General features: G+C 39.9%; 1 long non-coding RNA gene across 2 annotated transcripts; it reads right to left on the reverse strand.

Moving 5' to 3' along the window:
• Positions 1 to 21,184: 21,184 nt before the first annotated feature.
• Positions 21,185 to 55,013, reverse strand: LOC107972062 (uncharacterized). 2 transcript variants are annotated; one of them, XR_010159660.1, is made up of 6 exons: positions 52,480 to 55,013; positions 52,026 to 52,084; positions 51,810 to 51,881; positions 50,289 to 51,596; positions 22,881 to 22,981; positions 21,185 to 21,456 (listed from the first exon to the last, which is right to left on the reverse strand). It is a non-coding gene; the product is annotated as an uncharacterized LOC107972062 (long non-coding RNA). The 2 variants fall into 2 exon arrangements; XR_001720567.3 differs by having other exon boundaries at positions 50,289 to 51,881.
• Positions 55,014 to 68,609: the final 13,596 nt, after the last annotated feature.

The raw sequence follows: 68,609 nt of genomic DNA on the forward strand, positions 1-68,609 counted from the left end.
AGGAATGGGCTCACAGTGCTCTAGTGGGTTCAGGATCACAGAGCAAGCAAATTCATATGTATATTCTCAAAGTTTGGTATAACTTTTCTTTAACAGGGTCATATTTTTGCCTTAACTGTATCTTACCTTGACCTATCTGAAGCTTCTGGGAAATGTTCCTAGCTCTTGCTGTTAGACACACGCACATGTCCGGGCAGAGTTGGAGGCCATTTTTCAGAGTCCGTTTTAATTGCTATGGTCTAAATGTTGTGTCCCCTCAGAGTTTATGTGTTGAAATCCTAAACCCCAAGGTGATGGCATTAGGAAGTGAGGCCTTTAGGAATCTCCACCACAATGAATGAGTGGGGTTAGTGCCCTTATCAAAGAGACCTCAGAGAACTGGCTAGCATCTTCTACCATATGAGGACACAGCTAGAAGGTGCCATCTGTGAACTGGAAAGCTACCCTCACCAAACACCAAATCAGCTAGCACCTTGATCTTGGACTTCCCATCCTCCAGAACTATGAGAAATAATTTTTTTGTTTATAAAATACCCAGTTTATGGTACTTTGTCATAGCAGGCTGAACATATTAAAACACCAATTTTTCTTCCAGAGTGAGAATTCTTTTCACATCTTTCTGTAAAATGCTTATCTGCTCTTCAGTGGTTATGTAAGCCTCCATTTAAACTCTAACAACTCATTGTCAGAGATCTTCCTTATAATGAACTGATACCATATTTCCTTCCTAAGTCATTAGAACAACTGGAATATACTTTTTTGTGCTGTGCTTTCTGCCAAGAGCTTTAGGTGCATTTAATCATCACAATAACCAAGCACTATAGGTCTTATTATTATCCCCATTTCAAATAATAATGATAACTGGCATTTATTGAGGCCTTACTATGTGCCAAATACTTTATGGGTTGAATCACACTTTGTTCTCACATGGATACTAGCTTTATCCAAGGAGAGTATCAAGTTTTTTTTCTATTTATATTACCTTTGTTGACCTCTTTGCCTTTAGCAACACATGACGCTTCATTTTTAAGGGAATATGTTTTTAGGAACAACTGGTTTCCATCCCTAGATTACAACTACTAACTCAGAGACCATTATCTTAAAAGTACTATTTGATACTCTATACCTTACACAAATATCTTTACCTTATACTTTCCCTTAACTAACATAACTGCAAGGCAAAAACCAATTCCACTGCTACTCCATGGAAAGTCCCATCGTTCCTTCCTAAGATGTTTAATCTGAACATCCCTGTTTCCTATTTTCAATCCAATCCTTACATGACTATCAAATTCTAGATTCATCTTTTCCTTACTTACAAAATAATTGCTTCTAGTGCTGGGTACAGTGACTCATGCCTGTAATTCCAGCATTTTGGGAGGCTGGGGTGACAGGATTGTTTGAGGCCAGGAGTTTGAGACTAGCCTGGGCAACATAATGAGATGCTGCCTCTAAAAATAATAATAATTAATTAGCCAGGCATGGTGGTGCATGCCTGTAGTCCTATCTTCTCAGGAGGCTGAGGCACGAAGATCACCCGAGCCCAGGAATTTGAGGCTGCAATGAGCTATGATCATGTCATTGCACACCAGTCTAGGCAAAAGAGTGAGACCTTGTCTCTAATCATGATAATAATAACAGCTTCTGATTTTTTAAGGATGCTACCATTGACACTACAATTTTTCCAGGGAAAATATTTTTAAACACATGTATGTACATGGTAAATAAATTAAATACCAGCATCATTAAATACCCTGCAAGAGGAAATAAATCTAATTAAGTTATTTTTGCTGTTTCTCACAGTTCTGGAGGCTGTGAAGTCCAAGATCAAAGTGCTGGAAGATTTGTTGTCTGGTGCCCATTCCTCATAGACAGTGCCTTCTAGCTGTGTCCTCACATGGTAAAGAGCTAACTAGCTAGCTCTCTGAGGTCTCTTTTATAAGGGCACCAATCCCAATCATGAGGGTGAAGCCTCCCAAAGGCCTCATGTCCTCATACCATCACTTTGGGGGTTAAGATTTCAACATATGAATTTTGAGGGGATACAAACATTCTGACCATAGCAATCACCTCCAAAGATGTAAGTGAATAAACCTCCAGATGATTTCAGCCTTCATCTTTCATGTCACTCCCAGTCTTCAGGTCTTCCCAAGTAAGGGGCCAGACATCATGGAGCAATGACCAGCCACTCCTGCTTTGTCCTGCCTTAATTCCTGATCCACAGAATCCAAAAGAAAAATAAAATGGTCATCTTTTTCCATTAAGTTCTGAAGTGCTTTGCATTACTCTATTACTGTAGCTCAATAATAGTAGCTAGGACAGGAATTACTCCTTCTGCGGGGATAGATGTTGCTTTGCCATATCATCATTCATGGTTACTGCTCCCATCCTAGAAAATCATCCCTACCCAGAGCCACTGGAGAAGCCAATAAAGGCAGGCATCATAGTAACCCCTGGAATAAGAGGCTTACCCAGGTTATAACACCGAGAGCAAACCTAATTTGAGGGTAGGGAAAGGATGAATGGATGGGCTCACAGCCAATCCTTGATGCCACTCCTTGCCTCCTTCCCTCTCTGTTCCACTGCCTTGAATTCACACTACTTTTCTTAACACCTTATTAAGGGAATCCAAATAATTAGCTTTTTAACATGTTTCATTTTTTAAAAAGTTTTAAACATTTCCCTTTTGTAGAATATGCTTCTACCTGGAAGTACAGCACCTTGGTGGCCCTCTCAAGGATGCTCTAAAAGCCTCTTCCAGTGGACAGAAGTGAGGAAAGTCACAGATTCAGCTGCCTGCTCTGTTCCCACTCCTATGGAGAACACATGGCTGAGAGTAGGTGCTCAGTAAATATTTGCTGACTGGATGAATGGTCAAGGCATTCCTTTGTTTGCACTGATGTTCTCTTTCTGGCTCTTCTGAAAAGCACAGAGAAAAGAGAAAGACTGGAGAGGTCAATGCATTCACCAAGCCACAGTCTGGAGAACGCTCTTGTCTTTTGGTGTCATCTATGCTTCCAGAGAAGACTTTGGTGTTGGAGGCTGAGCTGTCGGGGCAGGGATCTGGTTAGCGCTAAGCTGTCTTCTGGGAGAGCCCTTTCTGCTCTGTCACAGCTGGAGTGCAGCTGCTGGCCAGAGAGCTGATTTCCTGACAGCACTGGGATTTGGAAATCCCTGCATTTCACATATGTACCCGCCAGCTGGTCTTATCCAACCCTTTCCCCTTTGGAAGGAAGCAGTTTGACTTCTGGTAGAAACCTGCAGACTTGACAAAGACAAGAGCTTGTTGTATGGTTTTAGCATATACATTCCTTGGAGGACTCTTTGAGTTATGTTTACATAGAGGTTCTTGACTGCTAGACAGAATGAATCACTTGTAACTCAGTATGCTAAACAGTCTTGAAACCTTTCTCTCTCTCATCACCACTATTGGCATGAAAGTCTCTGATTAGAAAGCAGTATTCCTTCCGTACTATTCCTATCACTATAAAAACAGCCATAGTCCCTGCCCTTTAAGTATTGCACAGTATGCACTTAATAAGTTCCTCATGTTGATTGACAATCTTTCATGGACACAGCAGAAAAGGATAGAAGATTTTAATCAATACCTTTAATTTTTTCATTGAGAAACTACATGAGTTATAAATGAAGATGTGATGGTTCCCTGAGAGGTGGAAGAAATGGAAATATTGACAATACCATGTTAACTGTGGTATTGTTTTCAGTGAGAAGAGGATGATACCATTTGTCTTGATTTCTGTACAACAAGGACTAGTGGTTTTTTGTGATTGACCTCAAAGTAGAGTGACCAACCATCCCAATTTGCTCAGAACGGTCCTCATGTAAGCATTGAAAGTCCCACATCCCAAGTAACCCCTGAGTCCCAGATAAATCAAGACACTCAGTCACCCTATACATCAGGAAACTTCCCTGGCAAAAATAGGTCCCCCACCAGCCTGTTAATCGAAAAATCTTCTAAAATTTATTCACTTTGCTTTTAAAGGCAAAAATTTCTAAAAGAAGGGACATTAAAATCTAAGTACAGATACTTATCAAATCAGCACACTTTATTCATTGATTCAACAAATATTTATTGAGCACCTATTTACACAGGATGAAGTACAAGGATGTGAACATAAATAAGCCACAGTGCCAGATCTTAAAGCATTTACAGTCTAGTGGGCAAGAAAAGCAAATAAATGGGCATTAACAGTGGAGCATGATAGTTCCACACATTTGTGATAGACACAATCACTCTGGAGCAATACAGAAGGGCAGCTATCTGGCCTTGGGGAACAGGTGTCTGGATGAGGTGACATCTGAGACCCGAGTTAACCAGAAATTAATGAGGCGAAAGGCAGGGTCAGGGAAGAGATATTACCTGGAGAGGGAAGAGTAGGGACAACAGACTCAAGGGAAAAAGAGATCATTGTTTTGCCATCATAGGAATCACAAGTTAATAGGACAAAGAAAACACTGGTTTTCTTGGCTTGGGGTACAACAGAAACCAGTGTGGGGGCTAATGGAAAACTCCCCGCCTTCACCATCTGAAGGTACACTGAAAATCAACTAATCAAAGGCAGATTCATAGAAGAAATAGAATACAAATTTATTAGCGTACATGGGGGAGAATCACAGAGTGACTGCCCCACGAAAGAATGGGGTTATATACTTTTATTCTAGGGGGCAAGAAACATGGGAAGTGTGGATAATTTTAGGGGGACAGTAAATGATTTTTAAGGGAATTCAATGGCTTAAAGAACATACAATGTCCTGGAACAAAGCTTGTTGGACCCACAGAGCAGATAATGGCTGTGACAAAAATATTTGTTCAGGTGTGTTGATAGACAGTCTTTCTTCCTGTGAAGTGAGTTCATTTAATGGAAACGCCAAGAGACCAAAAGTAATTGTTCAAAATTTCTTCTTTGGGGGTTCTGGACTTTTATCTAGGAACTTCAGATAACAATTTTATCCTTTGTTTTGGGAGAGACAGAAGACTGAGAGGCAGGATGGCGGGGGTGGAGGCCCAAAATACCTAGAGACTTCATTTCAGCAGGTCAAAGCACGACATTTTGGGGTATCGATTTCTGAGCCCCAATACCATTTTGCATAGGATCAGACTTTTTGATTACTTTTTAAATTGTAAATATGTTGGCTGGGCACAGCAGCTTACACCTGTAATCCCAGCACTTTGGGGGGCCAAAAGAAGAGGGTCACTTGAGCCCAGGAGTTTGAGACCAGCGTGGACAACATAGCAAGACCCCATCTCTACAAAAACTAAAAAAAATTAGCCTGGTGTGGTGGCTTGCACCTATAGTCCCAGCTACTTGGAAGGCTGAGGCAGGAAGTTGTTCTGAGCCAAGGAGATCAGGGCTGCAATGAGCTACGATTGTGCCACTCCACTGTAGCTTGGGCAACAGAGCAAGATGCCATTTCAATCAATCAGTCAATAATTTCAACACTCTATGAATATGATTTCTGGTTTTCCTGGAGGAAAAGTCAATATTGGCCTTGAGAGAGAGAAAGAGACTATTTGCCACCCAGCATTCAAATTTCTCAGTTTTTGTCTTTGTCCTGTTGACTCAGGAAGGTAAACTGAGGCAGGAACTCATCATTGCCACCTCGCCTCATTCTCCTCCTACTTCCTCAGCATTTGGGAACAGTCTCTGGAGTTAAGTCTTGGGTTATGTCTCTACAGAATGAATAAAGAACTTGTCTGTGTTTTGTTTATCAGAGCCTTGGCATTGCTTATAGATTTTTGTTTCTACTAGGACTCACAGTACTTTAAAGGTATAATAATAAAATAAAAATCAATCATCAAAATTAGAACAAATATTCAAGCTAGCAAACACTAAAATGAGACTTTTCTTAGTATTTTATTCTTAAAAATAACACATCGTTATGAAAAATTTAAACAGTAAAGAAAATTAATTAAATACCAAGTCTGTCTTCTCTCTATCCCTCCTGCACCCAACCACTCCCCAAAATTCCATTTGTTGACAGTTTACTATATATCTTTCTATAATTTTTTTTTTTTTTGAGACAGAGTCTTGCTCTGTCACCTAGGCTGGAGTGCAGTGGCACAATCTCAGCTCACTGCAATCTCTGCCTCCCAGGTTCACGCCATTCTCCTGCCTCAGCCTCCCAAGTAGCTGGGACTACAGGCACCTGCCACCACGCCTGGCTAATTTTTTGTATTTTTAGTAGAGACAGGGTTTCATCATGTTAGCCAGGATGGTCTCGATCTCCTGACCTTGGGATCTGCCCTCCTTGGCCTCCCAAAGTGCTGGGATTACAGGCATGAGCCACCACGCCCGGCCTGTTCGGTTTTCTATATATCTTTTCAGATATTTTCTATACAAATACAAGCAAAGATGGATGGATGGATAAACAGTTTTTTTAATGCCAACCTTATTGACAATGTTGTCATGGGATTTGCATTTTTCAGTTAACATCCTCCTGACATTTTCTGTAAATTAGACCTATCAGTCAGGTTTTCCTACAGTAATGTTATGCAATAAACAACCTTAAAATCTCAGTGCCTCACAATAAGTATTTATTTATTGCTTATGTCACATGAGAGTTGCAGTGCATCTGTTGTTCTGTGGGTTTGGTTTAGCTGGGCTCATATGGCTCTGCCCTGGTAAGTTCTGCCCAACTCATTTTTCTCATTTTGGAATCTAAGCTGACAAAGTAGCCACAGTGTGACATTATGCCCATGTGATAGAGGGCTGGAACAAAGGGTCTCAGCCAAGGTAGGCAATCTTTTATTTTATTTTATTTTTTTGAGACAGGGTCTCACCCTATTGTCTAGGCTGGAGTGCAAGGGCACAATCTTGACTGACTGCAACCTCTGCCTCCTAGGCTCAAATGATCCTCCCACCTCAGCCTCCCAAGTAGCTGGGACCACAGGCATGTGCAACCATGCCCAGCTAATTTTTGTATTTTTTTTGTAGAGACAAGCTTTTTCCATGTTTCCCAGGCTGGTCTCAAACTCCTGGTCTCAAGAAATCTTCCTACCTCAGCCTCCCAAAGTGCTGGAATTACAGGCATGAGCCACTGTGCCGGGTGGCAGTCAAATTTTAGAATGTGGCAAATATCACACCCATTCTTATCCCATGGTCAAGGCATTTTATATGGCCAAGAATGAAGTCAATGGGGGCAGGGAAGCATGGCAAGGATGGGAAGGAATTAAATAATTGTAAAGAAACAATATCAGCCAGGTGCAGTGGCTCATGCCTGTAATCCTAGCATTTTGTGGGGCTGAGGCAGGAGGTTCGCTTGGGCCCGGGAGTTTGAGTCCAGCCTGGGAAACACAGTGAGACCTCATCTCTACTAAAAATAAAAAATTAGGCAGGTGTAATGGCATGCATTTGTGGTCCCAGCTACTCAGGAGGCTGAGGCAGGAGGATCACTTCAGTGTGGGAAGTTGAGGCTGCAGTGAGCTGTGATTGATTGTGCCACTTCATTCCAGCCTGGGCAAGAGGGCAAGACCCTGTCTTAAAACAAACAAACAAATAAACAAACAAAAACAAGAAACGATGTCTCCTACTACATTTGTACCTACGCCCCATTCTTCTGTCTGCATAGTATTTTATCAAGAGACACATCAATTGTATTATTTATTTTTGCAATCAATGCTGCAATAAATATCCTTAGAACTTTAAGGGTATCCTTAAATACTTGTGGAAACACATTTGTAGAAGTAGAATTACTTGAACTAATGGTTTATGAATTTAATTTTTTAAATATTCCTAAATTGCTCTCCAAAAGTATGATATCCCTTAATTCTTTCCCAAGATATATGAGATACATGTCCATAAACCCTCTCCAGACTTTGTATTATCAAACTTTTAATTCAAAAGGTAAAACAATCATGTTTTTAATGGCATTTGTTTTGTTAATGATGCAGTATTTTTAAGTGTCCTAAATTTGGAGATAATTCTATCATAGTCCCAGAATTTGGATTCACCCAGATCTCTTGGAAAATATCTTAACTACATTAACACCAACCCAACATACTCACCACCCACACTATGTTTCTCTGTACCTTTGGTTTTATTCTGGAGAAAAGCAGAGCTAATCAGCTTGCTCTATGATATGGTTTGGCTCTGTGTTCCCACCCAAATCTCATCTCAAATTGTGACTTCTCCCTTGCTGTTCTAGTGATATAATTCTCAAGAGATCTGGTTGTTTTGTACATGTGTCACCCTTCCCCTTCGTTCTGTCTTTCTCTCCTGCTGCCATATAAGATGTCCCTTGCTTCCCTTTCACCTTCTGCCATCATTGTAAGTTTCCTGAGGTCTCCCCAGCCATGTAGGACTGTGAGTCAATTAAACCTCTTTCTAAATTAGCCAGTCTCAGGTAGTATCTTTAAAGCAGCATGAGAATGGACTAAAACATCTCTAAAACAGAGACACTATAAAAGGTTTTCAACTGGAGAACCAAGTCCTATAACTTGGTCGTTGCTATGTTTAGTGCCTTGATGAGAAAGACTGTGAAACTGAGGACAGGCTCAGCAGGGAAGAGGGATGTGATCCATTCTTGATGTGTGCGGTGAACTCAGGAAAGGCGGCAGCATCATGTATAGTATCTATTTACCTTCCCCACCCTTGAAGCTGCTAGAACTCTATCAGCATTTTCATCTTTCTTTGTACCATTTGGTCTGTCCCAAATCACAGAAGATAAATATTGAGCAAACAGATGAGCAGAAAAACAACTTGGGCTCTTTCCCATGCCTCTACTACCTGTCTGTATCACATGAAGCTTTTTGAAAAAGGTCACAGAAAATGATTTTGAAAAGAGGCCCAGTAAATATTTTGGTAATGTTTTGGTGTGGGCTTTGTTTGGCCTTTTTGTCTTTGCTGAACTCCGTGGCTTAGGCTTTTAAGATACTTTTACCGTCAGAGTAATATTATTTTGATAACCCACTTCCTCGTGATGTTTGAAAGATGGTTAATTATTGTAGGGGGTGTAAATACAGTGTCAAAGTAAATCATTACAGGATTCTTTGGTCAGGCTCAAGGTTAAAGGCAACCACATTTCCCAACAACAGAGCAACATAATCATTCCTTTTCCCACAGATAACTACAGTCTTCCTGTCAGCCTACAGGAATCCCATCCCCTTTCCTCCAGTGTAACCGGACTCCCTGCCACAGAGAAACAACACTCTCCTCTTCAGCTTTGCCACAGGGTAATCAGTCGTTGGTACACCAGCTTGATCCCCAAGTGCTGCAGTAACCACAGAAACCACACAGAATGTGGACTGACCACGTGGTTGTGGACATAGTCATCATTTTTAACACAGAGAGATGAAGTCACTCCATCTTTTCTCTGATGCAGTAAAACATTAAAATACAACATTGGAAACAAATGCTTTTCCAATGTAGAAATGTATGCTGTAAAGCCAAGGCTCCATTCTACATCCCTGAGTAAGGGAAAGAAAGACCAATGAGACAAATTCCTGAGAGCCCGTTAAAAATTGGTGTAACCCATTCTCAGAGAAGACAATGGGGAGGTGACACTAAGGGGGTACAGAAGATTGTCATCTGCAGAAAAATCAGGCATGTTTTCCCAGAAGAGAGAAAGATTGAACTACCTCAATTGCAAAAATGTGGGAACCCCAAAGAAAGAGATACAGCAAATTCAAAAGCATTAAGAAATAATAAAGAAAAGAAAATCTTGGCTTTAAAGTGGCAATTTTTTTTTCTAGTGACTGAACAGTAATCTTCTAAGGAGAATAGTGAGAGCCCCTCCCCAATAGAGTTTTAAGCTTTCACTGTGAAAAGGCTATTCTTGGCTCAGCAACCCAGCTGATTTATTCTCACCTTGAGGCAGTTCTGTAACCTTGCCTTCTACCTCAGCTTCCCAGTCAGCCAAGTGGGACTTCCGACTTGCAATCTGCTTCATTTGCTAGGATGTCATGAAGATTAATTAACAACATTAATATACTAAATGTTCTTTGGGATGGGCAGAGAGAAAGTGTAATTATGACCATTATTGCTCTGGGTTACCAGGCAGAGTATTGAGATGGTTGCAGGGACTGTGCTTGGAAGTAGAAAAACAGGCCAAACGGTGATCTTTGCATGGTTTCAAATGCCCCTGGCCTGAAAGTACTTCCTCTATATTCTTGCCCAGGGACTTAAAATGTTCACAATTATGCTAATATAGAGGAAAGTGCGTTGGACTTGGAGTCAGAAAGCTTGTATCCCATGCTGTCTTTGCCACTTACTGGCTGTGTGATCTTGTACAAACTACTTAATTGTTCCAAGTCTCAGTTTCTTCATCTGTGAAAAATGCATAAGGATACCACCAATGTCTATATGCCTTACAGTGTTCCTGAAAAATCTAAATGAAATGTGAATATTTCTAAAAATTGGACTGACTATACAAAGATAAAATATTATTATCTCCTAGAAAAAAAATGCTGTAACCATTATAGGCTATTTTATCCCCTACTACAAGTTAGTTTATGAGACACAATCCACCAACATAAGTACATCTAAGACAGACAATTTTTGGCTCTAGAGAAAGATCAGAAAGGGTAATATGGTTGTAAAACTGAGGACCTCAGTTAGCCAGGCATCTATTTGGGGTGCTTGGCTGTCAGTGAGAAGTCAGGGAGACATCAAATAGGAGCTGAACCTTTTGTTGTTTCCTGATGTGAGACCTCCCTATAGGGAATGGAGGGCAAACTTGTAATGACTTAAAATCTTTGTATCTTAAAATGTTAGTCCTGGAAAGGAATTAGAGATCATTCTAGTTCAATTCTTTCATTTTACAAAATAGAAAACTAAGCCTCCACCTTATCTTGAAAATTCCCTTCTTCCTGATGCTTAGACCAGGATTATTTCCATTGCACACCATCTCCAATATGCAACTAGTTATTAAGGTCTGTGGGTGCACTTGCATTGAATTATTACTCATACCCACATCTTCCTGACCTGGGTCCAAACCCCCAACATTATAAGTTTGGACTACTACAACAATCTCATAGTCTATCTTCCTCTATTTTTTTTCTGACCCCTAATCTTCTCTAAACACTGATCCCAGATTAGCCTTCTAAAAGTGTCCACTGAATAATGCCTTATTTGCTCAAAAACCCATTAATGGCTGCTGTGTACAGAAGAGTGGTAGCAATATCTGCCTGCCTTATCTGAGTTATGGTATATTCTCTGTTCCTAAGGGGATGACACTGTATGCCATCATCCCTAGTGTTCCAGTTCTAGAAAGGAATTGACAAAAATGATAAATGCACCACTTTCCTGGGTTTGCTGTTCATCTTAAAAAGAAATCCAATTACAGTTTGCAATTGCATTTTGGTAAAACATAATGAGCTCTCCTTGGAGTTGCCTTATTCAGATCAAATTACTTCTTGGTAATTTAAAGTACATCTCCCAGATACCTCTCAATACACCCACAGTGTTTGAGGCCTTGTGTAACTATTGCACAAACACTGGCCAGTCAACTCTAGATGAGTTCATAACCAAAGGATTATTACATGTTTACCCACATACAAGTCACTCTTCATTTCCCTCATGCAGGGAGGTCAAAGGTCATGTAACTCTGCCAGAGCAAGTTACTTCTCAGGGACTGAAAATGAGAGTTAAGGAGAGCTTTCTTCTAAAAACATTACTGCAGAGAGGTCTAAGTGTGTGTGTATGAATGATCAACATTATCAGTCAATGAACTTTCTCGGTCAGTTACTCTCATGTATTGACATAAATGACACTGAGCCATCTGATGACTAATAAAAATGACAAACCCTGAAACATTGACCAAAACTCACAAGAATGACATTTCCTAAAGCATTTCCATTTATAGAAAAAATTAGAAAAAAGCAAAGAGGAAAAAAAAGTGTATGATGAGAAGCTGTAACAGTAAGAGAAAAGAAGTAGACCTGAAACTTTATAAAATGGCACATTGTCCCCTGATTTCTCCAAGAAAGTTCAATATGTAAAATGTCAACAGATCTGGGTATCATTAAAATTTTCTCCACTAATTTCTACAGGCCAGAAAGGTCATCTAAGACTTTAAAAGTGCAGAATGACGTAAGTTTTCGGGAGTATTATTCAGCCAAGAGTCTCATCAAGATAGCTCCCCCCCACTCCCCATACAATGAGAACAATAGCCCTCAAGAGCTTTTACTCTTGACATTTGCACCTTTATTTACAAGATGGTATGTCATTTGGGCTTTATAAACTTTACATTTATCTTCTTTTTGTTTGTTTTTTCATTTTTCTCTTTATACACACTATATCAATGTATATATTTAGAATTGTTTTTCTTTTTCTTTTATTATTATACCTTAAGTTCTGGGATACATGTGCAGAACGTGCAGGTTTGTTACATACGTATACATGTGCCATGGTGGTTTCCTGCACCTATCAACCCGTCATTTACATTAGGTATCTCTGCTAATGCAATCCCTCGCCTAGCCTCCCACCCCCTTATAGGCCCCAGTGTGTGATGTTCCCCTCCCTGTGTCCATGTGTCCTCATTGTTCAACTCCCACTTATGAGTGAGAACATGCAGTATTTGGTTTTCTGTTCCTGTGTTACTTTACTGAGATTGATGGTTTCCAGCTTCATCCATTTCCCTGCAAAAGACATGAACTCATCATTTTTTGAGGCTGCATGATATTCCATGGTGTATATGTGCCACATTTTCTTTATCCAGTCTATCATTGATGGGCATTTGAGTTGTGGAATTTAATTAAACTAAAGAGCTTCTGCACAGCAAAATAAACTACCATCAGAGTGAACAGGCAACCTACAGAATGGGAAAAAAAATTTTGCAATCTATCCATCTGACAAAAGTCTAATATCCAGAGTCTACAAGGAACTTAAATGAATTTACAAGAAAAAAACAACCCCATCAAAAAGTGGGCAAATGATATGAACAGACACTTCTCAAAATAAGACATCATGCGGCCAACAAACATATGAAAAAAAGCTTATCATCACTGGTCATTTGAGAAATGCAAGTCAAAACCACAATGAGATACCATCTCATGCCAGTTAGAATGGTGATCATTAAAAAGTCAGGAAACAACAGATGCTGGAGAGGATGTGGAGAAATAGGAATGCTTTTACAGTGTTGGTGGGAGAGTAAATTAGTTCAACCATCGTGGAAGACAGTGTGGCAATTCCTCAAGGATCTAGAACCAGAAATACCATATGACCCAGCAATCCCATTACTGGGTATATACCCAAGAGATTATAAATCATTCTACTATAAAGACATAAGCACATGTATTTTTCTTTCAGCACTATTCACAATATAAGTTTTTATTAAGAAAAAAAACAGAGCCTCTCTGTAAAACTAATCCTTGGTTCTGACATTAGCTACCTGTATATTCTTTTTATTTTTTTTAAGAATATTTCTTTTTTTTTTTAGGTTTTGTGAGGGTCTTTTTTTTTTTTAACTTCCATAGATTATTGCAGAACAGATGGTGTTTGGTTACATAAGCAAGTCCTTTAGTGGTGATTTGTGAGATTTTGGTGCACCCATCACCTGAGCAGTATACACTGCACCCTATTTGTAGTCTTCTATCCCTCACATTTATCTGCTGATGACTATCTCTATCTCTGCTAGTTTTAAGAAGAAGCCTAGGGGCTGGGCACGATGGCTCATACCTGTAATCCCAGCACTTTGGGAGGCCGAGGCAGGCGGATCACCTGAGGTCAAGAGTTCGAGACTAGTCTGGCCAATATGGTGAAACCCCCTCTCTACTAAAACTACAAAACTTAGCCAGGTGTGGTGGCAAGTGCCTGTAATCCCAGCTACTTGGGAGGCTGAAGCAGGACAATGCGTTGCTTGAACCCAGGAGGCAGAGGTTGCAGTGAACTGAGATCATGCCACTGCACTCCAGCCTGGGCAAGAGAGCAAGAGTCTGTCTTAAAAAAAAAAAAAAAAAAAAAAAAAAAATTAGGCTGGTGTGGTGGCGGATGCCCATAATCCCAACTACTCAAAAGGCTGGGGCAGGAGAATTGCTTGAACCTGGGAGGCAGAGGTTGCAGTGAGCCGAGATCATGCCACTGCACTCCAGCCTGGGTGACAGAGCAAGACTCCATCTCCAAAAAAAATAAATAAATAAATAAAAATGAAGGAGTCTAGGGTGTGAAGGATCTTTGCACAACAGAGTCAACTTCCCTTGTACTGCTCGAATCACATATATACCATTTCTGATAGATAATCCCCAAATGATGCTTTAACATTTCCAATGATTGGCAACATCCATTGTTAGCAGCCTTTTGGGCAGAAGATCAATTTGATTCCAAATTAAATTTGTGCTCTTTTCTGTCTACAGAAAAGAAAGCAAACAATAAGTTAGCAATACCGTAAGTTGGAGAGTCGCAATTAGGTGACTCCTAGAAACAGAAAAATAAATTGCCTTCTATGACTCAGTATGCAAAATAGAAACTACAGGTCAGAACACATGTATATAGAGACCCTTGATGGAGACAGGATGGTTTCTAGGCCAAAAGAAGGTTGCAGGAACCTATCTGAATGTATAATTGTAGTTTTTAGATTATGTCAGTCTTGGGATTGGGGGTAAAGAAAGAGATACATAAGTTGGTACATAAGTCATTCAATTATGAAAACAAGCAAAAAAAGGAAGTCACCAGGGCCAACATTGTCAGTGCCCAGCCAAACACCGCCTAGGGAGAAGAGGGCCTTTGCTATTAGAGCATTTTAATCTATAGGGCAATATAATTCCAGTGGAGATGGATAAAGACAGTGGATTTTCGATGGCTCTCTGATTCAATTAATTTATGATAAAATAGAAGGCTAAAGTTAACATACCTTGATGATATAAAATATCTGTATTATCTTGTTCCCTCTGCCAGGATCATCAGTTAGACCCATCTCTATCGCCTTTTTGACTGGCTCATGATGTTTTCACTCTCAGATCTCAGATGTGAAGTCATTTCCTCCCTGGAAGTCTTTTCCAATATACCTAATCCAGATTTGTTGATTCTCCTATACATTTGCATTGCATTCTGCACTTCCTTTATCCTATCCCTTCTTATCTAGTATATCATTATCTGCTTTTAGGTAGTTAAGTATCTCCTTAAGATTCCTAATATCAGGGCCTACGTATTACAGAAGTCTGGTCCATATTTGTATCTCTCAATTTTATAATTTGCATGACAAACAACTTGATTCTTTCCAATTCTATTTGCAAGCTTTACAAAGTTTCTTGGGGAAAAGAAGAGGTAGGATGGGCATTTGAAGTTGTGAGTTAATCTGCTCATTAAAATTATGAATATAAAAAAATTATTTTAGCAACTTTCAAAGGTTCTGTTGAAGACTTAACTGCTTTTGCTGCGTATACAACCTGTTAGAAAAGAAAATGAATGAAAGAACTGAAAAACACTCTGCCAAATTACCCTATAAGAAAGGATGATAAATTTTACAATGAGATAGTAGAAAGAATGCAATCAGAAAGCAATCAAGCAGGTTCCACTGGTAAGGAATAGAGAAATGAATGGTAAGAATTAGAAGACGAGAAGGTAACGCTGGAGGAAAGATGGGTAGAGAAAGCACAGCAGAGTGCCTTCTGGCAAAGAAATGTCAAACCTTCTGATGACATAGGACCATTTTATGCTGACTGCTAATAATTTAAAAGATCATACTTTAGGAAGGAATGATGCTAGTTCCTCAAAAAGGAAGAAACTCATCAAGGTAGTTTGTAAAGTCTAATGGGCTCAGACCTGGCTGGGCAACTGGGTGGGTTTGTGGTCTTGAAACATACATCCAGGATGTGGCAAAGAGTCTGACAAGACTCAGCAAGCCCACAAATTGCTACTCACTTTTGATGATTAACTGTGGAAAAATGACAAAGTTGGGGGAAAAAACTGAAATGTGTCTCTCAAAATTCCATGGTTTTGGTTAGAAATCAAAAGATGAGCAACGCCTTTATCCCTCTTTATCCCTTCTTCCAGTTATTTTTGAGACTGAAGAAAGAAAAGAAGACTTCAAAGTTTAAGCTACACAGGACAAAGACAGTGCCCACTGTGCTCATCACCATAAGCCCAGAGCCTAGTATGGAACCTGGAAAACAAGTACTTCTCTGATTGAATGACTGCAGACAGTGAATAAATGGCTACATAGATTATATAAAAGACGATGAGTTTGTTTACTGGTTTAACTATGGTTTAAGTTTTTAAAGTAGAAAGGCAGAATACAAATGGGGTAAAAACTGCAACTCCAGATTTCAGTGAGGACAGAGTTTAAAGAGTAGCTCATTCGTTTAATAAGTTTTAATCAATAATACAAAGAGAATTGCATTCTGGCATACTAAAGAAACTCACAGGTATAATCTCAGCATGATTGCTAACATTCAAGGAATTATGAAAAATGAAAGAGGCTTCAAAAGTATAGAGATAGGAAAATATTACTGAGAATATTAGAAGTGGGGAAGGTAAGTTGGATATTAGAAATGACAAATAGATAAGTTTGATGTTCATCTATACCAAATTAACAATTAGCTGTTTTCTGAACATCTAGAAAAGATGATGGTGATTATGAGGAGCCATCAGTAAAGACCCCCCAAACAATTCTAAAATTAGCTTGAAAGTATATGTGTAGCATTATTAATGAATATTCTTAAAATAGCTATGAAGAGAAATTAGACTTATGAGATCTGTTTTAAAACTTTTTAAAGCAGTAATAATGGAACCCATATGGTAATATTTCAAAATTAAGAAACTCAATCCAGGGAACAGGATAATTTAACATGTGATTTAAAAGATACTGCTATAAAAAATGGAAGTAGGAAATACCATATGATATATGGGGTTAAGATAATAGTAACAAGAGAAAATAACATAGATATGTTTCAGTAAATTCCGAGAATCTTAAGTGTTTTAATTAGTCAAATAAATCCAGAAGACACAGATTAAACATTTATACCATTAAGAAGAGATGATCACTTTGGAGAGTTTGAGTAATCAAATATACATTTTATATAATAAATATTTATTAAGCAACTACTCTGTAGCAGGTACTATTCTAGGTATTAGAGAATTACTGGTGAACAGGATATCCAGGGTCCATGCTGCCAAGAAGCCTATATTCTAGAAGGAAAAGACAGGCAATACTAGGTAAATGGATTAGGAAAGAAAATAATTCTAGAGAGTGATCACATATTAGAGAAGCCATTATAAAATGTACATAAAATAAAAAAGAAATATAACCAAATAAGAAAATATGTGCATCAAAAATGACAGAAAAGAACAATTCCTTAATAACCTCAGAACACATACCTATATTTTTAGAAATTACCCTTAGGATTCCAATAACTAAGTGATCATGTCTCAAACAAACAAAATTTACACAAGAGAAAATACAAATAGGAAACAAATGTCTGGGAAAATGTTCCAACTAACATGTAATCAAGAAATGCAAATTTAAGCAACTTTTTAACATCTGCTAAGTTTAAAAAAAAAAGCTTGAAAAAATAAAAACCAGACTTACAGGAAGAATGACAACATAAACGTAGTCTCTGCTCCCCTCCAGGAAAACGGCTGAAATTACCAAAGTGGAGGGAGATGGGGTGGGGGTAGGACATCAGCCGTGAACCAGGAATGGTGCCAACCACATGTCAAGCACAAAGTGAGGAATTTCTACCAGTTTCAATACCAACTGTAAAAAAGAATAACAACCTTCCCTCAATGGCAGTTGCAAGAAAGGAGAGAAGGAAACTATGGTGAAATTCATCAGCAGGTCAAAAGCAGATGACAGACGGCCATATGTGGAGTCCTTCTCCCTATGCTTGGAGACAATCCACAGCTCTGGTGTCAAAGAGAAGAGAAAGTAACGAGCCACTCCTAGCCATTTTTCACATATGTGGCAACTTACTAGTGGAGGTAGTCAGTTGAATATGGGCTGGTGTGGGGTGTGGGGTGTGGGGTGGAATTTCTGTAAGGTCTAGGCATCCTGTTGGAGAGATGAGGATTGATCAAATATAAATAACAGAAGGAAAGGCAGGTGTTTGGGAGAATACACTTCTAGCCACATCAATCAGGAAACCCATAGGCCAAAGACTTTTTCTCATAAATGAATTACTTCTAGCAGTGTTTCTTTGCCCTAAGCCTGAGGCTCAATACAGGTCTGGAAAGACCTTCCCCAAGTGACTGGATACACCTCCAGCTCAGTGAGGCCACCCCTTCTGCAGAAGTTTCAACAGAGAAAAATTATGCCAAGTACCCAGGTTTTCAATGCCCATGGCTCAAGAAGCATTTCTATCATTTTTTAGGTTTGAATGAAGACATATTTGCTCATATGATGTTGCCTCATCCATCCCTCCACTTACTTTCTATGGGGAGGAGCCCAGTGGTACCCAAATAACTAGAGAAGAAAGATTACCTATTTGCATTATTTAGGAACAAATAGCAAGCCTGAATAGAACTTCTCACAGAGATGAATAAGGAGAAAAGCACCAGTATGGATCTAAAAAGACATCACAGAGTAAGGGGGGACTATTTAAGCATGCAGCATCTAGAATCAGAATCCCAGCTCTACCATTTACTAGCCATGCAACTTTAGGTAAGATAATTAACCTTTCTATGCCTCATTTATAAAATAAGGGTCATCATCACAAAGATTAAATCAGTATGTAAAATACTTTCCCAAATATCCACATGGTAAATGTTAGGTATTGCTATCATTGTCCCTATTTTATTATGTCTAAGCAAAAAAATTGCAATTAATAAAGACAATAAACTTTGGATACATCATTAATGCTTTTTTAAATCAAATATTTCTGGCTAGTCTTCCAGACACATGTACTTTCTGTCTCCTTTAAGTTAGGCAGGATGGTGTAACTTGTTTTGATCATTAAAATGGGAATTAAAGTCATAGTTTAACTTCTGGGAGCTAAATCATCTGAGTTCAGGAGTTCAAGACCAGCCTGACCAACATGGTGAAACTCCGTCTCTACTAAAAATACAAAAATTAGAATTAGCCCAGCATGGTGGCACACACCTGTGGTTCCAGCTACTCAGGAGGCTGAGGCAGGAGAATTGCTCGAACCCAGGAGGCGGAGGTTGTAGTGAGCCAAGATCACACCATTGCACTCCAGCCTGGGCAACAAGAGTGAAGCTTCGTCTCCAAAAAAAAAAAAGTTGGTGTGTGAATTCATCAAGTGATTTCTTTCTCAATCATAGCAACCTTCTACATGGTGGCAGCCCCATCAGCTTGTATGCTGAAGTGAAGATAACTTGAAGCAGAGCCCCAATCAATAGCTAAAGCGTGAGTGAGGAAAAAAAGCTTTATTATATTAAGCCACTAAGAAGTCAAGGTTATTTATTACTGCAGCACACTGTAGCTTATACTGACTGATACAGAAGTAAAAGGTAAAAAAGAAAATGTTTTCAAAAACTTACTTCCAGAAAACAGTAGAGTGTTTTGGACAATAATTGCTGTATAGACCTAGAGACAGTAATGATAAAATAGGCAGATGAAGCAACAGCTGAAACATGACAAGTCGAGATATCCAAATGATTTTAACGGTGAGGCAGCATAGTCAAAGAAAAAACGATTGGGAAATAATTGTGGCAAAAGCTTGGGCAAAACTAAAGGATCATGTATCATCATGTTGAAGTTAGGCCCTACCTCACAGTTTAGAAAGAATCACAGAGCTTTTATAGCCCAAGGATTGCTACAAAAATGTTCATTGAAGTGTTTCTTAGAGTAATTAAAAAAAAAAACTGAAGGAAATCTAATGTCTAAGAGTAGAGAATTTGTTCAATAAACCTGTGCAAATCTTTGTACCTTTATAACATCACTGTCCAACAGATCTTTCCACACTAATGGAAATGTTCTATGTCTGTGTTGTATTATGCAATACAGTAGCCACTAATCACATGTGGTTATTGAACATTTGAAATGTGGCTGGCATGACTGAAGAAACTGAATTTTTAAGGTATTTGATTTAATTTTAATTTAATTTAAATAGCCACATTGGCTGGTAGCTAACAAATTGGACAATCCATATTTTTTTTCTTCAATTTTTGTTTTAAGTTCTGGGGGTACATGTGCAGGATGCACAGGTTTGTTACATAGGTAAACATGTGCCATGGTGGTTTGCTGCATAGGTCAACCCACGACGTAAGTATTAAGTCCAGCAACCATTAGCTATTCTTCCTGATGCTCTCCCTCTCCCACATCCTTCTGACAGGCCCCACTGTGTTTTGTTATCCCCAAAGTGTCCATGTGTTCTCATCATTCTGCTCCCACTTATAAGTGAAAACATGCGGTGTTTGGTTTTCTGTTCCTGTGTTGGTTTGCAGAGGATAACAGAACAGCCCATATTTGAAACGATGGCATAGATCTGTATTTGTTGGCAATAAAAATGTTCATAATTTATTGCTAAGATATTTTAGAGAGCAGTTAAAATTAACTTATTTGTGTGTGTGCGTGAGTGTATTTGTGCAAATACATACTAACTGAGGACTCCACACCAAAATGTCATCATTGGGTACTGGATAATGGCAGTATGGATGATTTTTCTTTCTTCTTTAAATCTTTTTGGACTGTCTACGGTTTTCAAATAAGATTGCAGTACTCTTATATACAGAAAAGTAAAACTGTTTTTCTTTCTTTTTTTCTTTTTGAGACAGAGCATCCCTCTATCGCCCAGACTGGAGTGGAAGGGTATGATCATAGCTCACTGCAGCCTCAAACTCCTGGGTTCAAGTCATCCTCCTGCCTCAGCCTCCCAAATAGCTGGGACTACTACAGACACATGACACCATGTCTGGCTAATTTTTTTTTTACTTTTTATTTTTTGTCTTCCTATGTTGCCCAGGCTGGTCTCAAACTCCTGAGCTCAAGTGATCCTCTCATCTTGGCCTCCCAAAGCATTGGGATTACAGGCATAAGAAACTGAGCCCACCCCCATTTTCATTTAAAAAAATAAAATTATTGAAAGCTAATGCTTGTAATGCTGCAGGAAAACTGTTGATGTTATTACAAATTGATATAATTATTTTGAAAAATGTTAAATAGATTTCCACCTCAAAAATGTATTTTAAGATAACTCTCAAAAGAAGGAAGAAAGATTTACTCAAAAATCCTGTCCCTAGGGATTAATTATTTCAATTATTTTGCAACAGATTAATTACAACTCTCTTAAAATGTGTCTGCAGATTATAACAGAAAGTGAAAAGGGAATCATGTTAAAAGCTGATTTAAGACAGTGGAAAGTTATCTGTTTTTATTTTCCTTTAATATTTTAATACTACTCTCAATAAATCTCAATAAATCTCTGTACAAGAGCCAGTACATCAGAAGAATAAGCAGCGCTAACCACTAAAACGTAATTCCCTGGTTCTCAGTGACTCAACACAGTTGAGGTTTAGCAGCTGTTTACATCATATTCTGACGCAGTGAAGCCGATGCCCTGGACAGCCATCTTCTGAATGGTAACTGTTTTCATCCCTTGGCCTCCACAGTCATCATGAAAGAGAGGAGAGAGCATGGAAGATTGTGCAGGGAGTTAGATGACCAGGTCTCAAAGTGGCTTCCATCACGTCTGTTTACATTCCATAGAGCGGCATCTAGTCACATAGCCCAGACTAAACTGCAAGGAATGTTGCAAAACATAATCCTTCTCTATGCCCAAGAAGAAGAATGGTGTCTGGGAGCATTCTAGCCAGTCTCTGCAAAACTTACATCAAACCAAATTCATTTGCTTTCTTGATAAGTTTATTAAGCAGGTTGATGGATGCTGCTATTGGAGGGCCCAATATTATATTTTGGAATTTAAAAAAATACAAATGGCCAACAGGTATGTGAAAGTATGTTCAACATCACTAATCATCAGGGGAACCCAAATCAAACCACTGTGAGATATTATCTCATACTTGTTAGGATGGCCACTATATAAAAATAAAAGATAACAAGTACTGTCAAGGATGTGGGGAAATTGGAACCCTTGCACACTGTTGGTGGGAATGTAAAATGGGGCAGCCATTATGGAACACAGTATGGAATTTCTTCAAAAAATTAAAAATAGAACAATCATACGATCCAGCAATTCTACTTCTGCATATTTGTCTAAAGGAATTGAAATCAGGATCTCAAAGAGATATCTGCACTCCCATGTCCATTGCAACATTACTCACGATAGCCAAGATGTGGAAACAACGTAATTGTTTATCAAACAGATTAACAGATAAAGAAAATGTGACATGATATCCATACATATTATTCAGCCTTAGAAAAAGGCAATCCTGTCATTTGCGCAATACAGATGAAACTTATGGGCATTATGTTAAGTGAAAAAGGCTAGTCATGGAACAGCAAATACTATGTGATTCCACTTACATGAAGTACCTAAAATAGTAAGACTTACAGAAGGACAAAATAGAATAGTGGTTTCCAGGGTCTTCAAGAAGAGGGAAATGGGGAATTGCTCAACAGGTATAAAGTTTCAGTTACGTAAGGTGAATAAGTTCTAAAGATCTGCTGTATAACATTGTGCTTATAGTTGACAATATTGTACTGTATACTTCAAAATTGTTGTGTTCTTACCACAATAAAATTTTTAAAAATCCCTTCATACCACTCTTATTCAGCATCATACTGCAAGTCCTAGCTAGCTCAATGAGACACTAAAAACCACAGATAATCAAAAGCATAAGACAATAATGACATAAGCTCATACCACTCAGAATCAACCATTCTTAACATTTTGTCGTATAACATTTTTGCTATAATATCATATTGCATTGTATATATCACTCTGCACATTGCTTTTGTCATCAATGTGTTTTAAGAGCCAGTGTTCCTACTTAGCATTCCAGTTCATTTCTTTTACTTACAGCAATATAGTTCATTTTATAAGTATACTATATGTATCTATTTACCTGTTACTTTATATCGTGGTTATTCCCATTTTTCTCTATAACCATTCTGCAAGGAACATCCTTCAGCATGTCTTTTTATGCAGATGTGAAATGACACATGCCTAGAAGGGAAATTGCAAGATCAAAAACGCTCATTTTTTTGAACATTATAAACATGTATAACTTGTAGACATGAATGAAAATATAAAACACATGTATATCAAATTTGTAGATGACACAAACTCAGAAGGGAGAGATGTTATGATAAATGACAAAAATCAGTGTTCAAACTTTTCATAAGTGAGAATACTGGGCCATAACTAAGAAGATGGAATTTAAGAAAGATAAAGATAAAATCTTGCATTTAGTTGAAAGAATTAAATGCCCATTGCAAAAAGGCCGCGTTATTACTTGACAGCAATTTATTTGAAAAATGTCTGGGATGTTAGTTGGCCTCTTCTTTGCTGTGAGCTAACAGTGTGACACTATTTAGACCCAAAAAAATGTAGAAAGACAGTCCCAGATTTATGATAGTTCCACTTAACTATTTTTCAACTTTATGATGGTGCAAAAGCAAGACACATTCAGGGGAAACTATACTTTGAGTACCCATAGAATCACGGTTTTTCCTTTCCAGTCAAATATTCAATAAGTTATATAAGATATCCAACATGTTATTAAAAATAGGCTTTGTGTTAGATGATTTTGCCCAGCTGTATGCTAATATAAGTGTTCTGAGAATGTTAAGTTAGGCTAGGCTAAGCCAAGATGTTTGGTAGGTTAGGTGTATTAAATACATTTTCTGCTTACAACACTTTCAACTTACAATGGGTTTATCAGGACATAACCCCTCCATAAGTTGAGAAGCATCGTATTTATACAGCTATATTCATAGAAGAAAGTTTTGGAGGGTCTCAACGTTAACCTTAATTTTATTCTACCAAGTCATAACTTTATAGTGTTCAAATGAAACCAACTTATATTAACATAAGGAAAAAGAGAAAGCAGTCGTTTCACATACTACACTGCAGAGAGGATGGGTTTGGAGTAAGGCTAGAAGTAAAACCAGAGCTCCAAACGCTGCTGCAACTCATCCCTTTTACTGCCTCTCATCAATGTATCTCTCTGCCTACTGTATGTATTCTCTGAGCTACCAACCACATGAAGCTGGCTATGGCCTAAAGAAGATCTAGATCGGGGGTTCCAATCTTTTGGCTTCTCTAGGCCACACTGGAAGAAGAATTGTTTTGGGCCACACATAAAATACACTAACACTAATGATAGCTGATGAGCTAAAAATAAAGAAAAAAATCACAAAAATATCTCATAATATTTTAAGAAAGTTTACAAATTTGTGTTAGGCCACATTCAAAGCTGTCCTGGGCTGCGGGTTGGACAAGCTTGACCTAGATGATCCTCATCTGCAGCTTCAATTCATGAACTCCCAGGAGGGGTCTCTGCTTGGCCCAGCACAGGTCTTTTGTCAACTCCTTTGACAAATCAGGATGGCAGCCAACTTCAGAATCAATGGTTGGAACAGGAGAGGTACAACCTATAGATAGCCTTAGGAAGATTGTAGTTGACCAGGAAGCCCAATTTGTATCTTCCAAAGTTATTGTCCTTCATCTTGGAGTCACTGGGTATGTAGTTATCTGCAGACATGCTTAAACACTTAACTTCCTTTGCTTAGAAACCTCTCCTGATTCTGTTACTCTTAGGCTGTGTGGTCAACATCACATAAACAGTGAGCCCTCGATATTTAACAGACAAATAAACCCAAATACATATTTTATTCACTATGTGATTTTTTTTCCTCCTGGGTTTTATATTTTTAAGATTCATAAAAATAAAATAGTTACTTATGTATCATGGCAGGTATCAAGAAATGTACTCCCATCAGCTGAATGGGGCCCTTGTAATAATTGCAGCAGATATAATCAGTATGCCTGCCTAAACTGTGAGTATGGATCATTACCAAACTTGATAGTTACTGAGCTCTGACTGTGTGCAACACTATAGGTGTGGATCTACACTAGAGGATTTAAAACCTCACAGAGCCAACCAAACTGCAAACAACTGGGGAAGACGGATCACATGCATAGGAAAGACTTAATCAGCTGAAGTTTCTGAGTAGTAGTCCCTGATTATCATCACATCTTAAGAGGGGGCCGCAATAGAATCCAGACAAGAAAAGGATATTCAGAATAAGTGAGATTTCCAATAAGACATAAAGGAGAAAAAGCAATTTGGCTAAAAAGAGAAAGAGACCTAGGATACAGATTCCCATTTGGAGTATTTTGCTGCACACTTTATATCAGGGGTCTAAACCCAGACTCAGAGGCAGAATCGTATGGAAAACCGACAAGATCAGGATCTTGGGTCCCAACTTGAAAGATTCTTATCGAATTCATCTGAGTGGAGTTTTGTGATTTATACTTTTAATAATAATTGTAGCTGATAATCTATAGCACTTACTACGTGGCAGACCCTTCATTTAAGTGTTTTATATATAATATTAACTCTCTAAGTCCTCATTTTAGCCGATGTATTAGGAACTATTATTATCATCCTTAATGATGTGAAAACTGAAACCCAGAGAAGCAAAGTAACTTGACTAAGGCCATGCAGTGTTGGGATTTGAACCCATGTAGTTGGGCTTCAGAATCTGCTAATCACTTTGTTCTGCAGATTCTCAAAAAAATAAAATAAAATAATGACTATGAAACTTGCAGGCAATTGTGATGAATTCAGTGTTGAAACCACTGCATTCTAACACATTCAGAAATTATTATGTACTGAGCACTGCTTCAGGATAGAGGCTCTATTATTCAAAGCCTGGCATATAGTAGATACAGAATATTGTTGGATATATTCCAAGCAGAAGGAGTCCTTAGAAGCAAGATTTTGTATAGGGAAATCTGTTGGGCCTGCCTCCTACCGCAGAAAGGAAGTGGGGCAAACTGAGTGACTCATATCATGTTTTCTGTCCCCATTATAAGAAAGTGCCAAGAATCAGAATAAGAGACGCATCATTCTGACCCTACCTTTAACGCTCTGCCCAGCCCCTTAAATCTGTGCCGCTTATGCCCACACACTACCTTAATTATTTGGAGAAACAAGACTTTCAACTCTTCTCTTTCAGCTCATCCTTTTCTTCAGTTCCATCCTTTTTTTTTTTTTTTTAAGTGGCGTGATCATGGCTTACTACAATCTCAGCCTCCTGAGTTCAAGTGATTCTCCTGCCTCAGCCTCCCGAGTAGCTGGGATTACAGGCACATGCCACCACACCCAGTTAATTTTATATTTTTAGTAGAGATGGGGTTTCACCATGTTGATCAGACTGGTCTCCAACTCCTGACCTCGGGTGATCCACCCACCTCGGCCTCCCAAAGTGCTGTGATTACAGGTGTGAGCCACTGCACCCGGCCAGTTCCATCCTTTTTAGAAACATCATGGAATATTAAGAGGATGTGAAACTCCAAGCAGTTGATTTCTCTGCTTATTTAAAGTGAAGATAAATGGCTTGTACATGATAAATATTTTTGGATGGATGGATGGGAGAATTAAACAAAGAGAATTAAACAAAGAATTAAACATTGAATAGAAACCCAGTGGTAGATCACTGTCCATGTCTCCTATGGGTCTGTCAGGACTGGCTCTCTTACTGGTAACATGCAATACGGTGTTATAATTAAGTGCACTGTCTTTGGATTAGGTGGCTTAGGCTCAGTCCTCCTTCTACCACTTACTAGCTGTGTGATCTTGGGCAAGTGACTTGTCCTCTCTAAACTTCAGTGTATTGTCTTTTAAACTAGAAATAATAATAGCACTTAAACTAGGGGTAATAACAGCATCAACCCACAAAGGTGTTGTGAAATAATGTACCTGCTAAGTACAATGTTCAATGCATAAAAATGCCCAATTAATAGCAATTATTTCACAGGAAATAATATCAGGTTTGGTGGCTTGAAACTTGCCTTCCAATATCTTTTGGGGTAAAACTTGATAGGCATTTTTTTCTTCCAAAAGGCAAGACTTTGGGGAACATGAGAGGCAAATGGCAGATTTTATTTAGACTGGCAAGGAAGAAAGAAAGGGAGAGAGGGAGGAAATATAAAAAGATAACCTTTCCTCTTCTGAAAATCACACATCAATTTTTTTTTTTATACAAAATAGGGTCCTTCTCTATCATCCAGGCTGGAGTGCAGTGGCGTGATCATAGCTCACTATAACCTCAAGCTCCTAGGCTCAAGTGATCCTCCTGCCTTGGCCTCCCAAAGTGCTGGAATTACAGGTGTGAGTCACCACACTGGGTCATAACATTTCTTTATATTCATGTGACTCCAAAGGTTTAGCTACCAGTGATGAAGTTATCCCAATTACAATTCTTAGACAGGAAAGGAAATGCAGTCAACTTCTGAGAAAATGGGTTGACTCTCTAGAAAGTCTGGAGGGTGTAAATGGCCCATGTTCTGAAGAGGGAACATTTCAAGCTTATGAGCTAGGCTCACCTCAACCAAAGAGCTCAGCTAATACAATATATCCTTAGAGCTTAGTTTGTTTCTGGACATTTGGATTATTTATTTATTTAAGTATTTATTTTAGTACATCAGAATCAATGTAGTACATCAGAATCAATGAATTGAACTAAAATGAAAATCAAAGAATTTTAGTGCATCAGAATTAGTATAGCACTTTGAAGTTTTAGACAAACCTTAATTTGAATCCCAGCTCTAACGTTTAATAGTTGCATGACCTTGGGCAAATTGTTGACAGCTGTACACTTCAGTGTGTTTGCGTGTAAAGGGGGGGTGATACTGTTACCTTTTACATCCACATGTTGGGATGATTAAACAAGGTCATATGTATAAAGCACTCTATTCAAGACCTGACATATAGTAAGCACTCTATAAATATTGGCTATACTTACGTCTCATTGATATTATTATTCTCATAATGTTTCTTGTCTACTTCCTTAATGAAGTGCGTAATACTCTTGGGCATTAACACAGGCTCCACCTGGCCTGTAAGTGAAACAGGAAGAGCCCTAGGCTTTTGCTTTGTTTTGCACAGAGCCTGCACAGAGCCCACCCAAGTAAACAAAATCTCCTCTTCTTTCTCTCCATTTTAATTTTTCTTTTATTCCATGCCCTATGAATAGATTAGTTTCTTTCTCTCTCTTTGCCGAAATACCTTCAGGCCTCCTCTCCTCCCTTCAGGCAAAAGTCCTTAAAACCTCCACTTTCCCCCAGTAATATTTTTCTCCAACTAACTGGAAGTGGAGAAAGATTTTCCTCTTTGTCTAGCACTGATTTTTGACTTGTAATTCCATTTCAACAAAACCAGTTGCACTAAAGCTTACACACAATGTAAATAATTCATTAGAAATATATATTTGCTTGATGCTTATATACTTGCAGTGCATCTGCAGAGTCTATTATATCAGTCAAGGAAGTAACAGGACTCCCAGTCACCAAGGTGAATGGAAAATTTTCCTCTTTAAATAGGTAAAAATTTAAGTTGCATGCAAATTAATCTTGGAAATGCAGAATGCTAACACAGCAGGGGACTTTAAAATGTATATATTCTAACACTCTCTATAAATGTGGAAAATAAGTCCCAGAGCATTGTAACATGGCCATAATAGGCCTTGTAGCATTCTGGAATTTAAAAGGCTAGGTGCATAGAAGGGAAAAGAGATACGAATGGCAAAGGCAGGTACATAATGCCTAAAACCAGGATGTGGTGTAGCAGTTACCATCGTCATCATCATCATCATCACAATGACAATCAATGGTAATGGCTACAATTTGGGAATTATGATCTTGGCACTAAGCAGAGGTCTTTACATTTATCTAGAAAGATGACCATGGGTAACACTGCATAAGACTGACTGATTTAGACTTTGAGAATTTTGCCAGTTTTGGGTGGCTGTGAGATATCTTGTCTGACCATAGGGCTAGATCATACTGCTACAAGAGAAGGTGGAATTTCTTCAGAAGGGAATGGACATTGCCACTGTAGTTCATCCCAGGCATTTTTCAACCTGGAAAGGGAATAGCTACACTCCAGTTAGAGGTCCTAGGCCAAGGCAAAGGAGAATCTCCTGCCCCACTCTGGCACCGAGAACCAGTTTGGTTTCTACTCCAAGGATGGGCGATATCTGAATTCCTCCCTGTGTGGTGGGAACCTACCATGGGCTCCATAAGAGCAGGCTAGGAATAAGGTTCATTGAGGGATGCCAAATAAAAAATCTTGTGGCATGTATAAGTTGTCCTCTGTGGTGTTTTTCAGTTCCATGCCCCAGGACTTCAAGACACCGATCTGCAATTGTGCCAGAGGATGTTAGAGAGGCAACTATGCCCTTGCTTGGGAGAAAACCACATGAGCAGACCATGTCTTTTCACCCAAGGCCAGAGGAGAGGAAGCAGAAGACACATTTCCCGGTGCCTGATTATTCCTTCCTCCAGGGCTTACGGTTGCCATTTTGGGCCATCTCACATAGAAGAGGTACCCAAATGTTTGTCATCTCTCCCTGAAAGCGTGTCTAGTCCTCAAATAGAGGAAAGCCATCACTATCTCTCTGCCTTCTCCATCGAGACCAAAAAGGAAGATACAAGCTGGGAACTAGATTTGAATATTTCTTGATACTGGAGAGGGGCAGGGTGATGTGATCTCTGGTGAGTTTCCTCCTCAAGCAGGGGTGCGGGTAGCCTGGGTTTCCTGGGCCCAGATTTCAAACCTGTGTCAGCTGTAGCTGCACACAGAGTGCCCAGAGCTGTTGGGTGCAGCTTAGGTATGGCAGTATCAGTCATCTCCACACCTGCTGCAGAAAGTCTCAGGACAGCACTGTGAGTGGGGCTGGGGAATCTGGAGAAGAAAGTTCTATAAGCATAACACGGTTTACTTTACAGACAGCTTGCTACCACATCACGATTTGGGTACAACCCATGAAAGGAGCCCCATGGGAGTAGAAGAGGGTATCTCCATGTCTCTCTAGGAGACGAACAAGCGATATCCACTGGAATCCAGAGGCTAAAAATTGTGATGTCCCAGGCCTAAGCTAGACAGAGCAGAGAATGGGCAGGACTTGCCCCTAAAGTATGGGCAGTTAAACAAGAGGAGGAAAGAAGAAAAAAAGAAAAGAAAGGAAACACTAGGCCCAAATTGATTTACCGGTGAATTCTACCAAATATTTAAAGAAGAAGTTAAACCAACTCTACATTGCTTACCAACTCTTTCTATGAGGCCAGCATTATTCTGATAAAGCCAGACAAAGACATTTCAAAAAAAAAAAAATAACTATAGGCCCATATTCCCCTTAAAAATAGATCCAAAAATTCTTAAAATATTTAGCAACAAAATATTATGGTCCAACAGGGCTTTGATCCAAAGAAGTCCAGGAGAAAGAGACAATTCAGGAAAAGAGGCAGCAAAAGGAAATGTGGGAAACTTGGTCCAAAGAAGGTTTGAAGCAGACGATGCATGGCATTGCCTGGAAAAATTGCCTGAGTGTCTGATCCTAGGGGCCAGTGTTTCCCTAAAGGATTCCTACAGCTGAGTTCATGAAGATTCTTAGGTTGGGATACCTAGAAGAAAAAACTGAGACAAGGATTCCAGTGTGCATGATTTACAGAGGGATTGCTGTCCAGAAAAAACAGCTAAGGGAGTGAGGAAAGAATAAGGAAGGGGGAGAAACATGGCAAGGATGTGGACCCAGATAAAGTCAGCCCTTGACCTGACCCACAGGGTGCTCTGGAGTATAAATTGCATGACACAATTATCACACCTGGAGCATCACCTGCACCCTGCGTCAGTCAGTTATTGTATGCCTCTGGGGAGCAGGAGATGTCAGCTCCCAGTATCGCTGAGTGAGGCCGATCCCGTCAGCCTAGGGTAATGCTCTGCAGAAGTCTGCAGGTGGATGCTGTTGGCTGTGGCACTCACTGCACCATCATAGCAGTTGTAAAGGGGTTTGGAGTGTGGCACCAATAACATCTACTGGGGAGGACTTCATACAGCCACTCTCCTCCCCCTGGACAGTTGGAGCCTGAAATAGGCAATGATAGCGGAGGTAGTTAGGAGATGAGGTACTCAGGAACTATTTAGATGGTAGAATTGGGAGGGCACGCAGCTAATTGCATATGGGAGGCAGTGGGGAGGGGCAGTGTTTAGCTGATGGACATAAGAAGTATAAGATCATACTCATGCCCTGGGGAACTGGAGGAATGGTGGGGCCATTGTCAAAGGTAAGGAACATGAGGAAAGGAGCAGGACTTGGAAAGGAACATAAATTCAGTCTCCAGTATTTTCATTTTGAAAAGGGAATCAATGGCTTATGAATAGCATACCTGGAGCTCCATAGGGGTTTCAGGGACCAATTATATGAGGAAGATGAGGCCAGAGAGAGGGGAAAAAAGAAAACCAAATAGTCTAGTGCTGGCCCTCATCCCACCCTACACTGGAGCACTTCTGCTATCTTGGTTTGATTCCCACAAATGCAGACTTTGAGGCAAGGATTAAGACACATTGAAAGACGATCTCACGGGTTAGGTGTGGTGACTCATGCCTGTAATCCCAGCACTTTGGGAGGCCAAGGCAGGTGGATCACTTGAGGTCAGGAGTTTGAGACCAGCCTGGCCAACATGGTGAAACCCCATCTCCACTAAAAATACAAAAATTAGGTGGGTGTTGTGGCGGGTACCTGTAATCCTGGCTACTTGGGAGGCTGAGGCAGAAGAATCACTTGAGATCCAGGTTTCAGTGAGTCTATATTGTGCCACTGCACTCCAGCCTGTGCAATAGAGCAAGACTCTGTTTAAAAAAAAAAAAAAAAAAAAAAAATGATGACCTCAGGAAGCATAGGTGAGGATAGTGAAAATGAAAGAAACAGCCACCAAGGGAATACTCATGAATAGATTATCTCTGAAGACCACAGGGGCATGATCTGTTGGAAACCCTCTGACCATCCATGTATCCCACATGTTTCCCACTGAGGGATAAGAAGCTATTTTCCTACCATGAATGGAACCTCTTTGGTTGAGGGTGTAAGAAACCCCTCAATGCCATGCTAGCTTGAAGACCAGCTGAGAGCCTGTGTAGAGGCTGCAGAAGAAAACTAGTATGTAGAGAAGCACTCACACCTCAGCGGGCCACATAACCTGGGGCAAGGGATCCATGGCTTCTGCTGCACCTGCTCCACTCTGTTTTTCCATATAGCAATTTCTGAATTTCCATATAAGATATGTTTTTTGCTTTGTTTTTCTTTTTTAAGAGAAAAATCTCCTGTCTAGAAAAACAGGTTGGTCAGTGTCCTAAAATCAAAAGTCCACAGCAGAAGGCACTTTGAACAAGCAGTTATTGCCTCCTCTGGTCTCACCTCCAATTCTCCATGTAAAATTAATAGTGTACTCTGGGGACATCCCTTCCATTATCTAGTCTTGGTGAAAAGGGACAATGGTAGAAGCAGGGTAATCTCTGCCTTATCGATTTTCTGTGTGAGCTTCTTTGTGCCTCCAGGGAGACACCACTGCTTTCAGTGCCTATTAGCAGTTGTGTCTTTTAACCTCCCGGTCAGGCTGGCAGTGTGAGTCCAACAAAGGCTCTGGCTCCAATTACTTCACCAGTACATAGCCTGGCTGAACTGGAGCTTGCGGCTCCACATGCTGGAAATTGCACTTTCCACCAATACAGAGACAAGCAAAGAGGGGCATTCAACAAATCCCCAGCTACAGCTCAGCATGGCAGGGAGGCAGAAAGGACCTATATACCAATTAGCCAGGCAGCTATGGCCATCAATCATGGGTGACCTGGGCACCCAGCATGTATGTCCATCCTGGACCCCACCACCGAAATCACACTGAAAACTTGTATCCAGAGGAGGCTTGAGACAGCCAAAGCTATAGGTGGCAAAAGCTTTCATTCCAGAAAGCACTTCAATCCCACAACCTGGAGAGGAAGGCCCATACGACCAGCATAATATTAAAAGTGTGCAGTACTTACAGGACATAATTCTATGCTTACATGCATTTCTCGGAAAATTTTGGCAAAGACTGCTACCTTCTGAGCAAAATTGGACATAGAAATGACAATAACACATATTGGGTATTTATCACCTTCTTAAGAGATGCATAGCCATTTTCCTGTGGCTGAGACAGGGGTCTCTTTTAATATTTAACATTTCCTTTAGGTTGGCCTAATGCCCAAAGGGAAGCTGTAATAATCTCCCACATTTGTGTTTGGTAAAAAATTTCACAATGACAATTTAATTCACTACTTACTGCAGTCCTTATTATGGTCTTTGTACAACAGGTAATATCCCTGTTAATTTGAGAATCACTGTTAACCTGAACCTTTCCCATTGTTTTCAAAGCTTCCTCTTAAGCGTCAGAAACACACCCAAATACACCCAAACACACCCAAACTTGTATTTTAGCCCTTCTATTGTGAATATTCATTAAGGGTGGTGTGACATAGTGCTTCAGAGCACAGCTCTGGAGCCAGCCTGCCTGAGTTTGATTCCTGCTCTGTCATTTATTGACCTGCAACATCGAGCAATTTACTTAACCTCTCTGAGCCTCAGTTTCACCATCTGTTAGATGAGGACAATAGTGTCTACTGAATAGGGTTGTCCCAAGAGCACTTAGAACCATGCTTAGCACAAATGCTGAGGCTACATAATGCTCAGCTCTTTACTTCCTGCTTCTCTGGTCATGGGTGTTACTATAAAAGTGCCCTTCCAGGAGTTTGAGACCAGCCTGGACAACATAGCAAGACCCCATCTCTAAAAAAAAAAAAATGTATTAGCCCAGCGTGGTGGTGTGTGCTTGCAGTCCTGGCTGCTTAGGAGGCTGAGGCAGGGAGATTGTTTGAGCCCAGGAATGCGAAGCTGCAATGAGCTAAGATCATTCCAATGCACTCCACCCTGGGCAACAGAGCAAGACCCTGTCTCTTAAATTTTTTTTAAAGTGCCCTCGAATTTTGTTAAGACCTCAGAAGCTGCTCCATGAGTGGGTGGTGCAATGTTATTGGAGCATGGGGGTCAGTGAGGAGAGCTAAGATTTCTGGGAGGCCAACAAAAGGGTTAGAATGTGCTTCAAAATTTAGTTGGGCATGGTGGTGTGCACCTGTAGCTTCAGCTACTTAGGAGGCTGCAGTGGGAGGATCACTTTAGTCGGGTATGGTGGTGCACTCCTGTAGTTTCAGCTACTTGGGAGGCTGAGGTAGGATCAAGGGAGGATCACTTGAGCCCAGGAGCTTGAAGCTGCAGTGAGCTATGAACATGCCACTGCACTCCAGTCTGGGTGACACACTGAGACCCCGACTCTAAAAAATATAAGTTCATAACAGTACATAATAGAGGAGGCTCAAAACACATGCCAGTGATGAAAATGAACCCTCGCTTCTGGAGAGAGCACTGCAGTGTCAACAGGTGGCTGCAAAGGTGGTGAGCATGACCCTGGACCAGGGAGGTTAGGCAGGGTCCCAGCCCAGCTAAGACTTCATTTTGGAAACCAACATGGGGTCTGACAAGCTGTCTCAGTAATGAGGCTCTGCACTTTTTTCATTCTCCCCTTGCCATATGGAGGCACCCCTGTTTAGCCATGCTGCTCCCAGGCCCTGCTCTCTGAGAAGGACTTGGTCAAACACTGCATCTCTGGATCCTGAGAAGACAGACCAGTTATTTCAGTGCCTGGACCCTTCCTCTTTTCTGACCCAGTATTTCCAAAAGCAAGTCCACTGTTCAGCCTTGAAAACAGCTGATTGTGAGAGGGAGCTTATCACAGCCCAGCAGACTAAGAAAACATTTTAGAGAAAGAACATTTGGAAGGTTCATTAAAATGCTGAAAAAAGAGCCCGCATTTTGGGGTACTTTCAGGGCTTTCTAACCTTTTTGGCAAGTGAGTTGTTTTTTTGTAAATAATACCTTACATAGGGCCCAAGGTATAAAATCAAGTGCAGGGCTGCTCTGTTGAAGGGGGTCTATAGATGCTTCTACCTCCAAGGAGCAGGCTTTGGAGGAAACAGTTCTAGTGCATGTAGGGACAAACAGAGGAAGCAGAGGCTACCTTCCCAGGGGCCCTCTCTTGGATGCGTGCCCTGCATTTCTGCAGCCTCTCTTTCCCTTTTCTGATGCTTTCCTCTCATTCCATCTGAAAAGTCACTACAAGCGCTAGAAGCTAGGCCAGAGGATAAAGACCTTGAAGAAAACTGAGCCTGACACCTAATATGGGATTGAGGAATAGAATGGAAAGGGGGAAAATACAGTGGGGAGGTGAAAATAACATCCTTAGCTGAGAAATGACAGGATGAACATGTCAAGGCAGTCTCAACATTTTAAACGTTTTCCAAGAAGAGAGTAAGCAGTGGCTCTTGCTAAAGGAAGTAAACGCTGTCACGGCCAAGCTCTCTGCACAGGTGGTACACCTAGGAAGGCTGGTGCTTGAAATGCTCCCCCTGCATGTACCAGATAGCCCCTGGTTACAGAAGATTGTGCCTCCATGCACCCTTCTCAAACTGGCTACCCCATCCTAATAGGCTACAAGATTCCTGGCAGGGACTGCAGATTCTACACTGGTTTGGAGTCCTGCTACTTTAGCCAGCCAGGTAAGGAGATGTTTCACTGTCCTGCCCTTCTCATGAAGAAGCATGAGACCAAGGAAAATCTGCATATATGAAAACTGAGGAATCCAGAAAAGATACCACAGGATTCTTTCTGCACAGGGTAAAAAACCTCTCTGTCATTTACAGAAAGTCTCCCCTAAGAGAAGAGATAAAGGTCATTATCAGGACTGGATTTGAAAAACTCTGTTGTCAGGTTATACTCAAACTACTTAAAGCAGAATCTCTGGGGGCAGTATCTAGGTACCAGTGCCAGTGCACTATCAAGCTGCAAAGTCACTGCTTTAGAAGTTGTTATGGAGGGAGGGAGAGAGAGAGAAAGAAAGAGAGAGAGAGAGAGTCCAAAACTTGGAAAGAAGAAAGAGGACTGCATGTCTTTTTTAGTGTCATACTGTCACATCGTTTTCCAGGCCCATCCAAAGATTACTGAACTACCTAGAGGAATATACCTCTGTTTGACCTTTTCCTTTCTATTGATTAGAACTCAGATACTGTTCAAAGTTAACCTGTAGATTTGTAGCCAGTACACATGCAAATGATTTCTGTCCAGTAATAAAGAAGGCCCCTAAGGTTGCAGTTATATCACCCTATAGGATATTATGCAGCTTTGTATCTTATCTAGAAGTCTATCTCTAATTTGGCAATGTTCATCTAACATTCTTCTTTTATTGTCTGTCAATACGTAGTTCCTTTATTTTTCTTTGAATTAGCTTTACCATATTTTGGTTCACTCATTGATAAACTGAATACATTTTGACATGAATTCATTTTGACATGAATTCATTATATTTTGTATAAAAGTCTTTTTTTAACTTTTTGAAAATTTTACTTTGAAAGTAGGCAACCACTTTTATATTCTCCATCAATGCGCTTAACTTGCTCCAATGCCAGCACTCTGCAAAAAACTTATCCAACCAGCTCCACTGATGCTGGAAATTCCCATATTGGTAACTCATTGCTGAGTTAACTCTGCCATGTCGTCATACCTTAGATGAGTGGTGAACCAGATCATCCAGCCAGTCACTCATCTCTGACTCTGTGGGAATAGAACCATGAAGGAGTACATTTTGAAGAAATAGCATGAGTTGAGTAAAGCACTAGCATGTATGTAGGATGGTGAGGAGAATAATCTAGGAAGGGTGAGAGCAAATACGACAGCCTCTGAGGACAGAGGGGGAGAAGCAGAATGCCCAACTCAAAATGAGGTGATGGACACAAAGAAAATTAACTGCCTTCTTCAAAATTTTGAACTGGGGTAAGCCTGCTCCTGTTACATAAAGATGAATGAATGAGGGAGTAAGAGAGGTTTAATCAGTTAGAGGCTGGATCAAATAGGCTCTGTTGGTCTCATCTTTCAAGCATGCCTTACCTATTGGAGCAGCATTACAGGTAGCTTCAGGAGGGGTGACTGCCACCTAGTGTGTGTGCCACCACGTTCAGGGTCCAAAGCTGGACCTAATGATCATTGACCATGACTTTTCCATTGACTATGACCTTGACAAAGTCATATGCAGGCTGGTTCAAAGGAATCACTGCATCTATTTGAAAATTCACTGGCTTCCCTGACCATTGTCCTACTTAATGACCGTATGTTATAATTTACTGTGGAAAGTCACCCTACTTCCTTCTTTGCTATAGTCGGGAAACCATATTTCCTGTTACATTAGCTTCTAAGAGACTCGAGTGAGCAAGCAAATTACAGATCTGAAGACAGGGATGCATCCCATTCCCATCCCTGACATGGGTCACACACCAGGCTAAAGTCAGCATTTTTCAGATAGTTCATCAGCAATACTAGGAGACCTTTCCAGCAAGGTTACTATATCACTAAAGCAATCATGTGTGTGAGTGCCCCCAGCCAGATTGAGCTAATTCAATGTGAAGTAATCAGAGATAAGAAAAAGCCACTGGAGTTATAAAAATACACACATCATGTACTTTACCCAAGAGGAAGGGGAAGTTTACTGGGAGGTGAAGGGAGTGCTTCAAAATGATAAGAAAAGTGAACTAGAGAATAAAATGAAGATTTTATTAGAAGTTAAGACAGATAATAGAACAACTTTTTTTCTACTATAAAAGGAATAAGAGGCCAACTAAGGACTCATCAGGGTTTTGCCAAGATAGGAAGAGTGGTCATTTGCCAGAGGAGTTGGACATTACAGAAAAAATGGAAGAATGTGTTTTTTCAGTGCTCACCAGGGAGGAAAATGCACTGTGTGCCAATGCAGAAGTACTTTCCTTAAAGACGAAAATGCAATCATGAAAACCACTGGGGCAAAAACATCTCCAGGAGGAAGAGGACTTGGAAGTCCATTTGGAAATACTCAAGCCAGGAATTTCCAGTGCTCCTGAAAAGAAGAGAAGCAACTTCGAGCACATGAGGCAAGGAGAACGACTTCCATCTCTTTAGAGTCCCAATTCTTAGAGGTCAGGGAATAGGTACTGTCCCTGAGAACAAACCTTCTCATAATAATGGTAGGGCCTCATTGGCAGAGCTGAATGTCAATGCTGGGTGTAAGTTCTCTCTCACTGCCAAGTTTCATCATTTCTCTCCCTATTACTTGCTCCTTATGGGAGTAGAGTTGGGTTGAACATTTGGTCTTAGACCAAGGGGAACTAGTCAGAAAGCTGGGAATAAAAGCTTTTGCCAAAAGCCCATGTTCTCAACTTCCACACCCAGCTTGGCACCAAGCAGAAATTTCCTGTTTAGTCTGGCCCTATTAGGCCCCAGTACTCTATTTCAGTGATTGGTGCTGAGAAAACTCATTAGCCATTGGGAAAATATCATATTATATCTCTACCTCACACCATATAGAAAAATATTACAAGTAGATTTTTAACCATAAAAATATTGGAAGAAAATATGATCAAACATTGGAGACAATTCTTCTACCTATGGACTAAGTCTCAGCAAAAAATGATGCAAAAAGTGATGCTGTAGATGCTGTATATGCCTGATTCAGGCACCCAGGGTCTTTTTTTTTCTCTTGGAAGCATGATGTGCCAGTTTCCACAGTTACTGCCACAAAACGCTCTCTGGAGATCTGTCCTTTGGCAACTTATGCCTCCTGAGCTGGAAGTCTCTGTCAGCTCTTCTCCCTAGCCTCGTGAAGCTGAGGTTAGACTTAATCCAAACCCACATCCTTGCTTCTTCCTCTCTTTCATCCTAATTCTCTCACTTTACTCACAGTTTTCTTGAAACTGAATCCTAATTCCCTTATTTCACATACAGTTTTCAAGAAAAACTAATAAATCTCTTGGAGGGCAGATCATCTGAGCCCAGGAGTTTGAGACCAGCCTGGGCAACATGGCAAAACCTCATGTCTACACAAAAAAATACAGAAAATTAGCCAAGCATGGTGATGCGCACCTGTAGTCTCACCTACTTGGGAGGCTGAGATGGGAAAATCACCTGAACCTGGAAAGTCAAGGCTGCAGTGAGCCATGAGTGTGCCACTGCACTCCAGCCTGGATAACAGAGTGAGTCCTTGTCTCAAAACAAAACAAAACAAAACAAGCAAACAAACAGACATCTCTGCTTCAGTGTCTGTGTCTAGGAAACTCAACTCTTGATACCTGACTTAACTAAATAAAAATGTAAATAATTATTATGCAGAAATATAAATACATTTAAAAACTTATGTCTCTATGTATGCATACATATGTGTATAAATCTATTTCTATGTCGTGGGCTGAATTATGTTCCCCAAAATTCATATGTTGAAGTCCTAGTCCCAGTACCTGGTTATGTGACTATATTTGGAGATAACGCCTTTAAAAAGGTAATTAAATTCAAATAATGTCTTTTGTGTAGACCCTAATCCTATTTGAGTGGTTGCTGTCCTTATAAGAAGGGGAAATTAGACACACAGAGAGATATTAAGGCACCAGTTCACAGAGGGAAAAGCAATGGTCACAGTGAGAAGGGGACAATTTATATGCCAACAAGAGCGACTCCAGGAGAAACCAAACTTGCTGACGCATTGATCTTGGACTTCTAGCCTCCAGAACCGTAAGAAGATAAACTTCTGAGTTTAAAACACTCAGACTGGGCACAGTGGCTCACGCCTATAATCCCAGCACTTTGGGAAGCCGAATGGATGGATCACTTGAGGTCACAAGTTCCAGACCAGCCTGACCAACATGGTGAAACCCCGTCTCTACTAAAAACACAAAAATTAGCTGAGCATGGTGGTAGGCACCTCTAATCCCAGCTACTGTGGAGGCGGGAGAATCGCTTGAACCCGGGAGGCGAAGGTTGCAGTAAGCCGAGATGGTGCCACTACACTCCAGCCTGGGCAGCAGAATGAGACTCCATCTTAAAAAAATAAAAAATAAAATGCCCATTCTATGGAACTTTCTTATGGCAGCCTGAGCAAACTAATACAATTCATATAGAGATATATAGTATCATTATCTCTCTCTCTGCCTCTTTCACACACACACACACACACACACACACACACACGTGACATTTCAAAACATCAAAATATACAAAGAGCACCCATAAATCTCAAAAAATAAAATAGAAAAAATGAACAAGTGACTCCACTAGACGATTCAAAGAAGAATAAATCAAATGCCAATAAATACCTGAGAAGATGTTCAGTTTCATCGTGTTCTCCTTTTAGGTGGCACCTGCTCTACCGGCCAAGCCCTATCTCCCTATCACTCCTTTGCATGTTATTGTCCAGTCCAGCTCTCCTGCATTAGCAAGCCCACAGCAAGTGCCTGGACAGTTCTGTGCACATGGTAGGCACTAAATAACTATTGATGACAATGTAATAGTGTTCTGAGGTACACAAAAAACCATTTTTAAGGTAATTCAATTCAAGAAGCTATCATAATGGTTTTGAAAAATCATAAAAGAGGAAGAACAACTAGCTCCAGTAAGAGAGAAAACTGCTCATCACAAATAATGAAAGAAATGCAAATCAAAAGGCAATGGGGTTACTTTTTGCAAGTGTGCATAATATATATAACCAAAAGCTAGAAAGCTTTGCTACTTCGGGTGCAATAAAACGTATTTTTGGTTTGCTGATGGCATTGTCAGTTGGCAAATACAATTTGGCAATGCATTGCTGGCCATGAACTTTAAGGAGAAAGTCAAAATATGAAAAACACCATGTGAAAGACAATGTCTACAATCATGCTACTTATGATAACAAAAAATTAGAAATACCCCCAAATGTCCAATAATAAAGGAATCATCACAGAAATTTCAGGACATTCACTCAAGGGAGTAATAAGCAGACACCAAAAATGGCAACTACAAAGACAAAATACCAATATAAAAATTAACATAAACGCACAACTTAGGATATAAATTTACATATGCACGATCATTATAGCTATGCAAACACATGCAAGTAAAGAAAGACAAGGATGAATACAGGAAAACTTGTGTTGTTAGGACTTTTTTTCTTTTTCTCTCTATTTCAAACTTTCTCAATCTTTGCACTGTGCATTTCTTGAAAAGCTAAAGTCTTGTTCAGGAAAACAAGACATTCATATGCACCTGGATAAATGAAGTAAAAACAATGCCGGCCATTTTAAAAAAGTAAATTGTAATGTCAGAATCCCAAAATAAAGACTTAGATATTAATAATAGCCGCTGACACTTCCTGAAATCTTACTAAGTGCCAATAATGTGCTTGATGCATTTTATGAACTGTCTCACTTAGTCTTCCAATAAGCCAATGAGGGAGATATGATTATCTTTCCTGACTTAACTTTTGAGAAGATGAGTCCTAGAGAAGAGAAGTAACCCATCCAAGTGCATATAAGCTCTGCAGTTAGTAAACAGTTGTCACAAGGTGGCTAGCTGCCCCCAAAAGCATGCATGCTTCCTGTTCTACACTGCAGAATTGTTGCTGAGAAAGAGCTGCTGAGCTAGGGACATTTCCCAGGGCTGCTCACTCCCTCCCCCAACCCATCCTTTCTTTTGCATCCAGATGGAGCCACCTTCCTAGAAGGCAGACAGCACATCTTGTAGCCTGTCCTTAGCAGGGCACACGCTGCTCTAGGGAGGAGAATCAGGTCTATAAATCAGTCAGAAGTCTGAAACTAATATCAGCAACAGAAATAATTACCCTTTCTTAAAAAAAAATTGTATTAAACCATGGCAATACCATTCTTCACCAATTCAACTGCCAGCATTGAAAATATGTTACTTCCGAGAATTGAAGAGAGTGCCAGGAAATGGGTAATTTCCTAACTTGCTGGTGAAGAGTAAGTTGATGATTCTAACTTTCTTTGGGACAATTTATTAATATGAATCAAGACTTCAAGAACTTTAGAATTCTGTAAGACTTTTGACCCAGCAGTTATTTTGGAAATGATCTTAATGAAATAATAAGTAATGTGAGTAAAGATATATAGCAATTGTATTGTTTCATCTCAGAAATTTGTATATTAGAGACTAGGAGAAACCACTTAAACATCTAGTTACGGGGAAGTAGAAAAATTATACTTTGGCTACACAATGAGTTACTATGTAGCTATTTTAAATTATGTTGCAAGAGAATATTTAATACCAGGGAATGATTATGATACATTATACAGTGTGATTCCATTCTTATTGCATTTGTAAAAGCACAGCTATATCAGGCATGAATTTGCTCTTTCTGTGCAGGTGCAAGAACTATCACATTTCTTTTTCTAATTCGAATGAAATCTGGCTTAGAACCCCCATCCTACATGGCTGAAAAAGCCTTATTAAAAACAGCTGGGCCTCCCTCTCCCCACACCACAGCCGGTACACATACACATCTTTCTGTAGATCTTCTGACTATCCCAATGCTTCTTGTGGTACCAAGAAATAAAAATGTGCAGGTTTTCAGGCCATGGTTGTTGCCTCTGCTGCCATAATGCCTCAAAATATACCTGGTATTGACAAGGGCTGCAGTTCTGGAAGGAAGGTGGAAAGAGAAATGCCTTTCATAGTACTGGCCTTGTCACAGTCTTGACTACAGGAGGCTTCTGCCATTGTACTCAAAGTAGTGGGGTTGGTGTTCTGTCCTGGGAGATGCACCATCAGAGGTTTTGCCACTGCTGGTGTGTGGGGAGGGGGTGCAGGTCTTAGAAGACCTGCGATCATTTTCTCTTCTCAACCTCCCCTGGATACTTCACCTCTTTTCTAGGACCACTTTATTTTATTTTATTTTATTTTTGAGACAGAGTCTTGTTCTGTTGCCCAGGCTGGAGTGCAGTAGCACAATCATGGCTCACTGCAACCTCTGCCTCCCGGGTTCAAGCGATTCTCCCTCCTCAGCCTCCAGAGTGGCTGGGATTACAGGCATGTGCCACCATGCCCGGCTAATTTTCGTATTTTTAGTGGAGACAGGGTTTCTCCATGTTGGCCAGGCTGGTCTCAAACTCCTGACCTCAGGTGATTGCACCTCGGCTTCCCAAAGTGCTGGGATTACAGGCATGAGCCACCGTGCCTGGCCCACTTTACCTTCTATATTTAAACTCCAGTTTATCTCTCTCCTCTTCTTGTAGGACAATTCTGCCTTAATTCTATAACTAACCTAATCTTCCAAACTAATGTTTTGCCTGATTATTTCTTTGATGACCCCAAGACCCAAATAAACTGTCAGTCTCCATCCTTTAAATCCAATCCATATACATTTGCCCACTTATACTCAGAGGCACACACAAACCCACACACAGATGAGCTTAAACCTTAGAATTCAAAGGCATGAGTGGCTTTTGAATTTTTTTTTCCCAGAGGTATGTGCATGTGTTGAGAGAAGAGGATAGAAAAGGAAAGGGTGAAATGAGAGAAGTAGGGAAATTAATTATCATTTTATTCTCTCTCACTTAAGCAGTGAAAAGAAGTCAACAAACCTGCCACATATGTGTGCATTATAAAGCCTTGAAGAAAGTGTTTTTCTTTGTGTGATGGGGTTATAGGAAAATTCTTATTTTCCTCTTTGTATTAATTATTATTTTCCAAATTTTCTACAAAAACTATTTATTCTACAATTTAAAAGAATGCAATTTCTTTCCATGTTAAGATATCAACTATTTTTTTCTAATTCTTTTACCACCTTTTGTATTTCTAAAACAAAGAACAACTGAAAAGCAATGAGAAGTACTTTATTGAAGGACACAGACCATGACTGTAAAGGCATTTTGAAAAACAAATGAGAAAGAAAGTCCAAAAATGTTTCTTAAGTGGTAGCTCCACTGGAATCAGTGTGCAGCTTTCTAAGGTAATGAAGTAAATAGTAACATTGATTTTGGATGTAAATATTTGAATTGATTACTTTGCTTGTCTTGGTTTTAATCTTTTTCTCTCCCCCGAAAGAACTTCCACACATGATGCCACTATGGGGGTGTGTACCCACACTATGACTAAAAGTACTTATACTTAAAGAATGTTTTGCTATTCCCCAATCCAATATACAATCCCATCAGAAGGTAGGTTAATAGATAGCCCCAGTTCAAAAAAGAACTGCTATTACCCTCCATTTTTCCTCTCTCTGAATCAGAGATTCTCTTGACAGCTATCAACAGCTCAACCATAAGATACAAATGGAGATGGTAATCATGCCACAAAAAAAGCCCAGCAGCCCCATGGGGGTGCCTGGAGTGGTGAGATTCCCATGTTCCCTTCCAGGGCATTTTTCAATCTAGAAACATTCTATTTCAGCAGTCTCTCCTTTCAGACCCTTTTCCATTTGAGCACCTATCCAGACATTAAAATTCGTATCTTCCTTTAAGAAATCTCCATCACAAAGCCATCATCACCCTTGGCTCCAGCATAGATAAGTCTTACATGTGTGATCAGAAGTACCCTGGAGGGAGATAGGAGGTGGGGGAGAAACTAAAAGGGCATAAACAGAAAGTGTTCCGCAACATTTTCCCCCATTTTCACCTGATTCAGAAACACCTTGAGTTCATTACCAAATCCAGAAATTATTTAACACAGATGTACTTAAGGAGTTCTTGTCTTTTTGTCTGTTTCTCAAGTTGCCCTTCATCACCCTGAAGTCATGACCAGGTTTTTTAGCAGAAAAAGGCAACACCTGCAGCAGGCTTGGCCAAGGACTGAGCTCATCTAGTCACTGGCTCCAGGTTCAGGTGCTGCTTCCTCCCTCGCTTCTGCATGTTCTTGGTTTACAAAGCAGATCCTACTCACAGGGAGCTCAGGGAAGAACAGTTCCTTCATATTCAGCTCTTCCAAAGACAGTCTTTGGATAGGCGGCTGTAGCCAATATAGCACAGTATTCAAACCATCCTCTCCCAAATTCACATTGTTCTGCATCCCACCACTAATAGATTGTGGTGTTCCCAAGGGCTATGTTTTTAATTAACTCAATATTTATTGATTTCTACTATATGGCAATCATTATACTTTTTTGTCTTTGTAATACCAGGTCTTGGTCATAAGAAGCATACAATAAGTGTTTGTTTTTCAATAAATGAATATTTCCTCACCTAGAAAGTGAGCTCTAAGAGGTCAGGAACTTGTGCCTGACACCTCCTGGGTGCTTAAAAATTCTTCGTTAAAATTAATTAATTAGTTAACTCGTGAGTAAATAAAATAATCAACCCATACCAAAAAACTTTGTAGCTGACAGTAGCAGTAAGTAATACATCTGTACAATGAAAATATTTTGACTTTTGGAATTAGACCCAGATCCAAATTCTAGGTTTATCTATATGTCCCCATATATAGAAGGAAATAGCATTTATCTGATTGAATCATGAGGATTTAATGAGTTATTAAACATAAAATGCTTGGCATATTTAATGGATATAAAGTGCCTGGCTTTTCTAATGAGTCAAAGATGCTAGTTCCTCACCTTTATCTCCTGTTTCTGAATCTCAGTTCATCATCCTTAAAATGACAATAATAATGGCTACTTCATCATGATGTTGTGAAGATTAAATTGCTGTGGAAAGTTCCTGAAACAGTGCTCAGCAAAAATCATCTCTATTTTTCTTACATTTCCCCTAATTTCATTATGTAGCTAATGTGTGAAGCTGGAAGAAAGAAGTGGATTAGCCATTCTTAAGAGTCTTGGGACATGTGTTTCTTAGTCTTCAAGACTCCCTGGTCTTCAACCCTTCAACAGCTCCCTGGAAGAAGAGGTTGTAACCAAGACTGGTTGTGTCCTGAAATTTATGCCTCTCTTTTTCTCCAGTCTAGAAATCCCTGAGATTTAATATAAGGATGCTCAGAATAAAACTACATTCCCCAGCCCCTCTTGCTGTTAGCTGTGGTCATGTGACTGAGTTCCAGCTGATGGATTATGAACAGTAGTGATGAATGCACATCTAAGTCCTGCCTTTATAGGGGAGGAATGTGTGTCTTTCTCTTTCCCACTTCCTGTATCTGAAACGCAGACATAGTGGCTAATCATCTTAGACAATGTGGACAAGGGCACTGACCTCTGGAAAGCAGACAACAAGATAATAGTAGCTTAGTCCTTTCTGCTGCTATAACCAGTGTCTCAGGAATTTGACAGGGATTGGAGCAGGAATGTCTCAGTCTATTACTAAGTATTAGTAATACTCAATATTATTGCCGCTATTACCCCAGACTATGTCATTCATAAACAATAAAAATGTATTTCTCATGGTTCCGGAGGCAGGGAAGTCCAATACCAAGGTGCAAACAGGTCCAGTATCTGGTGAAGGCCCTCTATTTGCTTCATGGGTGACATCTTCATCCTGTGTCCTCATGTGGTGAAAGAGTTAAGGGAAGCTCATTCCAGTCTCTTTTATAAAAGCACTAATCCTATTCATGAGGATGGAGCCCTCAAGACTTAATCATTTCCGAAAGTCCTGACCACTTAATACTATCACCTGGTGTATTGGGTTCTAACATATAAATTTTGGGGGTATACCAACATTCAGATCATAGAAGTAACCTAACTCCCCTAACCATGGAGAAATCATGTGAGCCCCTGAATGCTTATGTTCAGCTATCTGAGAGAGAAAGAAATGTTTCTCTTGCTTAAACTACAGATACTTGAGTCTTTGCTGTTTCAGATGAAACTAAATCTGATCTAATACAGAGGCATTAGGAGATCTTCGAATATCCAGGCATTGTTAATGACAAATCCTTACCTTATGCACTTTTTAAGCCTCCCCCATAGGGATCCCAGCCACCAGGCAAAGCTAATCTGCTTGGTCGGCGCTGCCTGCTCACCCTCTTACTGGCCCGCCTACCCAGAGATTTAAAGTTCCCACCTGGGCAACCAACCAGAATCCAATCTAGCCTTGAAAGCCCCTTCCAGAGCCAATCTTGTCAATGAAGCTTTCCCTGCTGAATGATAGCTCTCTGGGATCTCTCCCTTGTCTGAGCTCCATGGCAGCTGACTAGACCATCTGTCGTTTGGTTCCAACCCCATTCTGTTTTCTAGCCCATGGGTTTTCATCCCTATGCCCTTCCTCTTTATATTAACAAATTCATTTAGAACAAGATCCATGTTTTAGGCATTTTTATCAGATGTTTGTATCTTTATCTGATTTTGGAAGTCATTTCTAACCCTGAAGCATCATACTCTGTACTCTAGAAGTAAAGTGGACTTTAGAGATTGGTTTCTACATCTTCCTAAATTGTGATGTCTTCAAAGGCAAAAAAAAAAAAAAAAAAAAAACTGTGTCACAATGATCTCTGTGTCCACAGTCACTGATTCATGCATTTACCTCAGTCAATGCTTACAGATTGATAGATAGATGAATCTTAGCAGGCCCCCTTCATCTAGAATAATGTCTTGTCCTTAATGCCTACATGCCTCTATAAACTAATTACTTAATGTGGGTGTTGCCAAGGAAAGAAACTGTGAAAGGAAAATAAATTTTGGGTACCCCAAATCACTAAGCTAAAGGGAAAAGTCAAGCTGGGAACTGCTCAAGACTAATCTGCCTCCCATTCTATTCAGTCACCCCTTTGCTCACTGAGACAAATGCATATCTGATTTTCTCCTTTGGAGAGGCAAATCAGAAACTCAAAGGAACACAACCATTTGTCTCTTACCTACCTATGACATCCTGCCTTTGCTTCGAGTTGTCCCGCCTTTTCCAGAATGAACCAATGTTCATCTTACATACGTTGATTGATGTCTCATGTCTCCCTAAAATGTATAAAACCAAGCTGTGCTCTGACTGCCTTGGGCACATGTCATCAGTACCTCTTGAGGCTGTGTCATGGGCGTGCATCGTCAGTCCTGGCAAAATAAACTTTCTAAATTAACTGAGACCTGTCTCAGATATTTAGGGTTCACGAAGCTTTTTGATCTTTGGATTTGGAACTTACATTTCCTAAAACACTTTAGTTTGTAGGCAATAGAGTCTTGACAAACTGATTTAGGCAAAAAGTAATTTTAGTTTCATAGAACAGGAAAGTCAAATGAGTACCTTCAGGTAATACTGGATACAGACATTCAAAAAAAGTCAACAAGGCTCTGTTTCTTTCTCTCTCCATATCTTAGACATGTCTCTCCATACTTCTTTTCTGTGATAGCTTCCAGTAGCCCAAGACTTAGCATAGCAAACTCAGCAGCCCAACAAAAAACATGTTCCCTAATATTTGTATAAAACATGTATCAAGGAGTATTTTGATTGCTTGACCCAGCCTGAACATGTGTCTATCTTGAATCACTATGGCCAAGAATTTGGGGTACTTGACTAGACACATCTAGGTCACATGTTCACCTGTGAGACTAGAGGAGAGGGCCAGCTGGGTTAGCCCCATACAGGCTCCAGAATAGAGAAAGGTTATGTTCCAGAAGAAGAGGGACAAACCAGCATATGTCCATCACTGTCCTGTAGCTGATACCTCCTTCTAGACTCAGTCAGCTCAAAGGTTTTGCCTGGGATCCACATGATTCTAGATTTCTTCTTGGCCTGGCACAGTGGCTCACGCCTGTAATCCTAGCGCTTTGGAAGGCCGAGGCAGACAGATTGCCTGAGGTCAGGAGTTTGAGACCGCCCTGGGCAACATGGTGAAACCCCGTCTCTGCTAAAATACAAAAATTTAGCCGGGTGTGGTGGCAGGCACCTGTAATCCCAGCTGCTCAGGAGGCTGAGGCAGGAGAATAGCTTGAACCCAGGAGGTGGAGGTTGCAGTGAGCCAAGATCACGCCACTGCACTTCAGCCAGGTCAACAGAAAGAGACTCCATTTCAAAATTAATTAATTAATTAATTAATTAAGTAGATTTCTTCCTACCATCTTCTTGCCACTGTTCTCGTCCTGCAGTCACTTCAGTACATTCCTTCAGTGTCTCCCCTTGGCTCCACCCCTTCCTGCACTGCCAAAGTGTAATTGATAGTTTAGTAGGCAGAAAGAGAGTGGGCATCCCAGGATTGGGGAAGCTGCTTTACCTTCTGACTAATTCAAACCTAGGGTCTGAGGTAACTGGAGCAAGTCCCTGGTGATGCCACACAAGAGAATTCTGCTTCTAGGCATTCCTTTCTGACAGGAAAGAAATTCATGCTAAGCTTATTAATTGGCTCCATCAGCCTGTCAAAAAAGCACTCGGTAGTTACTCTAATTAAGTCATTTGTTTTTTCTAGTTGAGATCAGAGTTATTCTCCAAAATCTTCAGAAGGCACTGGATTCCTCTAGCCGCTGAAAAGATGGGTTCCTTGAACAATACAAGTGTCTAAAAGTCTCTGTTTGCCAAATTTGCCAGCACTTGGTGAATGCAGTTTTTCTCCCAATAAGAGAAAAGCTTCTCAAGATTGTACACTGAGAGGTTCAAAAATAAATTCTAGATATAATAGAGCCCTAGAGCCACCTACCCCTTTCCAGACCCTTGCCTCCTCCTACCAAGCCACACCAGAGCTTCTCTGAAATCTCAACCCAAGCCAGAATTTGTGTGGAAGACTTCCTAAAGTACTTTGGCCTGCCTGAGCATTCATGAGGTCAGTGTCTTCTTCTGCTTTTCTCTCTAGCACTTCCTAGGATATATTTAACACTCCCATGATCTCATTTATTAATAATGTGGACTTACAACTTTACAGTTTGCAAATAACCTTTTTCAAGCATTATTGTGGATAACTTTCCCAAAAGCAAGGAGAGATAAATAGAACTATTGTGCTCTAAGAGGAGAGAAAACTGAGATTCAAAGAGTATTATGTAATAGCTTAAGGTTACATGGCTAGTAAGTGGCAGAGCCAGGTCTCAAACTTATGTCCTCTCATTACAAATTCCTTAACTTTTTGTTCCATAATACAGTCTCTAATTATATCCTGTTGGATGAGTTTGACTCCCAATAAGTCTGCTACCTTGAGGATACAAGGCACATTTTTGTTTTGTTTGCCTCTGAGTTCTACCTGTAGAAAGCTAGCATAGCTCTGTGTGTGTGATTGGTATTCCAAAATAATTTGTTGACTGAGGGAATAAACCATTGACCGCTGTGTTCCTGGTGAACTGAGTTGTCTTGGGAATTCAGCTTTGTAGGCAGGGTCTTACTGTCAACTCTAAGAAAGGGAGGCCATACCTTCATTAGCATCTGGAGGATGCGCAAAGTGAAGCCTTCGTGTGGTAATGGTGAGAATTGATCATTCACACAACCATTCATTCAACCAATACTATTTTCTGTCTTCTATGTACCAGGCAGAGTGATAGGTGCTGACTATAAATTGATAGATAATATACAGACACACCCAACCCAGAAGAGCTTACACCTCTTTGAGGGTCTTGGACTCTAATAGGAGTCATCTAATGATGATGTTTTCATTGTTCTCACCTGTATTCATTTTCTACTGATGAGTAACACATGACCACGAATTTTGCAACCTAAAACAATACCAACTTGTTAACTCAGACTGTGAAGACTCACCTGGGTTATCTGCCAAAGTTCTCACAAAACCAAAATCAAAGGTCAGCCAGGTGGAGTTCTTATCTGAAGCTTCTGAGGAAGAATCTCCCTCGCAGCTCATTCTGGTAGCAGAGTCCAGTTCCTTGTGGTCATAAGATTAAGGTCCCTGTTTTCTTGCTGGCTGCCAGTTGAGGTTTTCTCTCAGTTCCCACAGGCTACCCTTAGGTCTTTTCCACGGGGCCACCTCCACCTTTAAGTCTCGTACTTCCCCTTTTTCTACCAGCTGGAGAAAGCTCTGCTCTTAAAGGATTCATGTCATTAGGCCAGGACCACACAGATAGTCTCCCCTTCTTATAGTCAATCTCCCAATATAACATCACCTGCTCACCGAGTAATAGGTCATGATACCCACAGGTTCCACCCACACTCACAGGGGAGAAGATTGTACAAGGCATGGATCACTGGGGTCACCTTAGAATCTACCAGCACACCACCTCTGCCCAATTTCAGTCACTTAATCACTTCACATGGGCATTTGCCACAATCTAACAAGTGTGTTTTTCCCTGTCCTGTCTCATCCATATTTAATCAGAGGTCACAACACTATACCTTTGCATATGCCAGTCTCTCTTCTTGGAATGCTTTCCCTGATGCTTATCCTCCAACAAAATCCCCTTTAAACTTAATCCTCCTTAAGACTCAAAGGTTACACCCTCTGAGGGTCTTCTCAGCACCCAGCCACCCATCAGAGTTAAATAATCCCTTCCCTCTGTTTTTTATGAGACAATCCATCTCATCACACCAGAATCTAATCCAGACTATTATCGTCTTAAACACCAGACTGTGAGGTCTCTGACATCAGAGTTTGTGTTTCATTCATCTTTGGTTTCCCAGGGCCTCCCACGGATATTGGCACATAGTAAGTGCTCGGAAAGTGTTTGTCAAATTTGAATTGACCTGAACTTTCTATCCTCTGTTCTGCGGATTCATGATTGGAAGAGCAGCACAGATTTGAAGTCTAGTTTGGGGCATAAAGTAGAATATCTGTAATTTTTACCTCCCAGCATGGATTATTTGGTGTTCTGATTATTGAACCCTAATAAGCCATTATGAAACCACAACACCCCCACTTTCCATCCATGCAATCAACATGGGATTTCCTTACTACCCCATCCAAGTATAGACTCACCTATGACTCAGGCTTTGCTAATAAGAGGCACCGTGATTGATTCCAAGATGGACACCTGATGCAATTCAGCTGATGACATGCCTTTCATCCTCTTACACCCTTTGGGAAAGCAGTTTTCTCTTTCCGTCGGACTTGTGGAGCTGGTAGAATAAAGACTTGGAGCAACTAGTGGCTTTCTCTGCCACCCTCTAAAGGAAACCTCATAATGAACCAACACAGAAAAAATAATAGAACTAAGAGATGACAACAGAGAAACACTGAGTCCTGAAGACATCATGAGCCACTGGACTGAGCCACACCTAAAGCTTGTCATCTTTTGAATTGGCCAATAAATGAAATCTCTTCTTACTTACATTTCCACTGACACACTTTCCCGTTTATTAATTAGCGTTGGGTTTCTGTTACTTGCAACCAAAACCAAAACCCTGAAAAACACAAGACAGTAATCTCTAATTATGGGGAAAAAAATCCAAAAATAACTAACCCCTTCTTATCTCATTAGTCTTCATGAAAACTGAACAAATGGGGTCATTGGAAATGCCACTGCTTCCAAGCTCTTCAATACTAACCTGCTCAATCCTTTTTACTTTGTGTTGGAATGCAGAGACCAAGGATTTGGGGACCGATGCTATAATGAGTAACAGAACAGAGAGTATTGTTCATTACTTTCAGAAGCAGCAACTTAAGTCTTGAAGCCAAGTTTTTCTAAGGGACCCCAGGTGTGCAATTTGCAAGCAAACGACAATCTACATGACTATTGATTGCTTTGACCAGCTAATTATGAGTCTGTAATTTCCTGGGCCCTAGGATTTCTCTCCTATTTCCTATATTGGAACTCCCCTTGGATCTCATTTGTTTGCCCCAAATGATCCCTAGAGAGGAACTTCTCCTCTCATCAGCCTTCCCCACGTCCTTCTCCATCCTGCTGGCCTCTCAAAAACTGTGTCACCAGATTTCAAAGGGACTTTCAGCTTATTGCATAATCAGTTCTTCCTCTGAGACATCCCCCACCCCCATCATTACCTCAGGGTGTTGGAACTTTGCTGTAAGCTGCTGACAGATCATTAAAGATCCCAGCTGTTCCTGGTCCATAACAACCCCTTTCAACTGGGTCTCCTTCCAGGAACAGCTGCAAAAGCTCCAGAAAGGAAGGGAGGAGACACATTTAGCATGATAACAAATCAGTAGGGAGTGGCCAGTTTACCCAGAAAGGCTGTGATGCAGTTATATCCACCCAGCAACTCTCCCCACCCTCTAGGAGAGAGACAAATTTGTGCTGCCTCTGTGTGAAAACTCTTCATATCCAAAGGAATGAAATCAAGAATCACAACCCACCCCTGCTCCCTGGAGAGGAACCTGGACAAGGTTCTTGCCTTTTCCATCATCATTCACAAAAAGGCCTGTCAGTGGTTACAAGAAGATTATTATCTTGCATACACATACATGTAACATATACTCACACCAAATTAACAACATGGAAGAAGTAGCTGTCATCTATCTCATGCAGGGCACTGTGCAAAGAGTTCAACATATGTTTGCAGGCTGGGCGTGGTGGCTTATACCTGTAATCCCAGCACTTTGTGAGGCCGAGGCCGGTGGATCACCTGAAGTCAAGGGTTCAAGACCAGCCTGGCCAACATGGCAAAGCCATCTCTACAAAAAAATACAAAAATAGTAGCTGGGTGTGGTGGCACATGCCTGTAGTCCCAGCTACTCGGAAGACTGAGGCAGGAGGATCGCTTGAACTCCTGGGAGGCGGAGGTTGCAGTGAGTCAAGATCGCATCACTGCACTCCAGCCTGGACAACAGAGCAAGACTCTGTCTCAAAAACAAACAAACAAAAAAACCAGATATGTTTGCTTGTGAATCCTTCTTTAAAAACAAATCACTTATTGATAAGGAAATCAAGGCACAAGGAGATTGAATAACTTGCCCAAGTTTGCACAACTCAGAAGTAGTGGAGCTGGGATTTGAACTCAAGTCTATCTGACTCAAGCCTATGCTGTCAACTCTAACCCCATTCCAATATAAGACCCATTGAATTACCTAATTGGTACAGAGTCTGGGATTTAGTGGGCACCATTAAAGTTTCATTTAATGAATTTATTTTAATGAAGGCAAATTCGTGCCACCATTCTTCCGAAATGCGCTTTACCCCAATCACTTTATCTACCTGGAAAACATTGAATGATTGTGCAAGATATATCTTAATTCTCATGTACAGTATACAAAGACTTTACAAGAAGCCCCCTTCCCTTGTTCAGTGGACAGTCTTAGTCATTCCCTCCACATTGTCTCTATTATTGCCTATGTGTCACAATTCTGTATGTATCAAAGACTTTAGTTGTCTGCCTACCCCATGAGAGCTAAGCAACATTGCCTTGAACTTTCTGTTTTCATGGCTTCAGGAAATGCTCCCTCAATATTTCTGCTAATTCCCAAGGGTTTTACATCTCCTCCTCTGTTCTATCTCTCAAGCTCCAGCTTCCTCTATTATTGCTTTTGTCTATCACTACACCACTTGTGAATAAAATTTAACACCTTTAATTTCTATTATACATCAATGTCAGTTTTTCATGCGCCTCGTAATTTGGGAGGGAGGGCAGCAAAAGGAGTCAAGTAGTCTAGCACTCCACTTTCTACCATCTTATTTGCTCCTACCCTTACCCCTCTCTGCACTCCTCTTATAAGCAATATAATTCCTCAATTTCTTCACATAATGTATACAGAGCAATTTCCCCCCAAATTCTGGTACCAACTAACATCAAGGCCTTGGAAGGAAGGAACAGCAAGGGATGAGAGTAGAGTATAGGAAAAGGGGTGGGGACTCAAATCATACCCAAATCCCTCATGTATTTAATAATTATTTCTGGAGTATCCCCTATCTGTGAGCTAATTAGGACACAGAGATGAAGAAAAACAAGATGTCTATTGTTATGAAGGTTACATCCTAGTAGAAGGAACACAAAGCAAATGAATAAACACAGTGCTTTCCAACTGTGATGATGTGAAAGTAACCTGTGAGGTGGATGGTGACTAATTAAGGTAGAGTGGCCAGGCATGGCCTGACCTTAGAGGTGATATTTGAGCTGAGAGTTGGAGAGGTGAAAAATCAGCCATGCCATGAACTTGAGACAAGGGTTATAAACTGAAAGAACTATAAGGGCAAAAACTCTGAGGCAGCAACAAGCTTTTGTGTGTTCTGGAAAAAAAAAAGTCAGAAAGTAGCCCTAAAATATGAAGACAGAGACAGATAGTGGCAGAACACATAAAAGGTTTTTTTCTTAACTCCAGTGGAAATCTATGGGATATTTTTGACATATGAGTGACCCAATCTAATCACCAAAACATTTTTTTTCAAATAAAATAAACACTTCTTCCTATTTATGCATGTATTTTCCTTACCAGACTATGAGCTCCTTGAAACAGACAGGCATTGGACAAGTTACCTCATATAAAATGATGAAATGACATAGACATAGCTTTATGTTTTGCATTCTTCTCATTTCATGTTTTACAAATGAATGAAAAATGCTTGAACAAATGAATAAATTATTATTAAAAATACATGCTTAACATGCATTTCAATATTTAAATGTATATATAAAGCAAAGTTGACAGAAATAAAAGGAGAAGTAAACAAATCTGCAGTCATCATCTAAGGGTTAAAGAAAAGTCATGAGAAAAATTAAAAATTATTTAAACTGAATGGCAATGAGAATACTATATGTCAAAACTTGCGATATAAAGCAAAAACAATGCATATATTAGAAAAAAAGATTTAAAATTAATGTTCTAAACTTTCATTTTTAAGACACTAAGAAGTAAAATTAAATCTAAAGTAAGTAGAAAAAAGGAAATAATAATAAAAGTAGGTATCAGTGAGCTAGAAAACAGAAAAGCAATTAAAAAATCAACAAAGGCAAAAAAACATGCTTTAAAAATATTAACAAATTGTTAAACCCCAAACAACACTGATGAAGAAGAAAAAGATAGAAGACATAATATCAAGGGAAAAAAAGGAGAGCCATTTTTGCAATTTCTATAGAAATTGTAAGGATAATGCAATAAATATATCCTACAAAATGCTCTTAGCCAGAATATGTAAATATGTAAAGAATTACTACAAATTAATAAAAAGAAAAACAAATAATCCAATTTTTTTCAAAGGTAAAAACATTAAAAGGTAATTCACATAAGAGAATATACAAATGTAAATTAACAAATAAATGTATCAGTCGTCAAGAAAATGCAAAGTAATGGCAAAAACTGCAATTACTTTTGCACCAACCTAATACTACCACACCTACATAAGGATAACTAAAATTTTAAAAACTAACAAAATTAAGTTTGGGTGAAGATAAAGAACAACCAGAATCTGCGAACACTGCTAGAGGAACCACAAATTAATACCCTTTTAACACTGTTTATTAGTATCTATTAAAGCAAACATATGTGTCTCTATAACTCGTCAGTTCCAATCCTGTGTATACACCCCTCCAAAAGGTGTGCTTATTTCACAGCAGCTCTATCATCATATCCCCTAACTAGAAATATCAAGAGCAGGATGGATGAATCTCACAGAGAGTATTAGACAAAAGAAGCTAGACACAATCAGCTTCATGCTGTATGAATCCATGTCTATGAAATTCAAAATCACAAAACTAACCCATAGTGCTAGAGATGTCCTTCCAGGTGGTGTGTGTTGGTAGTAAGAGTCATGAACAAGCCTTCTGGGGCACTGGAAATGTTCTATGTCTTGATCTGCATGATAATCCCATCAGTGTGCATAGATGTAAGAGTTTATTGAATCCTGTGCCTAAGATCTGTTTACTTCACTGTTTGTGAATTAGGCCTCAGTTAAAAGGTACAAAACAAAAGTTATGTATTATTTAAACATTCCTTAAACAAACAAAAACAAGTTATTCATTAAAGCAATAGTCACGCTGCATGCAGTGGCTCATGCCTTTAATCCCAACACTTTGGGAGGCCAAGGAGGGCAGATCGCTTGAGCCCAGGAGTTCAAGACCAGCCTGAGCAAATGGTGAAATCCCATCTCTACAAAATAGGCAAAAATTAGCCAGGTGTTGGTAGCGTGCATCTGTAGTCCCAGCTACTTGGGAGACCAAGGCAGAAGAACTGCTTGAGCCATGGAGGTTGAGGCTGCACTGAGCCATGATCATGCCACTGCTCTCCAGCCTGGGCCACAGAGTGAGACCCTGTCTCAAAAAAAAAAAAAAAAAAAAAAAAAGTCATGTAATAATAATATGGCTGATTTCTCCCCACTGGCAACATGCTCCCCCAGCATAAAACTATGACCAATTCATAATTAGACTTCTACTTCTTGGAGCCTAGTAGATGTTCAATATGTAATTGTTGAGTTTACAGAATTATAGTAATGGAAGGGCATAAGTTTATCTGTTTCCCCTTTTAGAGAGCTCTCTCTAACTCATCTGATGGTGCAGTCCAGATGGTATATCTCTAGGAATTCATTGTTTCCTCTATGTTGGGCCAATAAATTATGCCAGCTACCACATGGAGATGTTCAAGCTTCTGAAAGTACCAACCTCACATGAGCTTAGAAGCTGGCAGACACCTGGGAATGCTGAGATGTAACAGAATGTCCAATAATGTGAAGTGACGTCAGTGAATGCTTGGGAAGGGGCAAAACATAAATAGAATTCAAAACAGTAAGACAATAGTGTAGCAAAAGTGAGGTGACTTTAAGAACTTCAAAATGAGGTTAGTCTCCGAAGATAAAACTGCTAAAATCTATCCCTGAAATATCAGCCATCTATCAATGTTGATCAATCAGTTGTTAGAGTTTGGGGAAATGCTCAAATTTTAATCAAAATAGTTAGGGAATAGCCTCGAGGAAGCACAGATGATACTAGTCTACCTAAAACTGCATACACACAGCATCAGCTTGGCACATTAACATGAGCTAACTTATCAGAGAAAAACAAATTGATTTTTGGTAATTTGGCCAGAGCTGACACTTCATCAACTGCATTGACTCTCGTTGGAAGGAAAGGATGTGCAAGCATGGCAGGGATGATGGGCATGCCCGGGGATGACGGGCAGGCCATCCTAAAGGGAAACAGTGTATCAGCATTTACCAGCCCTGTCTTGACTTTGGATCAGAAAGCAGAAGTATTCTGGTTAATAGAAAAAGTTGACTGTTGAGGGATAAGTGGAGTTTTCTGTATCATTCTTGCCTAGCTACAATCACTTTGGGTTAGAACTACCTCCCTTCGCTCTGATCCCTTTACTCAGAAACGTCCTGGGAAATGTAGAGAGGCCTTGTTTAATTTCCCATGGGGAGCCACGTATGAGGAACGAATATGACCCTGAGCACCAAGGTTTGGCTGCTCATCATGGTTATTAAGTAACATTTGTTAGTCATTCTGAGCAGTCACTTACTGAGCTATATTACTCAGGATAGGCCGAAAGTGCTGTTTCAAAAACCCTGAATCTCAGTGGTTTAACCCAATAAAAGTTTAGTGTTTTCCCTCACTTACGGTCATGCATGAGTCTTGGGTGGGAATGGATGAGGAAGCCCTAATCCACACATTCAACGAGGAACCTAGGCCTCTCTTATCCTTGACACCATCGTCCCCCAGGTCCTCAGAGATCTCTTATTTCAATTGATAGATTAATAAAGAGAGAAAGAATTGCACATAGAAGGTTTGCTGGGCCAGTTCGAATGGACATAAAATGTGTATTCACATTCCAATGGTGGGAACTGATTCACATGGTTGCATCTAACTGCAAGAGAAATTGAGAAATACTTTCAGAGTACTCAGAAAAGAGAGCATAGAAATTGTCATGCCCTAATAATCTCTGCCTGTTGTACTAAATGTTTTATATTAATTATATTATGTAATCCTTATCACATTCCTTAAACGGTGGTAGAATCAGAGTACTGTAATCTTACAGGAGAGGAAACAGAAGTATAGCTGGGATAAGTAACTCGCTGAAGAACAGGGAACTAATTGTATTTGAGCCAAAGCAAGGTTAGAACACATCTCTGGAGTTCCTGCTTTTAACCACTAAGATAAACTATATTTATTGTGGCAAATTAATATTAAAATATTAGCCTTCAGATGTATAAGTTTCAGGGCACTTACAAGACAGTGAGTTTGAACTGGAAGACTAGATTCTAGAATACGGTGACCCTCCAAGGCACTTCCTCCTCTGAGGCCCTGATGAATGTCCAGCCAAGCCCGCAGTACATCCTGTCTGGACAAACTAAAACAAATAAGGATATGAGTTAAGAGTAAATGAGGACTTACCACCAAGCCAAGCTGAATTCTTCAAATCTTACATGAGTTGAACTTTTTAAATCCCTACCACAACTCAATGAAATAGATACTATTATGAAGATATTGCAACACAGAGAGATTAAGAAACTTGCCCAGGACCACACACTCAGAAAGGCCTGGAGCTAGAGTTAGATCCAAGGCAACTTCAGTTCTAGAATACGTTCTCTGGGCCACTATGTTAAAGAAAAGTTCAACAAGGATGACATTAACTCTGTTGGTATACTGTTTTCATCCACGGTGATTCCCATAATCACCCACATAGAATGAAAACTTGACGTAACTCATGTATCAGCTCCTCTTCCAAGGAGGACAGGGCACTTCTTCACACAAAAAGGTACACGGGAAGTATTTATGAAACTAAAATTATTTAAGTTTTATTAAATTGAAGGTTGTAACATGGTGCCCTTTTTCCTTTCATCTATATCCATAAAATTAAAGATAGCTAAGTATTTTATATAAATTATCTCATTTAATCCTCATAAAACTCACCAAGGATATAATTTTACTTCCATTTAACAGGTCATAACACCAGATTTTATCATAAAGAAACAAAGTCTGATAATATCTGACTTATATATGAGAATAAACTTCCTGGTAACACTTTTATAATGATTTCTGAACATCTCTCTAAATGATGAGAAATATCCTACTCTGGCATTCCAAGAATATAGGCGGTTGAAAATTCAGGACTTTGCTTTCACAATTCTATCTTTTTTACTTCCAGGGAAGTCATTTCCGTGAAGCACTGGTGTGAACAACAGTCACAAGTGGGAAGAGCAATGGAACAAGGAGGAGGAGGAATGAAATGGTCCTATAATTTTAGAAAGAGTGTGAAAAAAAGAAGTTAGACTTCTAGGTTCTATTTCTGGCTCTGCTTCTGTTTTCAAGCCAGCCAGCCATCCTTCTACCTTTTTCTCCATTAATTGCCAAAGGTGGAGAAGAATATAGACTGAGTATGAAGCACCTTGTCATGCTTGGATGAAAGATCCTGTATTATGACCAGCGCAAAACCAGAATTGATCATGTTGTGAAATCCACACTGTGTTGTAATATATTGGTTTCAAGCTTTTCAGGAATACTTTTACTCTGAATTCATAAGGTTAGAGAAGGCAAAATTGCATTTTAAGATGGGAATGCCAAAGATGGATGTAGCCCATTGAAAACAGGCAATGGCTTTGAGCAAAGCTAGCCCCACAACAACTTGTAATGGTAGTGAAGTTTGTGATCCATCATATGATCTTTTCTTCCTGCCTTTTTTCTTCCTCATTAAATAACCCATTTCCCTAAGTACCAGTTTGTATATATTATCTTTATTATTATTTGTATATGTGTAAGGAGCACAAATGCAATTTTATTACATGGATATATTGTGTAGTGGTGAAGTCTTAGTTTTTAGTATATCCATCACCCAAATAATGTACATTGTAACCCATTAAGTAATTTTTTATCATTCACCCTCTACTCACCCCCCAACCCTTCTGAGTCTCCAATGTCTATCATTCCACACTCTATGTCCATTTGTACACATTATATAGCTCCCACTTATAAGTAAGACTATGTGGTACTTGTCTTTCTGTTTCTCAATTGTTTTACTTAAGATAATGGCCTCCAGTTCCCTCCATGTTTCTGCAAAAGACATGATTTCATTTTCTATGTCCAAATAGTATTCTATTGTGTATATATACTACATCCAATCATCCACTGATGGACACTTCGATTGATTCCATATCTTTGCTATTGTGAATAGTGCTGTGGTAAACGTATGACAACTGTAGGTATCTTTTTGACATAATGATTTCTCTTCATTTGGATATACACTTAGTAGTGAGATTGCAGGATAGAATGGTAATTCTATTTTTGGTTATTTGAGAAATCTCCATACTGTTTCCATAGAGGTTGTGCTAATTTACATTGCCAACAACAGTGTGTAAGTGTTCCCTTTTCTCCTCATCCTCCCCAACGTCTGTTATTCTTTGTCTTTTCAATAATAACCATTCTGACAGCTGTAAGATGATATCCCATTGTGGTTTTAATTTGCATTTATCTGATGATTAGTGATGTTGAGCATTTTTTCATATGCTTGTTGGCCATTTGTATGTCTTCTTTTAAAAAGTGTCTATTCATATTCTTTCTCACTTTTTAATGGCATTATTTGGGAGTTTTTTGTTGAGTTGCCTGAGTTCTTTGCAAATTCTGGACATGGACCCCGATCAGATGCACAGTTTGCAAATATCTTTGCCCATTCTGTAGGTTATCTATTCACTCTGAGGATTATTTCTTTTGCTGTCCAGAAGCTTTTTAGTTCAATTAAGTCCCATTTGTCTATATGTGATTTTGTGGCATTTGCTTTTGAGGTCTTTGTCACTGAATTCTTTGCCTAGACTAATGTCCAGAAGAATTTTCTCTAGGTTTTTTTTCTAGTATTTTTGTAGTTTCAGGTCTTACGATTAAGTTTTTAATCTATCTTGAGTTGATTCTTGTATATGGTGAGTGACAGGTTATCCCTCTCAAGAATATTGCGTATTCGAGGAAAAAGAATTCCAAGAAAGAAACTGTGTGGACAGCATTGTGGCCCATTAACTATCCTTCCAGTTTGATATTCACATAAATATCCTCCTGTTGAGGGAGGATGGTAAAGGAGAAGTAGCGCTGAAGAATTCTGAGGTCCTTTTCAATATTGTGAAGTATTCTTAATCAATGAAGGACAGTTGTTGTTGCATTTAAATGATTAGGGCTTTCCCAATACCCATCCTAAATTACTAGCAATAGCCATCCTAAATTGCATAGGTTGTGGTAGTTTTCATCCTGAGCACTGAAATTTCATGAGACATACTGCAAGTTTTTATGGAGAAGAGTGTGAGCGTGGTGACATGCTTAGTGTGGGCGTGGGTCCATATGGTCTTGATCCAGGGATGTAGTTTTGACTATAGGCCATTTATTTGTCACAGAGTTCTAAGAATATCAGGTATCTCTTGAACTCCTCCTTCCTCCAACTTAAGCAAGTGGTCCAGGGCCATGTCAATACTGATGTCAATGTCAAGCGTAAATTACTTGTGATCTGTAAACAAATCTTTACAACGCCAAAGCAGTGTCCTTCAGAAGTAGGAAGGTATCTCTTTTTCAAAATCTCTGTCATGTATTGTCCCATATTTTTCCCCAACAGGACTTTCTCCTCAGGTCTTACTGGTGGAAATGGGTTCTTCAACCTCTACCAGACCCCTTTCCATCAGACATCAGTATGAATTTGTTGGTTTGTGTTCAGATACTCTGATGTTCTCCTCATGTTCTTCAACCCTCTTCCCTCTCACAAAAGGAGGCATATCAATCTCTTCTTAGAAGAAGTCCTCTTAATCTGATGTAAAGCACCTCAGATAAATAGAAGGCTAAAGGCTATTGTCTCTACCACTACATAGATAAGCCCAGGCATCCTGAATTTCTTTTACACTCACGTGAGACCTCCCTCCTTCATCCTATTCACAAAAGTACAGATGACAGGCTCATACGGCTCAGCATCACAATGTCTTCCCAATCCTATTTCATTAATTTCTAAAGAATTACACTAAAATAACAATCTTCAAAAAGTGCCTATGTCTAAGAACCTCTTTTAAAGTAACTTAATGTTTCTTTCTCTCTTTCCTATACATGCAACAGGTCTCTACTTTGAAAACTTATGTATGTGGCCGGGTGCAGTGGCTCATGCCAGTAATCCCAGCACTTTGGGAGGCCGAGGCAGGTGAATCACGAGGTCAGGAGTTCGAGACCAGTCTGGCCAATATGATGAAACCCCGTCTTTACTAAAAATACAAAAATTAGCCAGGTGTGGTGGCAGTGCCTGTAATCCCAGCTACTTGGGAAGCTGAGGCAGGAGAATCGCTTGAAACCAGAAGGTGGAGGTTGCAGTGATGAGCTGAGATCACGCTACTGCACTCCAGCCTGGGCAACGAGAGCAAAACTCCATCTCAGAGAAACAAAAAACAAAACAAAACAAAACAAAGTATGTATGTGACTCTCTTAACAACTAAACCTCCTCTATTAGGAATCTTACTACTGTGTTACTTCATCTCAAATCTTTTGATAGTCTCCTGGTGACTTTGAGAAGTATCATGAAGAAAACCTCTCCATTTTTACTCCACTTTGAAACTGGTCATGTCTTGGGAACTGACTCATTCTACTAACCATATAGCAAAGAGAAAAAACATAGTTCTTAGTTTAAAACATGAGCAATTGTGTCACACATCTTTGTGTTTTGGTAAATTCATCATTAGAGAGAGAAAAAAAACATCAGTGGAGTTTAAACCCTTTGTCTTGTTAAGTCACAAAAAATTCGTGGGCTAAATAAACCATGCAGTGTCAAGTTCATGCTGTTTCTATAATCTCATTATTTCTGGTTCCTCAATAAAAGCAGGGTACCAGTTATTCTAATTTCAAAGTGCCTCCCCACAATCTCACACAGAAAACCTTGGTTAAGAAATAAAAAGCATGCTGTCATTCAGGCACACATGAGGAGGTTAGTCATTTTGGTTCATTATTTCTAAATAACACAACAAGCCCCTGAAATTTTTGTAGTCTTCAAATGGTCCTACAAATCGATGTCGACCTTGCATGTTAGAATCATGATTGCCTGTTGTGTCTCTTTGATTATTTAGGGGAAAAAAAAGGTATTGAAATATATACTAATGGATTATTTAGGGAATTAGAGTGTAATGAACATGGGTTAACTTTAGTGCTTCAGAGCAGTATGAGAGCTACACAGTTACCAGCAAAGGATGGGAGCCTCCTGAAAGCTGGAATGCTGCAAATATATCTCATCACCTTCAAATCCTGACCACTTTTTTTTTTCACATGTATTAATTTAACAAACATTATTGAGTATTTAAAGTGTGCCATATTCTGCCTACATCTAATGGCAACAACAATAAAAAATTGTGATCCTTCCTCCAAAGCTCAAAAGCTACTAGAGACACTGATTTATAAAGAGATCATAATACTCAAATAATATAAAGGATATAAAGAATGCGGATAGAAAGTGCAATGGGAAGTCACCATATTAATAGATTAAAGAAAAAATTCTTAGCATCCCCTTCATAGGTGGTAATAAGTCATGTGATGGCATTCAATCTTCTGGCCACAAAAGAGAAACCTTATTTCTCCTCACGAAATACAAGAAAACAAGCAGAGGAGCTTGTTTTCTTCCAGTAAGGTGGGCATATAACAATGCATGCTTATCCCCTTGTTCAATCAGCTACTGGTTTACTCTCTTCCCAGGACAGAGGGAGTAGCAAAGCTAATTGGTTAATTGTCATTCATTGAGCCTTGTCAAGGTGACCTCTTGCTTCTTTAGACATTTGGGCTCCAAGGCAGAAATGGTTCTTCTTTCTTCTCTTCTTCTTGTTTCAGCATGGGAAACTTTTCCGAAGAAGGCCTTCCCTAATCCCACGGGTTAAAATTGTCTGCTCAATGACATATAGCTCTATGAGCTATATCACAGAGGGTGTTTCAGGTCTTTTGAATTTGATCTTAAAAGCAATAGGAAATCATTGAAGAATATTAAGCAGGGAAGAGACATGATCAGTTCTGTGTTTTCAAAAGTTCACCATAGCTGCCACATACTGAATGGTTTGCTAAGAGAGCAGTTCAGAGGCCTCTGCTGGGCCTTTTACAGGAGCGATGGATAGAGAAACAAGGATAGATTCAGGATACAGTTTGGAGTCAGAATGCACAGCTCTAAGTAATTGAAGAGTTGCAGAGGACAAGGGAAAGGAAACTGACAAGGATAATTTCCGAGTTTCTGTCTTGAGCAACTGCATGTATGGAGGTGTCCTTTTTTTGAGATGGGAAATTCTGCAGAAGGAGCGCATTCAGGAACCTGGAGGAGGATCAGGAACTCCCTTCTAGACAAGTTGAGATTTAGGAGATATATACAGAAGCTGCTAGCAGTCCAGTTGGATATTCGAGTCTATAGCACACACACACACACACACACACACACACACTCTCTCTCTCTCTCTCTCTCTCTCTCTCTCTGTCTCTCACGAGATGACTGAGATGAAAATATAAATTTCGAATTTGTCAACATACATATATGATATTTAAAGCCCTGAGTGTGAGGTGATCCCCTAGAGAGAAGAAAAAAATGAAAGGGGAGAAGAAACAGGTTGAGAGAATGAGACGTGGTTATGGCTATAATTAGCTACTGTTAACTGTCACTGGGAAGGACTTGTCTTTGAGTACACAAAGAATAATGGGCAGATTTACTTTCCATTAAAATGATAGGATGAAGGTGTCAGGAATGTTTTCTATGATTTTTTCCAGGCCACCCCAGTAGTTGGCATCTCCTCCCCTCTCCCAATCCCAAATTTCATCCTCACAGGTACAACACTATGGGATATAAGAAGTCTTGTTAAGTGATAGTAGAGGAATACTCTTTTTGATGTGTGTTATTTACTTCTAGGTATTAAGTTTTCTCCCCCAAGAGTGCCATCTGCAAATTTGTAGTGTTTGTATTCTCACTAGCTCTGTTAGCCCTGTTAACCAAGTGAAATCTCCATGTGAGAAGCCAGAGGGTAGCTATCAAATCCTACCATTCAGACACTTTATGGAAATGAACTGAGTAGATTACAAAAGGAAGAGCCAAATGCCAAATACCATCCTCCCCACATCAGTCCCTAGGTTGACATTTAGGCAACAGCCTCTGAGTCTATGAGGTTTTCTGAGATTGTTCAGAAATCTAGCCAAGGTTACTAAAACCTTCAATTCAAGAGCCAGTAGGTCTTTGCCACTTACTTAGTGCTTCATGAATATGCATTTCAGCATGTACCCCTTCCTGTTCTTTTTTTTCTCTTTCCTTTTCTCTGTGATTTTTATACATGATGCCCAGCTCACTATGGGTCCAGCACAAGGAAAAGAGGTATCAAGTGTGAGAAGAATATGTGACAGCTGGTGCCATAGAGCCCCCATCAAGGGGGAAAAAAAAAAAAACAGAATAAGACCAATTTCAGTTTTTCCTACAGTGCTTTGAAAATATTAGCTCACTTGTAAGCCAAATTTGGGTGTACTCATAGAAAGCATTTCAAGGCACAGAATTGTTATTTAGCTAAATGTGCCAAGTCAATTCACTCAAGGTTACAGTATAACCATCCATTTCTTCTTTACTCTTTCCTTTTATGTTTAATGACCCCTCTCAAAACGGGAGATGGTAGAAAAATACACCCAACTTTTTGCTGTTCATGGTGCTAACACTCAGGGAATCTTCTATGACAGTCGTCCTCAAATTTTAATAGGTGTAAGAATCACCTGGAGCATTTGTTAAGATAGTTTTATGCACCCCTTCTGATTCAGCAGGTCAGATGAACTTGCATTTCTAACATGTCTGCAGGTGATGCTGATGCTGCTGGCCCTACAACCATATTTTGAGAACCAATTTGTACTTGATCTCCCAGAGATCCCAATGGAAATGAGCCCCAGTTGCTCATGTAGTAACCAACTCAGTAACTCACTCTTTCTTCACTTCTTTCCCTTCCCCGTGTGATGTTCCTATTCCTCTAACCAGTGTTTTCTGGGATCATCTCCCTAATAAACTATTTTCACTCAAATCTCAGGCTCAGTGACCATTTCTGAAATTAATTCAAACCAAGATAAAGACAGAGCCACAGGGCAAATAAGCAAAAAGAAAAGCAATGGGAAATGTCTCAGCAGGAGGCTGCCCACGCTGCTGTGCAGAGCACTGCTGCAGCCTCAGGGCTCCTGGAAGTTTCAGCGGTATGCTCTCTGTAAGCCTCACTCCAGACTCAGTCTCAGGCCAGAGCATTAGGTGGACTAAGCCTTGGACTAATGCTGCTTTTTTGGCTGCCTAAATGCCCAAGTTCAAAATATCGATATAATCTTGGATTTCTCACTCTCCATTTCCCTTTATCATCCAATTGATCATCACATGTTGCCACTTCAGCCTCTTTACTTCAAAGATGTTTCCTCATCCATATCCTCTATGTCCAGTTCAGGCCCTCCCTCATCCTTTTTCCCTTGGCAAACAAGAGTCAAGTGGCTGATGTCTCTGTCCTTAGTCTGGTCTCTTTCTTTTTTGAGACAGAGTCTCTCTCGCTCTGTCACCCAGGCTGGAGTGCAGTGATGTGATCTTCACTAACTGCAACCTCCGCCTCCTGGGTTCAAGTGGTTCTCCTGTCTTGGCCTTCTGAGTAGCTGGGAATACAGGCGTGTGCCATCACTCCCAGCTAATTCTTGTATTTTTGTAGAGACGGGATTTCACCGCGTTGGCCAGGCTGGTCTCAAACTCCTTACCTCAGGTGATCCGCCCACCTTGGCCTCCCAAAGTGCTGAGATTACAGGCATAAGCCACCGTTCCCGGCCCCCTCTTCTTTACATCCTTAATACTGATGCTAGTATAAACTTTCTAGAATGAAAATATGACCAGTCCCTGAAAACCTTCTGGTGGTTCCTTGGATAAAGGCCAAGATCAAAGAAGGCCATCTATAACCAAATCCCTGCTTAGTTCTCCAGTCTAATCTCTCATTTCTTCCAAGCATACACTGTACACTTAAGTCACGTCAATTTACTTTCATTACCCTATACAGATGCTCTCTTTCACCTCCATGCTTCTGCTGACATGCCTGGAATTCACTTATTCAACAAATATTATACTGAACTCCAAATCTATGCCAGATACTGTTCTAGATGGTAGTTATATAGCTGGGAACAAACATGATAAAAATTCTGCCCTCAGGGAGCCTCCCTTCTCACATGGTGAGACAGACAATATACGAAATCAATAAGAAGAATGTCAGATAGTGACATGTGCCAAGGAGAAAGAAGATACAGTGTGATAGAACAAGAAGTTCAATTTTAAATGGGATGTGAAGGGAGCCCTCAATTAAAAAGAATACATTTGAGCAAAATCCTCCTGGAGAGAGGCAGTGAGTCTTGCAGATATCTGAGACAGGTTGTTTCAGCAGAGGGAACAGCAAGGCTGAAAACCCATCCTTGTTCTCCTTTTCCTGCCTGGATTCCCTTATCTAATTCATCCTCCAGGTTGGATCTCTCCTGCTACCTGGAACCTTGCCTAACTCCCATTGTCCATTCTCAACTAAACATCCCACCTCTGTGCTCTGAGAACATCTGGCCATGTGCTTATTACAGCATTTAAAATATTGATGATAATAAATTGCAGTTAACATGTGTAATGTACTTACTGAAGGCCAGGTATCGTGTGGTTCACTTGGATGACCTGCTTTCAATACTCATGTCACTGTAAGAAGTTGTGTATTTATATTATCTCATTTTATTATCTCATCCCTGTCTGCTTTACAACAAGGAAGAAATTGACACACAGAGAAGTTAAGTAACTTGTTTAACATCACCAAGAATTCTAGACTGGGCTTTTGGATAACAGGGACAATGTAGCTCCCATATGTGTGCCCTTCACAATGGTCTAGCTCTGAAAAAGGATCACTAGTTCAATGCTTCAAAAAGACCTTAACATATTCATTTAGTAAAATGGAACTTCTCTCTGTATCTTACCAAATCATGATCACATGAATCTATACATGTTTGATGAGTATGTTTGTGATGTATAACTTAAAAGTGAAATTTATTTGGTGAGACTCTGGGGTCACCTCACAAAGAAAGACTGGCATCTTTCAGAGAAGCTGGTATGGAAATGCAATGCAAAGCTGTTTGGCTGCAAATTGGGAGAGACCTGCTCTATGAATTAAGACTCCACAGACTGAGGGAAACAGTAGTGGTTTCAATGAAAAGCTCCAAATGGAAAATCAGATGTTCAGAATCACAGATGTTGATGTATCATCAAGCCGCTTC

The sequence above is a fragment of the Pan troglodytes genome, chromosome 7, assembly GCF_028858775.2.
Source record: "Pan troglodytes isolate AG18354 chromosome 7, NHGRI_mPanTro3-v2.0_pri, whole genome shotgun sequence".
Lineage (NCBI taxonomy): Eukaryota > Metazoa > Chordata > Mammalia > Primates > Hominidae > Pan > Pan troglodytes.